This window comes from Terrapene carolina, unplaced genomic scaffold (assembly GCF_002925995.2).
Source record: "Terrapene carolina triunguis isolate 2854851 unplaced genomic scaffold, T_m_triunguis-2.0 Scaffold232, whole genome shotgun sequence".
NCBI classification, from domain to species: domain Eukaryota; kingdom Metazoa; phylum Chordata; order Testudines; family Emydidae; genus Terrapene; species Terrapene triunguis.
The window spans coordinates 939,575-1,011,663 of NW_020664583.1; the positions used below are offsets into that span (position 1 = coordinate 939,575).

General features: G+C 42.3%; 2 protein-coding genes across 2 annotated transcripts in view; both read right to left on the reverse strand.

Annotated features, from left to right (window-relative positions):
* Nucleotides 1–8,827: 8,827 nt before the first annotated feature.
* On the reverse strand, nucleotides 8,828–44,167 carry LOC112117761 (haloacid dehalogenase-like hydrolase domain-containing 5). Its single transcript, XM_026656673.2, has 8 exons — nucleotides 44,033–44,167; nucleotides 28,728–28,934; nucleotides 27,109–27,221; nucleotides 23,232–23,325; nucleotides 17,954–17,987; nucleotides 14,245–14,419; nucleotides 13,466–13,654; nucleotides 8,828–10,697 (listed from the first exon to the last, which is right to left on the reverse strand). The coding sequence occupies exons 1-8, from the start codon at nucleotides 44,165–44,167 to the stop codon at nucleotides 10,280–10,282; spliced, it is 1,365 nt and encodes a 454-aa protein (XP_026512458.1). The 3' UTR covers nucleotides 8,828–10,279.
* Nucleotides 44,168–58,003: 13,836 nt separating this feature from the next.
* The window catches only part of ISY1 (ISY1 splicing factor homolog), a 21,748-nt gene continuing 7,662 nt past the window's right edge, over nucleotides 58,004–72,089 (reverse strand). Inside the window, exons 6-11 of the mRNA XM_024215823.3 lie at nucleotides 71,967–72,079; nucleotides 69,248–69,365; nucleotides 67,428–67,550; nucleotides 63,246–63,355; nucleotides 61,284–61,370; nucleotides 58,004–58,896 (exon numbers count right to left, since the gene is read on the reverse strand). Coding sequence (XP_024071591.1) covers nucleotides 58,789–58,896; nucleotides 61,284–61,370; nucleotides 63,246–63,355; nucleotides 67,428–67,550; nucleotides 69,248–69,365; nucleotides 71,967–72,079 — 659 coding nt within the window. The 3' untranslated portion in view covers nucleotides 58,004–58,788. The remainder of the gene's footprint in view (nucleotides 58,897–61,283; nucleotides 61,371–63,245; nucleotides 63,356–67,427; nucleotides 67,551–69,247; nucleotides 69,366–71,966; nucleotides 72,080–72,089) is intronic.

Here is a 72,089-nt window from a genome sequence, read left to right on the forward strand (position 1 = left end):
AAGAAAATTACCAGTTAAAGCAAAATTAACATCCACATCAATCCCACGTGCCTTGCACCTGCCTACGCTAATACCCAGCTACGGCCAGAAGCTCCTCATCTGTACAACAATCACCCTTTCATATTGAAATAGTCAGTGTTTGACAATGATGGGGCATTTTCACGTTTAATTAAGAGGACCCTATTTTAAATGAAAAATGCAATCTTCACTACAAAGCTTCTAGAGTGACTCCATAATGAATTAAAGTCTAGAGGCTTGTTCAAATAAAACCCCAATCATTTTCTAAGGATAAGCAAGACCATTTTCTTTTCTGTATGTAGCTCCTTTACCTTTAAGTCTGTCTTATTTCCTTTTTTTGCTACTTTTATTCACTCTCCCTTGTCCGCTGCCCTTTTTTTTAATTACAAAAACAAATCTCACTGTCTGTTGCACTCAAAATCTGCTCATTATAGTTGTTTATGGCTCTCTATTCACTATCCCACAAGCCAGCATGATGCTCATATTCTCCTTCCATATTCTACTACTGGAACAAAAAAAACAACAAATCCACTACTGCATATTATCCTACTGTAAAAGCCAAACCAACCATGCCTCTGCAAGTCAAGGCAGCCAGAAAAAGCACTAGAATAGCACACTGGACGGCTTGATAATAGCTTTCCTCTATTGCCCCTAGTGGATAGTGAATCTGGTGCCATACAAAACAGACACTAAATAAACCATCTGGCCCAGTGAGAGGTAGCTCGCCTAGGCAACAACATGTGATGTATTCAGCTTTAGCAACACTTGTCATATGTTTCTAAACTCATCAAGTTACTGACAAAGGTTTGCTTAATCTCTGCAATTCTGACTATCAGTATTGTGCTTTAAAAAAGAAAGGTAACTCCCCAGTAATCTATGTCATGCTCATGGAGGCCAGTGTTGCTAAATTTATGGAATATTCTAGAAAGGAGTGCCCTTTGCAGCCACACAAGGATCTTCTCACAGTATTAAACAGTCAGAGCTGAGGTCACAAAAAAGTCAGACCATTTGTTCCAGCCATTTCACTTCCTTCTGCTAGATCTCTGGGAAAGAGGGCAACTGGTGTGAACACAGAAGTAATCATCTAGGTTCCCAAACTTTTCATATTGCATACCCACTTCCAGATCTACCAGCTGCCCGCATACCCCTAGCAGAATACATGTTTTATATTTTAACCCTTTTAATGCCCAAGCATTGTACAAAACGTACAAATTATAATACACATAAACACAATATATATAGGACTATAATAATAATACATATAATTTATGGGTTTAGTTTTAATGTACGCTTACTTTTGACCAATTTAAAAATGGCTTACTAATACTACTCACCATTAATGTGATGGCTGAAGTGGTTTGTTCAAGAACAGACACAATGTTTGGAGTGACAGGTGATAGTTTGAGTCATAAATTGTTTTCTACACAAAGGTGATGACGATACTTTGATTTCATTCCAGTGAGTGATGAAAAACCACTTTCACACAGGTAAGTTGTAATAAACGGCATCAAAACCTTGAGAGCCCTGTCTGATCATTCGGGGAACTCTGCTGGCATTTGGATCCAAAACTCAGCCAACTGCTTTTGTTCGAACTCACTTGAGTCCAGCATTAGTTGAGATGTCCAGAAGATTCTCTTGTTCTTTTACTGACAATTCTTGTGGAATGGGTGCAACAGAAAAAATTGTGAAAGGGTAGCGGACCCATCTGTTTGTATTTCCCATTGAGGGAAAGTACTCACGTAATTGTCTCACCAGTTCAGTAACACTGTCCTGCAACTGTAGTTCATTCATTGTCAGGAATTCATGCATGTTTGGGAAAATTTCAGTGTTATTTTCTTCCATGCAGCGAGCCCAGAATTCCAGCTTTTTTGTCACTGACTCAGTTTTGTCCTGGACATTGACGATGGTTGCATTCAGCCCTTGAAATCCTAGATTTAGCTCATTCAGGCAAGAGAATGTATCTGACAAGTAGCCCAGTCGTGAGAGCCAGGCCATGTCATGCAGACCGCGAAAGAGTGGCAATGGGTGGTCTGTAAAGAATACCTTGATCGCAGAGTGAAGTTCAAATAAATGTGCCAAGACTTTTTGCCCTGGGACAGCCATCAAACCTCGGTGTGGAGCAATAGATTGATGTGATCGCTTCCCATCTCATTACATAGAGCAGAAAAGATTCTGGAATTTAAGGGTTGAGTTTTCATAAAAGTTTACCGTCTTCACAGATGGTTGGCAGGCTATTAGCAGCTAGTGCTTCCCTATGTATGCTGCAATGCACTACATCACATTGGGAGCGACTGCTCTGATACGTGTCACTATCCCACTGTGCCTACCAGTAATTGGCTTTGCTCTGTCGGTGCAGATGCCAATACCTCATGACCAGATGATAAGTTGATTTATGAAGCTGTCAAGCAACCACAAAATCTCCTCAGCTATTGTTCTGGTAGGCAGCAACTGGCAAAACAAAATGTCCTCCTGTAGTGCACCTTCAAAAATATACTGCACATACACCAGAAGGTGAGCTAAGCCTGCCATGTCTGTGGATTTGTCCAGCTACAGAGCAAAGTACTGGCGGCTACTGACGGTTAACTAATTGAGTTAGGACATCATTGGCCATGTCATCAATTCAATGTGACACCGTGTTGTTTGATAATGGCACTAACTGAATTAATTTTTGCACCTTCTTTCCAAGCATAGTGCTTACCATGTCTGCAGCCACAGGTAGTATTAGTTCCTCTGCTATGGTGTGAGGTTTCCCTGACTTTGCAACTCTGTAATTCACTAAGTATGATACTTCAAGGGCCTTAATATTGTCATCAGCAGCAGAGGGCAAAACTTTTGTGCTCACCATTAGCTGTGCCAACATCCGCTTTAAAAATTCTGGTGGTTTGTCCCTGTGTTGTTCATGTTTTGTTTCCAAGTGTCTGTGTAGAAGAGATAGGGTGGCCACCTGTCCCAAAATGAGGGAGAAAGTCCCAAAATGCAGAGTTCAAATCCCGGTCTAAAGCTGAATGACTATGGGAAGCATTTGTCACGGATTTCCTGTGGCGCCGCTCCGCACCTGCCCGAGACTCAAAGGCAGCACCAGCCTCTTCCCAGTGGGGCGGGAGGGGCTCAGGTGGGCCTTAGTCCCCCCCTCACCACAAGGCCCCACCCTCCCTTCCTCTCACCACCAAGATCCAGCTTCTCACCAGGCCAGAGGGCGGGGGCTGGGCAGTACTAAGAGCTGCCCAGGAAGCCTGGGCCACTATGGGGAGCCCCAGATCCATCACCTGCCCTGGGCAGCATACTGTGGGGGGCGGGGACACAGGCCGGGGCTGCTCTCAGGCACCCCAGCCCCTGCCCAGGGCAGGTGGAGGGTCTAGGACTCCCCACAGCAGTCTGGGCTCCTTGGGTGGCTCTTACCACAGCCCAGCTCCAGCTTCTGGCCTGGCCAGGGGGCGGGGCCTCAGGGAAAGAGGAGGGGCAGGGGCAGAGTTCCTGTATGTGCCCCATTTTTGCCTTTTGAAAAGGTGGTCAGCCTAAGAGATGGTTTAGGCTGTTATTCGACAGGACTTCACATCACGCACCCTGCAGCTGATAGTATTCACTGTCTCCAGTCCAAGTAAATCCCGTTTCGATGTACTTTTTGTCATATTTACATCTCTTTGGTATCAATGTAACGCTTCACAGGCTGAGATCCGCATATTGAGTCAGTAATCATCTCACCCAGCGATTCAGCACGTGCACTGGTACCGGCAATACCAATGTAATCACTTTGCTTCTCCTAATTAGCATGCAGGACTGCCCTCCCCCAAGGGAGCATGGGCTGTAGATACGAAGTCGGGAGAGTAGGACTGGCTAAGCATGCACATAGAATTCCAAGCAGCAGCCCTACAGATCTCTAAAATGGACACATTCTGAAGGCAGGCCATCTAAGCTTCCTGTAGCCCAACCACAGCGAACTTTAAGACCCTGAGTTACTGGCCCCATAGCTAAGTTTGATATCATATAACAATACTACTTACACTTTGTGTGGATGATGTTCCCTTAGATTCATCCCCAAAATACTAGATAGTCTCAGGGATTTTCTAAATATTCTTCTCTGGAAATAAAGGCCGAGAACTCTTTGTATCTCTAAGGGCAGGGCTTCACTACCCGCCAGATCGGCGGGTAGTGATCGATCTATCGGGGGGTCGATTTATCGCGTCTAGGTAAACGCGATAAAATCGATCCCCGATTGCGCTCCCTGTCAACTCCGGAACTCCAGCTCGCGAGAGGCGGAAGTGGAGTCAACGGGGGAGCGGCAGCAGTCGACTCGCTGCTGTCCTCACAGCCAGGTAAGTCGACCTAAGATATGCCGAGTTCACCTAAGCGAAGTTGCGTATCTTAGGTCGACCCCCCCGCTAGTGTAGACCTGGGCTAAGAAACAGATTATAACTTCTCTGGGCTGAGACTGTCTGGGGAAGAACGTAGGAAGACCAATGCTCTGGGTCACATGGAAATGACACATCATGTGTGGTATAAATTTGGGATGAGGACAACTGGAATATGAGGCTTTTATAAGCAAAACTGATTATTTGACTTATAACTGTGCAGAGGTGTTATCAGACCCCAAACAACTACAGGATAGTGGAAGAAGCTTATGCAAATATTTCATGCCATTGGGTGATGGAGATTCCTAGTAGCGCCATAGTTAAGGCTGTGCTCAGATTTGCACTTAAAGCAAGAATACCATCTCTCTCTTTCACATAAATATTTGAATTTAGTCTCTAAATTCAACAGACTTACCTTTCATTGGCCAAGTGAATTCTCGATCATCTTTTCTTTGCGAAAGAGTTGCTAACTTTGGCAGAGAAACGAGCCCATCCTTAAGAACGTAACTCTCCAGCTCACTCAGCAGAGTGGGCAGCAGGAATTGATCTGGGGGGGATGTGGGGGGGCACGGAGGAGACATGGGGGTCTGAACAGGTATGGATAGCTGAACAGCGCTGTAAGGGAGCAGGGAGACATGGCTGCTGTGCAGGGACAGAAGCAGGGCTTGGTGCAGTGCCCAGGCATATCAGGCAGCAGCACCACCAAAGGGGGAAGGGCTGAGGACCATGTGTGGAAGAGGAGAAAAGGGGCTGTGGAATGGAGCATCGACAGCATCTGAGGCTGTGAGGAGTCAGCAGGGGTTGGAGGAGACAGAGTGATTGACAGCACCATGCTGAAGGAGAGGAGGGTTGGCAGAGGGCCACGTGGGAGCCTGGGAGATGGTACAAGAGAGGGCCAGAGCCTTGCCACAATAGCATTGGTACTTGAAGGGTCCCCTCTCCCCAACATCACTGCATCAGCTGCATGATGCAGAGGCAGCAGCACTAGGAGGAGCCCCCAGTTTACTGCATAGTCAAAGAACCTCACCACCACCCCCTGGCTCTTTGTACTCTTGGTGGAAAACACGAAGTGCTCCTCCACTAGCAGCAGCAAAGAGCTGACATGACTATGGAGTTTGCTTTGTTTTAATCATTCTCCCTTTTCAGCAGCAGTCAGCTGCCCACTGTAATCATCAGTGCAGGGAGGTGCTAGTAGAGAATTTGACTCAGCTCGAGGTAGTAATACCCTTGTCTCATGAGAATCCCTGCAGTGGGGCGTGAGCTGCAGACAGCATCTTGTATCCCCTAAAGAAAACATTTGTCAAGTGTTCTTGCAGCCCTAAAAAACGTGTGCAGGCAGCCGGATACCTCACCTGGAAGCTTGGTTGATGGTCTTTGCTAATGTCTCTATGGCATCATCAAGGTAAAGAGCAAATTCCATGTTAGCAGGGCCAGGGCAAACCCACCCAGAGAGCCTCCCATGGCCTTAGCAGCTTTCCACAGCATTCAAATTTGCACATAAGCCCAAGTTTCCAGGCACTACCTAACCAGCAACTTCCCATTCAGTTCAAGGAGGTAAAGTCGTAAGTGCAACGGCCTCGTTGGGACCAGCCCATGCTAACTGCATTAAGAAAAGCAGGCCTATGGAGTCCTGTAATTACTTCAACACTCTTGCCTTGCATGAGATCTCTCCAGCAGTTTTCAACAGAACAGTGACAGCTTTGGCACAGGTACACTGCTCAGCAGTAAGCTTCAGCCTATTACAGCAGAGGATATTCACCCTCAGTGTTCTGCAATTTGATAGAAGATGGCATCAAGAACCAGCAATCAGCAATTTATTAGCCCTTCTTCCCCACTGAGTCAGGAGGTTGAACTTCCTTCTTCTTCCCTACACACAGGCATCCCACACCTCCATGGACTTCATGCTACCCTAACCCTTACCTTCCTATTCAGAGTAATTTAGGACGTCACCGTGGTTCTTTCGTGCCCCCAGCTGTTCTCACTCCTTGACTTATTTTCACCGCCAATCTGCTTCCTGGACAAATAATGGAAGAGGGGGCACTGCAGCTGGAAAGTGTGTGAAAAGCAAGGCAGAACTCTAAAGAAACAGCCCTGTTACATCCCCTTCCCCATGCTCACACTGCTTCCAGTAGCACCTCTGGGAATTAGCCAGTTTGCCAATCTCACCCAACTGGGCATTAACTGCTTTCTAAACACCAATACTACAACCCACTTCTCTGTGCTCACCCAGTTTATCAAGTTGAGCCCTCACCTGTTTCCTAAGCAGCAGAGCCCTAACTCATGGTTTTAAGATAGAGTCAGATCAGCTCCTTCATGCTCTGTACTTGTCATTCCTTTCTGCATCCCCACTTTCTGTTCTTTGTAGTGACGGCTCCTAAGTCTGGCAGTGAGTAAGTCTAGAAAAACTGTCTACTCAGCCTCTTAAAATGTGCAGAAGAAGTTACATGATCTGTTTTATATCTCCACTTTACAGCAAAGATTGTGTAGACTTACAAGTGTTAGATTACAGTAATACTTAGAGAGCATGTAGGGGTACTCCCCCCAGAATGCTTCAGAAAAAGGGGCATGATTCCTGAGAACAGTTATCAGTCTCTTTCCCAAAAGTTTCCATTAACGCTAACACTGGAGAGATTGTGTTGTGTATACTTTCATCTCACCATAAAATCATACATTAAAAATATGGACAAATTTAAAAGATTGCACTGTGAAACTAATTCATTTTCTTAGACTAGATTACTATATATATCAGCATGGGCAGCACTTAAGACTTGGCTTTTGTTTGAAGGACATCTCTCATTACACTTCTAATATGGAGTCTGGGAAAAGAAAATATATTAAAAAAACAAAAAACCACAACCCCAAAAACCTCCGGTTTGCTCACCTAAGTAGATCTTAAGACTCAAGTTCTCTTGATCTAAAAATTAACTAAAAAAATTAAAATTTACTACAAATTATCCACAACTGAAGAAATTCTTCACTTAATGAATAGACAAGGAGTATTAGCTATTCGCACAACTAGCACAACTCTAGCTTAACAAATGTAGGCAGTACAATGAAAGGAATTATCTATTTTGTATCATTTTATCTAGCCAAGGATTTCAAATTGAGAATTTTTATTTTTCAGTTTATGAACCAAGCCTTCACTGGTGGTGCACAGGGAGACATTCAAAAACTATTCATATATATTTGTTTTAAATATTTAAATCCTGATGCATTCCTCTTTTTGAGCTATTTTCCAAATTCAAAGAAAGCACAGATTCTACAAAAGTGAAGAGCACACGTAATTTGGGATTAAAAATACTGTCAGTTTTATTTCAGTAAAAATGAGTACAGGATACACTATTTTTCAAAAAGTACAATGATGAAGAATAAAACATTCAGAGAAATGAGGAGCAAATTCTACTTTCTGGGAATTCAAACACTAACCTTCTTCTAGCTGTTTTAGTACTACATTTTAAATCTGCTGATGCTACTATACCTGCACAGTGGCCTGCTTAATATAGGGTTTAGATGCCATAGGAGAAATGTGTGGGAAACACTGCCAATTCCAGTGTGATGAGTGTAGGAACCTGAGACAGGTGGAAGAAAGAGATACTGAAAAGACAGATAATGGGGCAGAACAAGGAAAAAGCACCTCTCAAAGGTTAGCCCCAGCATCTATCGAATGTCAGTTTCAGTGCTTGCTTTGAAAGTGTCTAGAAATGGTTAAACTCATATTCCTGGTCTTTTCCTATGTCTGATATGATATTAGTTTGACTCCTCAGGGGAATAATGAATGTAGTTATCATGCAGACCTGTAAACTAAGGCCCTCTTTCCACTGTGAAGACCATTTGGAGATTATCCTTTGGGGATTTCCACATCTTGATTTTAGTTATCCGGTTCCCAAACATGGGATCACTATATTTTAGTTTAATTTACAGTACTTGAGACACTGCCCAATTTTGTAGTTAATTGGCAAAGGGTGTCAGAGCATTTGGGTGGCATTTATTGCTTGTACAACACTTCTTTCACACTAGTTTGGATTCTGCACCCTCCCCTCCCCAAGATGAACAGAAGCCACAGAAATCAAAGGATTATATTTTTTCTTAGAGTATCACCTTCGTGTGCATTAAGTTAAAAACCAAATAAACAAACAAGACCTCTCTCAGACATGTAAACTGCTAAGGAGCTTCAATGCCAATAAATTCCTTACTTTCAGTTAAAGCTTAATTGATTGCAAAAGGCAGAAGAAAGTTTCGTTAGCAACTGTATTATGCTAAGTATTTTGCTACATTTCTAATATGACTAAATGTTTTCCAAACAGCTGAAGTGTGAGTTAATATTTTAGTTGGTTTGGACAAGCTGCATACATTATTCTTGCATAAGCTGTACATCAGACTAGGTGCTGGAAGTATTTCTGTAGGTGCGAGCGTTTTTTAAATATGTGAAAGCCACACACACACACACACACACACACACACACACACACGAAAACAAACATTAGCTAGACCGTTTTCTGTTGTCCTTCATCAACCTCCACACTTTTCTCCATGATGTATGTTGAGGCCACTTTCCTGCATTAGGAGTTAAAGAATTCTGCAACACTCTTCAGTACTAAAATGTGGCAGAGCTATAGTATAATCCTGGCATTTCAAAATTCCCTAACATATAAGTGTTTGGTACACTTAGATGGCACAGCATACTGATAAGGAAAGAGGCACATGTGGTTGGTCACAACAGAAAGAACCAGTAAAGGCAAGCCACAAGTACACATTATTGCTGTTGTACTTTTTTCAGTGAAGGAGCAGGAAACCCACTCGACTCATATCAAAGTAATTAAATCTAGAAGATTAGATTCTGTTAATATTTGTTAGAGTCTGTTTATGGCAACATTAGGAGTCACTGAATCAGCAGTGATGATGGTAGAGAACGGACTCAAAAAGTCTGCAAAGAGTAATAAAAACACTGCTTGAAAAGATTTGACATCATCAATCTTCTCTCCCCACCACTCAATGACTTTACAGCTTTCTCGATTTCATGCTGCTAATTTAAATGAAGATGTGAAAAGAAAAGTTGGCCAGAAGGTCTTTTCACTGAACATTGTCAGGTTCCTATCTAAAGAGAGCAGATCTAATGTCTCACCCGTATAAAAAAACAAAACAAAAACACAGTTAGTTGCAGATCCTGGGATTTTCATCTATAAAAAATTTTCCAGTCCAGAGAAGATTCCATGTATGAAGTTGCAAGAGAACTTGCATATCCTGCAAATAACTGATGTTTCTATGTTGTTGGTCCAACAATTGCTAGTTAATTTGGCTATTTTTGCTCATGCAACATATGACGTGCAAAGCATGCTTTGCAAGTAGACCTACAGTGTTATAAACGGAGCAAGCTATAAATAATATTTCAGAAGACAATCTCTGTGTTAAAACAGTTGAAGTGTTTTATAAAAATGGTAACAGACTAAATAAATTAAATCTCTGTTTAAAACAAACAGCCATGGGAATAGTGACCTGTTAAAACAAACATATGATACTTAGACACATGACAAACTCAGCTGCATATTAAACCTAAGGCAGGTTAGAAACGACACTGGTTTGAAGTTTCAAGTAAAAAACTATGCATTGTTTGCACTGTTGCACCTCTCTGGTACCAACTGCATTGTTTGCAGTTAAATACAATTGACAGAAGAAATGTCAGACACGTGATTAATAAATTTTAAAATATATGGAAATTCTACTTTCCTCATAACATTACTGTCAGGAGGTAATTATGACAAACAAGGCCAGTTCTGGTGTGCTACGTAGGAGAGGCCAGTTCAGGAAAGCATTTTAAAATATTGAGGTTAAAGGGTTAAACGTGTTAGAAAGCAACATTTTGTACTGTGCTGTAAACCCTGATGTGCTTTTGGATGAAGAACACTAGGTAATCCTTAAAAAGTTCTAGTATCTTGATTAGGTGCAAAATTCTCCAGTTGGTAGATCAGATCTACAGCAGCATCAACATCTGGTACAATATGGTCTGGCTCTACCAAAGCAGGATCAAATCTAAAATCTCTGTGACCATGGAACACAGTCTCAGTTATACTCTCTCTGGTGTCAGAGGGCACCTCTGTGTGAGGATTGTAAACCCCAGTACAAACAAGAACAGACCTACAATTGGTGGCAGTAGCAGGTGCTAGTTCATTTTGCCAAGTGTGGTCTATTTCATCATCCTGAGAAATAGTGGCAGATCTGGTCCCAGCAGCAACTTTGGCCTGGATACGCCCTTTGGAACCTTTTCTGGAATTCTTCTCTTCAAGGTAGCGATTATAAAGGTTAGCACCATAGATATCAGTCATTAGGTTGTCCCTGGAAAGCCAAAAATATGGTTTCATCAGCAAAGCACAGTCAAATTAGCAGATTTCAGATGTATCAAATATTTTTTGCAAAGTTTTGGTAAACAGAATTCCATCTCCCCACACAAATACATGAAAATATGTGTAGCATTTGATCACGATCTCACATCAGTATACAGATAGGAAAAAAAGTTAGCCCAACAATAGCTATTTTCATCATTCATGAACAAAGCTACCGTTTAGTCATGGGTATTTTTAGTAAAAGTCATGGACAGGTCACTGGCAGTAAAAAAAATTCATGGCCCGTGACCTGTCCATGACTTTTACTATATACCCCTAACTAAAACTTGGGGCGGGGCGCTGTGGGTGCTGGGTGGGGAGGGGGTGGGCGGCAGCGCACGGCCCAGGAACTGCAGCCAATGGGAGCTGCGGGGGGCGGCGCCTGCAGGCAAAGTGCGGAGCCCCTTGGCCTCTCTGCCTAGGAACTGCAGGGACATGCCGATTGGATCCGGGAAGCCCCTCCTCCAGGTAAGCGTCGCCCCACACTCCAACGCCCTGCCCCAGCCCTGAGCCCCCTCCCACACACCCAAACTGCTGCTGGCCCAGGGGCTGCCCGGCTTGGACAGCCCCTCAGCCAGTACCAACCACTGCAGAAGTCTCAGAGGTCATGGAAAGTCATGGAATCCGTGACTTCTGTGACAGACATGCAGCCTTATTCATGAGACATTATAGATATGAAAAATTCTTGCTAATGCAGACAGCGGGCCAGAAAAAAAAACATGCATTTATTAGCAGTCCTTGCCAATAGTATATTCCAACAACCTAAAAATCAAACGTCTTTTCCTTAAATACTTGCACAGCCTACTTCAGAAAATGAAACTTTTAATTGGGGAAAAAGGAGTTGTGTATAAATTACTCCAAATTCTTCTACAGAAACTATTCATACAAAAAAGTTAAGGAAATGTTATTGGTTTTCAAAGTCAAGCAGTCTAAAGTTGGGAAATGCCAGAATTAAGTTTGCCCACACATCCCATACATCTTCCAGCATCTGGAAATGAAAGAGACAGGAGTCCACATTCACTTCACAGCCCTGGTTCATTCTGTCAGTGGCATCCATCCTGTGGCACTTAAGGAGATAGGGAGTCAAGTGGAAAAAATACACTATGTGATCATGCAATTAAAGACTGAGACATACACATAAGGGTTCAGAACTAAGGCTGCAAGGGCCACTTTCATTCTGTAATGTCCTAACTTGAGTTCTTGACTTGCAACCTTAGCTAGATTCTTTTAACAATTTGTAAGTGTATTCTCCTAGATTAAGAAAAAATACATTTTACTATGTGTAATTAACCACCCTCCCATGATGACTGATCAGTGCGGGAGGGTGAACCCTAAACTTTCAGCATAGACTAGTGGTTTCAACCTGGGGTCCGTGGACCTCTGGGGGTCAGAAGACTATGTCTAAGATTTCTAAAGGGGTCCACACCTCCAATCGAAATATTTTAGGAGCCCACAAATGAAAAAAGGTTGAAAACCATTGGCACAGACGTCTACCAACTGAACTAAAGAACTAACTACATCTGGTGGCAGAAGGCTGTTATCTTCCATGGACCAGACACTGCAAGATGACATGTAACACACAAACAGGGGGTTCCATTATTCAGGTGTTGCCACATTTTACAGACAGCATAGCTAAGCACAAAGAATTGGAAATGACACACTGTAGCTAAGTGGTTGGGACATGGGCCTGCCATAACTGAGTTCTGGGTTCTCTTCCCAGCTTGCGCAGACTTTTGGTGGGATATGATAAAAAAAAAAAAAAAAAAAAACAACAATAAATAAGGGTTGTGAAGGGCACAGAATTATTAGAATTGGTGTGGGATTCATGGTCTCCTCATTCCCAGCACATTGCACTTTCCCATAGGCCAAGGGTATTTTGATAGGAGAAAGCAGTTGCTGCCACCAATTTGTCTGAATCTCTTTCAGGAAGTGCTACATGGCATGCTGAAGTAACACCAGGATGGTTTATGCACCATGTATTGGAATAGAGGGAGTTTGGCAAGCTGCCAAAACATGCTGCACTGAGGGAAAAACAGAGGGAAAATGGTGATTTTTGACATGTTATAATTTGGACAAATCTGAATGGATTTACAGGTGGACAGCACAAGGCACCTCCCTCTGTCCATGACTATCCCTCTCCCAAATTTCAAAGTCCTGCTGTAAACCATGGAGGTACCAAACTTTCAAAACAAAAAAAAAATGTTCTGAAGAATTTTTATAATGGTGTTAGGCAACCTTAACACGGGGGTTGCTACCTGTACTGTACTGAGAATTGCAACACCTGTTAAACCACAAGGAAAGAGGAGGAATTATAAAATTCAGAAAGATGTCACTGTTTACCCTAAAATATTGAAAGTGCCCTGAAAGACCCTGATCCACAGAAAAAGGTTTGTTCATAGTGTGCCAGTCATTTCGTTTAACGGAAAATGTAACTTCTACTGGCAATGTTACATTTTTTATATTCCAAATGCATTGAAAAGGAAAAGAAGGAAAATGTTGGGGGAAAGGAAGGTTCATTCTGAGGTCCCCATTTGAGACTAATACAACAATAACTTTCATACAAACAACAGATTTTCAAATAAAAAAAAAAAGTTAAATTTTTTTAAACAAAAGATTAGGACAAACTAGGAATAAAATAGTGAGAGCCACAGAATTTTCCTTGCTGTTATTTGTGTTGTAAACAATTTCCTAACGTGCATATTTGATGATCTTATCCCTTACCCAATGGCATAAAGAGTTTGAATAGGCTTCTTCCAGTGTCTTTGTGCTGCCTGCATCCTAATCAGGTACTCTGCATAGTGATAGGTCAGTTCACTGGGTTTGCCCATCAAGGCCTCATATTTCAGTTCTTTGCCAGTGATCTTCTTGTAAATATTTTCCAAACAAACCATGAATGTTCCATGCCCAAATCTAGAAAAGAGATGATTACAAATCAAATTGCATTGAATATAAAAAGAAAAAAAATAAAGAATTTCAATTTCATGGACTTTTGGTGATACTAAAACAATAAACCTATACTGTTAATTCCTGGACACTGGTACCACTTGCAGATTCCAGCACTGCTTTAAAGCCAGTTGGATGCTGTGGAACACTGCATTAACTCACTGGGAAGCATTTGGGGTAGGATGAGGAGAGCAGCAACCTCATGTGGTGTTTTGGGGGAAGAAGAGAAATGGCTCGGGGCTGAAAATGGAGTTTTCACTTAAGAAAGCTAACTTTTACAACTGAAAAATTTGGTGCAAGAAAAAAAAAAAGTGCATTTTTGCAAACCCTGCAAGAACAGAATGTGGCACTTTGCCTGTTTTGCCAAAGGCGTGTTACTTTTGCACAGCTCTGCTTGGGGTCTTGATGGCTATGGTGACAACTACCTCAATGAAAAATTAGTATGAAACACTGTCTCTTCTTGAATTTTGACTACTCCCTTTTATTAGCAACGTGGAGAAGCCCGGAATGGTGAAACTGTCTACATTACATGGTGTATGTGCTATAACTGCACCTACCTTGGAGACTGTGCTTCAGCCATCCACATCAGATCCATATTACAAGCAAGCACGGGTATATGTGGGTAACTGGCTTGATGATGTGGCTTTCCAGGACAGCCAGCTGTCAGCAGAACATCTATTATCAGTTGAAGATTAGTCTCCCATCTGACTGGTTCGCCAAACAAAACAACAGCTGCAAGAACAAGAAAACATTTGTGAAATATTAAAAATGAAAGGTAGATATAATGCAATAACTTTCTAAGATTTAACAAACAGCATCACACCCACGTTAAAATTTGATAAGGAAGAAAAGGAAATATCCTAAATCAATTTGAACAAACTTCTATATTTAAAAATTCAGTAAAGTGATCAAAGTGCAACATGGGGCAGAGACCATCTTTTTGTTCTGTGTTTGCAGAGCCCCTAGCACAATGGGGACCTGGCCTATGAGTAGAACTCCAAGGCATTATGATAATACAAATAATAAATAATAAGATTATGATTTTGGTTCAATCTACCTTAAATTTCAAATCTCTTTCGTTACAGGAGGATTTCAGAAGTTGTTAAAACCTCATACTGTAATCCACAGGTTTTACAAGATGAATTAACTAAATTGCCCCATACAACTGAACAACACTGACACTTCTAATCACATTTATAATATTGTGACTGCCATGAATTAACATACAGCACTGTATATAATAATCAGATCTACCAGGACTACCATCTGTTTGTCTCTAGACAAAATACAGTATGGATGTTTATATTCCTAGCTGATTTCTCCAATCACTAGGAATAAGTCATGGGATAGATCCAGCTCATAATTTTTTTCTTTCATTCTCAAGCCCAGTTTCTTACTCCCCACATTTCAAACAGATGGAGGTGAGAAGAGGAAGGAATGCCTCTTGCCACAACTTTGCAAATGACTCTGCTGACCAGTGTAGGAGCAGGATTGATTGACTCTGATGGGATTCCAGTTCAGCCCTCCTTTCCAGAAACAAAGAAGCACAATCTGCTAGAGGAAGGCAAAAAGGAAAACAAGCCCCTTATCATCCTTCTATCACCCCTAAGAGGCCCATGGATGAAAACTGCACATTCACACTGTGACATTCTGTGCCTTGGGGGAGCACCCTGTAACCCCCCATATTCCTCCTCTGTAAATAATTGTGATACTAAATATAAAGCATGCCTTGTAAGGTATCAGGGGAAAGATTATGATCTGCCGAAAGTCATTTCTCTATCCATATAGGTATATCATTAATGCATGTGAAGTTATGAGAATTGTGTTGTATGGTGGTCACTAAAGGATGCTGTAAGTTGGGGAATCAGCCAGATATTAGCTCCCCAGAGTAGGGTGACCAGATGTCCCGATTTTATCGGTACTGTCCTGATATTTGCTTGTTGTTTGGTCGGGACACTGGACAGACAAACAATTTTGCCCTCCGCTCCGGTGCACAGGCAGAGCCCGGAGGGGCTCTCGCCCCCCCCCCGCCCCGACTCCGCCCCCTCCTCCCCCCATTGGATCCCTCCCCAAATCCCCGCCCCCCAGCCCTGCCCCCTCACTGCCCCATTGGATCCCGAGCCGGGCCTGGGGAGGAGATGCCCCTGTGCAGCAGCCTGGGCATATGGGCCATGGCCAGCCGGGGCTGGGAGCGCTGCAGTGCAGCGCGGAGGCTGCTCCAGCCCTGCAGCCCACGGGGCAGCGCGAAGCGGGCAGGGCCCGGGTGGGTGGCGCGGCTGGGGACTTGGGCCGCCCGCTGGAGACACGCGGTGGAGAGGGGCTGCAGGGGCGAGACTTGTCCCAGGCGGGGCTGCCGGTGGACAGGGGCAAGGAGCTGGCCAGGGTCCCCCGAAACGATAAACTTCCCCGCCACTGCCGGGAAGCCCCGCGCCTCTCCCGCTCGGGTGCGCTCCAGCGGCTCACCCCGCCGGGAAGGAGCCGCTGGAGCGCAGCTGAGCGGGAGAGGTGCGGGGCTTCCCGCCGGCGGCAGGACGCACCGCATGTGCCTGGGGAGGGCGGCTCCGCGGGGAAAGCAGGGCGCGCGGCCGGGGCGCTGTATGTGATCCGGCGGCGCGGCTGGGGCCTGCTAATCCCCCCTGGACCCTGCAAAACTGCCTTTTTTTTTTTTGCTCTGCCCTGCCCCCGCGTCCCGATATTTCATCCCTGTGATCTTGTCACCCTACCCCAGAGCCCCAGAGGCAACATCAAGGAAAGTAACCAACACCCAGGCGGGGTGTCAAACAACCCATCAACAACCACTGTCCGGCTAGGGAGCTACAATTCAATGACGGCCACACCAGGGGAATTGCTCAACCTTGCCTGGAGAGTCAGCAATACCTCCACACATGCCTGGACTCCTGAGCCCATAGGCGCTGACTCTGTGGGTGCTCTGCGGCTGGAGCACCCACGAGGAAAAATTAGCGGGTGCTTGGCACCCACTGGCAGCCAAGCTCCCCCGCCCCAGCCTCGACTCCTCCCCCCCCGCCCCCAAGCGTGCCACATCCCCGCTCCTCCCCATCCCTCCCAGCGCTTCCCCCTTCTCTCCCCCCCCCCGCTGCCTAACAGCTGTTTGGTGATGCTTAGGACTTTCCCGGAGGGAGGGGGAGGAGGCGGAGAAGGGGCAGGGACTTGGGAGAAGGGGGTGGTATGGGGGCAGGGCGAGGGCATGGCAGGGACTTGGGGGAAGGGGGTCGGGGACTTTGAGGAAGGGGTTGAATGGGGGCTGGGAGAGGGCGGTGCAGGGGCGGGGCCAGGGGGTTAAGCACCCACCAGGCAGAGGGGAAGTCGGCACCTATGCCTGATCCCCAAGCACGTAGGACTGAGGCAGACACAGTGGTCCCATGCTGGGCTTTTCTCCTTCACCCACCTAAGCTGCAAGCAACAAGGACACTCTGAAGACTCCAACTGAGGCAACTGGCCCAGATTTCAAGGGTGAAATCTGTATACTATGGACTGCAATATCCAGTAGGGTCAGAAAAACTGCTTAATCTAGATGTTGCCCAGTTTAATAGGGTTGAGAGTTTAGACTGTGTGGTTATATTTCATTTTCTTTTGGTAACTAACTGACTTTTGACATATTGCTTAATATCACTTAAAATCTATCTTTTGTAGTCAATAAACTTCTTTTACTGTTTATCTTTACCAGTGAGTTTGCCTGAATTGTGTGGCAAATGTGATCAGGTTTGCAAAGGCTGGTGTATATCCACTTTCCATTGATGAAGTAGTGAACCAATTAATAAATCTGCATTGCCCACCTTGAGCAGTGCAAGACGGTATATTCCTGAGGTATAGTGCTGGGGGGATTTGGCATTGGTGCCTTTCTCTGTGTGATTCATGAGTGTCTCCAGGAACATTCGTGCAATATAGCTGGGTGTAGGGCTTCACATGCAGTTGTGCTGAGCGATAATAGCACCTGGAGGGGTTTGCTGCAGATCACTAGCAAGGCATTGTGAGAGACAACCCAGGCTGGAGAGAGTTCAGGGGGCACACGGTTCCAGGCTGCACCCCGGGGATCCCGTCACACACACAATGACTATGTTACTGTAGTGCACACACATGTTTTGCATACATTTTATGTAGAAATTCTAGGGTTCCCTCTGCCAACCGTCCAAACCATCAATGGGGGGGGTTCAAGGATTTGTAACTGTAAATAAAATTTACAATGAAGAAGAGATGACATTTAATCTATGCTAGGACAGTTGCAAGATAGGAACACGGAAGACATACCCTCAATTTTGGGAAGTTCCACAGCTGGCAAATGCTGCAACAAGAAAAAGTAAAGTTATCTCCACTATGTTAAACATCCTCTAGTGTTACTAACAAAAAGAAATACAAAGCATTACTTCCAAAACCGTTCTTTGGAGAACTTATAGAAGATGCACTTTACATTCGTATGTAGCTAGTTCTTGATGTCACTTTGCTTAAAAATTAATATTTCCAAGCACTGAAGTGTGGTAGAGCAGCAAGGACAAGTTGGACTGACGATTTTTGTATTCTACATTCACAGCTCTGCTCTATTTGCAAGACTTTGGGCAAGTCACAGAATTTCTGTTCCTCAGTTTACTCATCTGCAAAATAGGTATATTTACCTTTCTACCAGGGTCATTGCAAGGTTTTAATATTTGTATAACGCTTTGAGAATCTCAGCAGACAATATATTTGAGAATACTTCATATTTCTAAGGAAATCAACAGATGTTTTACAACAACTGCTACACTAGGTTCATCTGGAAGGTAATGATTTGCACTTCCTTCTCCACCCTTCCCAGAGATGACACACAAGTTAGCACTGTCATGGACTCTTATCTTTGCATGGTTGCATGGCAAGCTGAGAGGTGACATTACTGAGTTACACACAGTGAACCTCAACTTGGAAATTCTGGCTTATGTTGTTCTGTGTAAAATCTTCAGTTTTATCTAAGCATAGTTCCATTGATGGTGATAACATACAGAAGACTGCTCCAATCTCTCCAGTACATCTTTAATTGGGTTCATGTAAATACCTAAACTAAAGAAGCAAAATATATTGAATTACTTTCCAAAGCATCTCCTACCAGATTCTAGCTCTATTTTCATATGCACATTAACTCATTTGTTGTATTTTGGCCCAAATCCATATTTTGTCACGTCATTAAAAATGAATTTTCTTAATTAAAAAAAAAAATCAAGAATTGCAAGAGCTCCAAAAGAGCAGCTGAAGTTTGTGTAATTCCTTCCTCATAAAACAGATAGTTAGTGACTCCTCTGGAACTGTTCCTAAACACATGCAATGTGCTTATGAAATATCTGTTTGGAAGACACAACGTGAAGGGGGATGAGGGTGCCTCTGGGCAATAATCTGCATTTCTAAACGAAGCCATTTCATAGTTTATTTTGCCCCCAAGATTTCTCTACACAGTATGAGCAGATATTTGGCCTGCTTATGATCAGCAAGCCCTAGGCCATTTTTAAAATGTTTTTATGTTTATAGCTCTTATTTTTAATCTTGCAAAGTACAAAAAGGGGAAACATTTTTCCTGCACATTTTTAAAGCAAATTTTAATGATCGTGAAATAATTGATATTAGAAGTTCTCTGCACATAGCTGGTAATCACCGCGCAAGCTTCCTAACTCCATCAATGACCCACAAAATAAACCGAAAGGAATCAACTCTATGGTGAGTGTTCGTTTTCCCACACAGTTAATCATGTGGAGCTAATCAGCCTCTATAGAGACTGCCAACAAGAGCATCAATTAGTGGCACTGGTGGTGGTAGTGGGTTTTTTGAGAGACCTTGCATGATAGTTCTGATGACAGTTCTGAACTGTAGCAATAAAGCAGATTTATGTTCAAAATGCTGACACAACCGGATTTGCTAGAATATCACTAAGAAAAGTGTGTTTTAGTTCCCATTGTACTCTTGTTGCACACTTCTTTGGACCAGATCTACTTGGGCTTCCAACCATGTCATTAGAAGATTTGCATATTATGGCAAATTATACTTCAGGCTAACGATTTTAAATTATGTACATCATACCTATGAGTAACGTCAAAGATTATGTAGTATTCAGTTGCTGTTTTGCCATCTAAAGTATATAAAGTCACGAAAGAGTCAGAATTACTATTATTTAGTTATCTGTTGCATATCTCAAAGCAGTTTCCTAGAGAGAGGTAAGATTTAGCTCATACAAACTTTTTGGGTTGCTTAGTCACACTATTTTTCTCTCGTCTTTACAGGCTGCTAAAAGTACGGTATGTGCATTTTTACACTTAGGCAATTCTATCTTGCAGTCATTTCCTGATGCTCGTGTAGTTGGCTGTTCTCAACTGTTCAAACTTATTCTGTAATCAGTAAATACTGAGTGACTGAGAACAACCTGTACCTTTACAGACAGAAGTTAAACAAAAGGCTTCAATTAACTTTCATTAATACATATTTGCAGATTTGTACTTAAGGGAGTATCACATGTACATCAAATCAACAATACAGTGAAGGCACCATTCCAAGGGCAGACAAAGGCTATCCTGGGTTGTTGGTTTGTTTGTTTTGTCAGATATCACATGAACATCACCTGCTGTAGAAAACTGGCTTAGAGTGTGTGTATGTCAGTTTTAGCTATCAATTTTCAGACATTACCAGCTTGAATTGGAATAGTAATTTATCAAGGACAGAAATTTACAAAATGACTGAAGCTACTGAGCAGCCAACTGTGTATTCTCCAATGGAAACTATAGATTTGGGGTAAGCATTTCCAGACCAGGCATCAGTGAAACAAGGGCTGACTGGCTACTCAGTTAGTAAAGATTTTGACTTCAGGGCACAACCGTTTGGCCTGTATTACTCCTGCCTCAAAAGAAGCATATGTTGTACTATATTTTGTTAGGCAACTGGTTGTTAGAGTTGGATGGGAAACTGTTTTTCCATCCCAAAAGAATTTGATATTTCAAAAAATATTTCTGACCCAAACTGCGACAAAAAGGCAAAAATCTCAAAAACTTTCATGAACTGATAATCCAAACAAAATTTCAGATCGGGTCAATCAAAACATTTCATTTTGATAGTTTCAAAATGTTTTGGTTTCGATCTTTTAATTAAGACCTTTAATTTATATTAACAAGTATAAATTAAAATTTCAAAACAAAGAAGTTTTGACAAAAAACAAACCTTTCATTTAGAAAATGTTAAAATGGGATATTTTGACAGTTTCAATGCTTTTTGCCACTATCAGTTTTGGTTTAGACAAATCCAAGTTTTCCAACAAAATACATTTCATTGGAAAATTCCTGACCAGTTCTGCTAGTCATAACCTAGATTTAAAGGAAACAGATCGAGCAGAACTAATAGGAGGAGACTGAGGGAGAATCACCTGAAAAGGACATTTTGGAGAACTGTTAGTATGGCTCCAATTTTTGCTAAAAAAGTAAATATTTAGATATTCACAGCCTATCAAAATTAAAGTAAGATTGTTGAGTTTAAAAAATATATATTTTTTAAAGGAGAAACACTTCAAACAATCAAATGCGCAGGGGAAACATTGTTACACAAGGAAACTCCCAAGAAACTTCAAGAAAGGAGAGAAGGAATTTATTTTTGACAGAAGAATTTCAGACAGTGTACCCCAAATATTAAGGAACTAGCCTGAAAAGATTCTTTAGTCTGAGAAACTACAAAGAAGAATGTTGTTTAAAAAAAGAGGAGAGATTTCTTCTGAGTGCTTATGAAAGGTAGTGAATTGAGAGTACTGCAAACTGAAGCAACGCTCCATTTACATACAAGTTTCCTTACCAACGTGCCTCCATCTCACAGGTTGTACTACGGCAATAATACTGAAGTCAATTTACGAAGAAAATCCATTGCAGCAAATTCAGAAATCTTGGGCAATGGTACTGGCTTAAAGCTGGATCCCTGTGCTGAGGCAGCTATGCATGCAGTCACAGCTAGGGATCTGGCAATCCACAAGAAGAAACAATTCATATAGCAAGCCTGGGATCCTAATGCCTGAAGTTCAGCGTGAAAGGGAAATTCAGCAGAAATACAACACACTGTTATGTATGCCTATGTATCTGCTTTGATATATTTTAGTTAATAGGATAGGTAAGCAAGCAGTTCCTTCGGAGAGAATGCAACAATTTGCAGAACATTAATGTACAATCAAAGCAACACCACAACTTAGTAGTAGTAACTTGCCACTACTGTCACTCTTATGGGAGCCGGGGGGGGGGGGGGGGGTATCGGGGGGGAGCCATGTTAGTCTGTATCCAAAAAAACAACAAGGAGTCCGGTGGCACCTTAAAGACTAACAGATTTATTTGGGCATAAGCATTCGTGGGTAAAAAACCCACTTCTTCAGATGCATGGAGTGAAAATTACAAATGCAGGCATTATTATACTGACACATGAAGAGAAGGGAGTTACCTCACAAGTGGAGAGCCAGTGATGACAGGGCCAATTCAATCAGGGTGGATGTAGTCCACTCCCAATAACTGATGAGGAGGTGTCAATTCCAGGAGAGGGAAAGTTGCTTTTGTAGTGAGCCAGTCACTCCCAGTCCCTATTCAAGCCCAAATTAATGGTGTTAAATTTGCAAATGAATTTTAGTTCTGCAGTTTCTCTTTGAAGTCTGTTTCTGAAGTTTTTTTGTTCGAGTATGGCTACTTTTAAATTTGTTATAGAATGTCCAGGAAGATTGAAGTGTTCTCCTACTGGCTTTTGTATGTTACCATTCCTGATGTCTGATTTGTGTCCATTTATTCTTTTACGTAGAGACTATCCGGTCTGGCCAATGTACATGGCAGAGGGGCATTGCTGGCACATGATGGCATATATCACATTAGTAGATGTGCAGGTGAATGAGTCGCTGATGGTGTGGATGATGTGGTTGGGTCCTCTGATGGTGTCGCTAGAGTAGATATGGTGACAGAGTAGTCAGCGAGGTTTGTTACAGGGATTGGTTCCTGGGTTAGTGTTTCTGTAGTGTTGTGTGTAACAGGTTTTTTACCCACGAAAGCTTATGCCCAAATAAATCTGTTAGTCTTTAAGGTGCCACCAGACTCCTTGTTGTTGTTGTTGTTTTTTTTGGGGGGGGAGGAGAGTTACCTCTCCATCTCTCTTAGATAACTGGTAGACTTTCCCATGTAGCAGATTTGTCAGGCAACTGCATTAAATCCAAAGTCTTACCTGTTTTCCTCAATATTAGATAGATCTAAGACTGTAATGCAACACTTTTTTCAAGTCAATCAATTAAAAAATGCCCTAGACTTTATACTGGAGAGTCAATGTGAACTTCAATAAAAGTACTGGCCAAGCTGACTTATTAGACAAGTATACTGAATAGCTTTTTAAAGTGTTGCAGAGAAACAAGTACATCGGTAGAACTCATGAAGTCAAAGTCAAAAGCATATTAAAAATGGAATAAACTAAAAAGCCAATTTTGTGATTTTTAGACTATGAAGAAATCTCCAAAAGGTAGAATGTCAGCCAATGAACACACAGAGAAAGGTTTCAACATAAAACATAACGCACTCACCAAAACTTTAGGCCGTCTGTCATGGTCAACCATATCCAGTAAAGGGTATGTCTCACGCAGTATATCAATGGTAATAGGCTGACAAAAACCCAGACTGGGAAAGCACCAGTTAAGGATCCAAAAATACTTATTTGTACAGCTTAACAGATTTTAAAAGTGTGTGAAGTCAGTAAATTCTATTATATAAAGTTTACAATGCTGGCAAAGCAAGTCACATATCAATGAGCCTGACTGTTCTTGTATGAAATAGATAAAACACTTCATATATTTTGTCCTACAGATATATTGTGAGAATTCTCAGATTGAAAGTAATGGTAAAAATTAGGGCTGTCAAGCGATTAAAAAAATTAATTGCAATTAATCACACAACTAAAAAAATAAATCATGATTAATCATGCTGTTCCAAAAATATTTAAGTAAATGCTATTCTATTATTGTTGATGTTTTCTGCATTTTCAAATATATTGATTCCAATTACAACACAGAATACAAAGTGTACAGTGCTCACTTTATTTTTGATTACAAATATGTGCACTGTAAAAAACAAAAGAAATAGTATTTTTCAATTCACCTAATACAAGTACTGTAGTGCAATCTCTTTATCATGAAAGTAGAACTTACAAATGTAGAATTATGTAAAAAAAAAAAAAACTCCATTCAAAAATAAAACAATATAAAACTTGAGAGCCTACAAGTCCACACAGTCCTACATCAGCCAATCGCTCAGACAAACAAATTTGGTTACAATTTGCAGGAGATAATGCTGCCCGCTTCTTGTTTAAAATGTCACCTGAAAGGAAGAACAGGCGTTCACACATGGCACTGTTGTAGCCAGCGTCACAAGATATTTACGTGCCAGATGCACTAAAGAGTCATATGTCCCTTCATGCTTCAACCACCATTCCAGAGAATATGCATCCATGCTGATGACGGGTTCTGCTCGATAACAATCCAAAGCAGAGCGAACCGACACGTGTTGAATTTCATCATCTGAGTCAGATGCCACAAGCAGAAGGTTGATTTTCTTTTTTGGTGGTTTGGGTTCTCTAGTTTCCGCATTGGAGTGTTGCTCTTTTAAGACTTCTGAAAGCATGCTCCACACCTTGTCCCTCTCAAATTTTAAACGGCACTTCAGATTCTTAAATCTACAGTTGAGTGCTGTAGCTATTTTTAGAAATCTCACATTTGGTACTTTCTTTGTGTTTTGTCAAATCTGCTGTGAAAGTGTTCTTAAAATTAACAATATGTACTGGGTCATCATCCGAGACTGCTATAACATGAAATATATGGCAGAATGCGGGTAGAACAGAACAGGGGAAATACAATTCTCCCCCAAGGAGTTCAGTCACTAATTTAATTAACGCTTTTTTTTTTTAAATGAGCATCATCAGCATAGAAGCATGTCCTCTGGAACGGTGGCCGAAGCATGAAGGGGCATATAAATGTTTAGCATATCTGGCACATAAATATCTTGCAATGCCGGCTATAAAAGTGCCATGCGAACGCCTGTTCTCACTTTCAGGTGATATTGTAAATAAGCAGGCAGCAATATCTCCCGTAAATGTAAACAAATTTGTTTGTCTTAGCGACTGGCTGAACAAGAAGTGGGACTGAGTGACCTTGTAGGCTCTAAAGTTTTACATTGCTTTTTTTTGAGTGGAGTTATGTAACAACAACAAAAATCTACATTTGTAAGTTACACTTTCACGATAAAGAGATTGCACTACAGTACTTGTATGAGGTGAACTGAAAAATACTATTTCTTTTGTTCATCATTTTTATAGTGCAAATATTTGTAAGAAAAAATAATATAAAGTGAACACGGTACACTTTGTATTCTGTGTTGTAATAGAAATCAATATATTTGAAAATGTAGAAGAACATCCAAAAATATTTAATAAGTTTCAATTGGTGTTCTATTGTTTAATCGTGTGATTAATCACGATTAAGTTTTTTGATCGCAATTAATTTTTTTGAGTTAATCATATGAGTTAACTGTGATTAATTGACAGACCTAGTAAAAAACAGTTAACCTGTGTTGTTCAGATCCTCCAGTGATAGCACAGGTAAGGAAAGAAATCACCACACTTGCTATATCTTTTTTATCTTTGTTTAAAGAGAAACTTAAACGAGTTAATCAGAAATCAAGGCAACACCAGCTAACTAAGCATTCTAAAATTGTTAATCATTTGCAAAAACAGTTTGGTTACTTCTGTAGTTAATTTACCTTCTACAAGTATTTAAAATAAGCAATTCACTGCTTCTTAGGAAGGAATGGAAAGGAGGAAGAAAGCAGAAAGAGCAATGTCTCCTATGTTGAAAAAGAAATCTTTTAATTTGTGTTGCAATGCACTTAAATGGAGACAAATCCCATTAATTTCAACCTTAGTTAATAGAGTGGATCAAATCAAAAACATCCTGTTTAATTTGTGTAAAAGCAGCACATAGTTCCTACACTCAATACTAAATGGACCTTCCCTCCATAATAATTCATGTGACAGCACAGAAGAAGTGATAAAAATATTTAACAATTGAAAATTAAATGATCAGAATGTGTTTCTTTCAGAACTATCATCTCAGTCACATGTTAAAATTATACTTTAAAGTAAGACTATCCGGTGTAAAGATATTATCTAATCATACCTGGGGTTTATACTGTAGATTACATAGATTTTTAAATTCAGTCTTGTACAATATCCTGGTTTCTTAATATCTACTCTCTCTACCAGATCCAGACAAGTAAACTAATCCCTCATGTACATGTCATATTTCCCAACATTTGTATTAAGTACTAAAAAGAATACAAACATCCATGCTCAGTGTCCCTCCATTAGTAATTGAATATTAGTAACTTTCACATCTCAAAATCTGTAGAAACATTTGACCTTTACAGTGTTAAGCATTAGTCATGTTTTACTATATCTCTTCATGACATAACAGGTAAAATGCACTCTAATACACTACTAATTTTTAATGAGACACTATAGTAGGACATTAGTTGACCTAGAAGACAGTGTTAGGGTACGTCTATACTTACCTCCGGGTCCGGCGGTAAGCAATCGATCTTCTGGGATCGATCCCGGAAGTGCTCGCCGTCGACGCCGGTACTCCTGCTCCGCGAGAGGAGTATGCGGAGTCGACGGGGGAGCCTGTTTGCCGCGTCTGGACCCGCGGTAAGTTCGAACTAAGGTACTTCAATTTCAGCTACGTTATTAACGTAGCTGAAGTTGCGTATCTTAGTTCGAAGTGGGGGGTTAGTGTGGACCAGGCCTAAGTGTTCATTATCATGTGAGTTTACATTAAATATTAACTATGGGTTCCCAGGAAAAGAAAAAAATTTAGAGGCAGTTTCAAATTTGAAAATGCAGACTTCACACCAAAAAGCCCTGTATTTCTGCTTTTTTAATAAAAATATTCAAGTTAACAAAAACAATTTCATTCATGAACTGGTATAACCTGAGACAAGTGGCCCAGCAAATTTGTTAGGCTCTGTACATAGAGGCTCTATAAACTGGTTTTAGACATATTACATCATCTGTTAAATAGCATTATGACATCTCAAGACTCATCCCTGAAGCAGTCAAAACCCTTAAGCTGTGATTTGTCACTCTAATTTAAGTTTACGGAATACTTCATCATCCTGGCCTAAAACATATATAATAGTAAGTGAAAAAAATTGGAGAGTATTATACCAGAACATCAATTTCATTACTTTTCAATGTAGAAGGTGAACATTGTGTTAGAATTCCCTCGCCCTCTAAAATACACCATGTACTTTTGCTCAAGTGACGGATGGCCTTTACCTGTTCTACATGATAATCCGAACTGGCTGAATGAAAGTACTTAAAAGCAGAAAACGTCCTTTTCAAAAGGATACTATTTGGCAATATCAAGAAGTGGTCCTTGCCCCGACACCAGAACGCATTTGTCATGGTAACGTTTGAACATCCGTAAAGGACTATGAGACATCACAACTTGGTCTTGTGAAATCTGTTTGGGATAAAATAGGAATTTGGTATTGCTTTCAAATCATCTTTATCTTTGCTAGATTTAATCAATAATGATGCAAACTGTATTTCAGTTTGTTAACCAAAAGTCACTACAGAAAATATGCCTCCCCCCACCTCTGCCACAGTCATCATTCAGTTGGTTCCCAAATTTCCTAGCCAGAATACTGTACATGATACATGGCAGAAAAAGCATTCTGAGTCTTAGGGCTGGTCTACACTGGGGGGGGGGAGTCGATCTAAGATACGCAACTTCATAGCGTAGCTGAAGTATCTTAGATCGATTTACCTTGGGTCTTCACGGCACGGGATCGACGGCCGCGGCTCCCCCGTCGACTCTGCTACCGCCGCTCGCTCCGGTGGAGTTTCGGAGTCGATGGGGAGCACGTTCGGGGATTGATATATCGCGTCTTAACGAGATGCGATATATCGATCCCCGATAAACCGATCGCTACCCGCCGAAATGGCGGGTAGTCTGGACGTACCCTTAGCTTACAAATGCACACAGCAAGCCTCCATTTTAGCTTACAGAATTCCTGTATTCAGCATGGGCACAAATCATCAAATTGAGACACCATTAATAGACTGAACATGGGATCTCCGGACTCAGAAATGCCTTATTTCTAATCCTGGATCTGTCACCAGATTGCTGTGTGGGCCATGCTACGTCACTACACCCCTCTCTGTCTTAGTATCAATATCCAGTCGTTGAGTAAGTAAATTTTTCTCTAACAACTATATGATCTGAAAAATTGGGATAATAATCCATTACTCAGCAGAAGGTTGTTACAATAAATCAATGTTTGTAACAGGGTTTTGAAGACTGTGAATTCTAAGGATTATGATGATACTTCAGGTCATTTTAACACCTTAATATTTTAGGATATTATTTTATACGTAAATATATATTGCCCATGGCACCTATTGAAATGAGGATCACTAGAGAGTGAAAAAATCTTGTTCTAAACTTTAAACATTTATCTTAGCAGGATTCAAACACCCAACCCTTGACTCATGACAAGCACTTTAACCCCATGGGCAGCAGTGCCCAGTCCTCCTTGTGTCATATACCAGGACAGAAGTTTTTTCATGTAAAGAGGGAGGCAGGAACTAGGAGCAAGTTATCATCTTGGATGTTGATGTCATTGCAGGAGATCAGTTTGCATGAGCAGAATTTCATGCCAGCAGGAAATAGAGCTACTGGTGTGGAACTCTTAGGCAGATAATTACTACCAAAATAGTAACGTACCCTTTGATACTGAGAAATACCATTAGTAGTAGTTAGTAATAATAATACTTTGCACTTCTATAGTTCCTTCCAACCAAATATTTCAAAGGGCTTTACAAATATTTGATTTTCGCTTATGCAAAAAGAAAACCAGAAGATTGTTAACTGAACAGCTGAAATGCATTTAATGCAAGATCCTCCCCTCATTACATTCCCTCTAACAAAATTTTGAAACCTTTAAAAGACGTTTACGTTACTCACCGGCACTCCCAAAATATGAGACAACTGATCAGCTTTCTTCTGGCGAAGGCAGTTTCCTGCATTGGTGACAAATACTACAGGCACCAAGAATTGTCCCTGAGAATTAACTAGCTTTTGAAAGGCTTTTTTTGCAGCAGGAATTGGAGTCTTTCCTCGTACCAGTACCCCGTCAATGTCGAAGAGGAAGCCAAAGGTAGGTATGTTGGGCTGTAACGAGAAAAAATATGTAATTATTTCCATCACTGCACACGTTCAATAAAGCTTAAAAACAAACCAAGAAAAGCTGTGTGACCACCTGGAGTTCTGTGAATGGGTCATCTCATCCCATGCACTAGGTGCCACACAGATAAAATCAGACACTGCAACATTTCTTATGGTTATGGGAGCACAACTGCCAAAGTTAGCAGTGCAAAATTTTTTCCCCTATCACAAGCCCTTTTTACTGCCTAAATAATTGTGACCTCCCTAGGGATTCTTACAAATGAGAATAAGATTCAAAGTATTTCAGAACATTGGTCCAAATTCAGCAAAACTGGCACAAGAAGATGTAAAGTATGCACTCCAGAGTCAGTTAGTTTTTTTGTGCCACAGAGAGATATGTTCTCTGTAGAGTGGTGTAAGTTGTGTTTTTTCCCTGCTCTGAATATTTATCAGTATTTTGTATGTGCGTCTAATGAGGAGACTGGTGCTTTCCACTACCAACAAAATAAACATAATACAAAGCAGATGTGGTTATGGTGGGTGGGCTGTGACTGCAACTGCAGCAGAGTGTTCATTTTACACAACGCTTAGATATTAAGTTTTCCCTTGCGACGTTCACATCACCCTATTTCCAGGCACATTCAACTGTAGCAGGGGTTCTCAAAACTTCATTGCACCATGACCCCCTTCTGACAACAAAAATTACTACATGGCCCCAGGACGGGGGGACCAAAGTCTGAGCCTCACCGCCCTGGGTGAGCCAAAGCCGAAGCCTAAGGGCTTCAGCCCCAGGCAGGGGGGCTTGTAACCTAAGCCCCGTCACCCAGGGCTGAAGCCCTCGGGCTCCAGCTTTGGTTTTGGCCCCAGGTCCCAGCAAGTCTAAGCCAGCCCTTGCAACCCCATTAAAACAGGGTCGAGACCCACTTTAGGGTACTGACCCAGTTTGAAAACCGCTGAACTATAGCTTAACAAGTAGGGCTCCTCTTTCTCACACCGCACTCCAGCAAGTACTCACCTTCCTGAATGCAAGAAATACTGTATTATAGGAGGAACTAATAGTGCAGCCTATTACGGTTGCCCAGCACTTCCCATTACAAGACCCTGTTTTCCATTGCTAATAACTTTGCCAGCCTTTAACCATTTGGGCTGAAGTTTCCCATGCTGGGTGTCTGCTGCAGACAGAAGCTTTTGGAAAATATCACCTAAAACGATTCAGCCATTCCAAGAAGGAGGCAGGAGAAAAATATGTTTTGTTCATGTTAAAAAAATTCTGAAGACTTTCTCTTTGAACAACTCTAGCACCTCCCTGCTTTTGAGTAGGGACTTGAAATTTGGCAGGGGGTGGCCGTTATATCAGGGATGAGCCTTTTGCTGTCTCTTTGAAAGTGTGTCCAAATTTAGCCAACAAGCTTTTGTAAAACTGCAGTTCACACATGCTCAGATTTTAGCAGCTAAAACCTGAAAAGTATCCTTCCTGAGCATGCTCCATCCCCTCATAGCTCCTGTGTATGAGCAGACTGCACATCCATCATCCCCACAGAGTGATGGTGCACACTCCCTCCAGCCCAGGGCTATAGGGATAAAGCCAGACTTCCTCTGAAATGGCTGCTTGGAACTGGGCACTGGAACTGAGAGCACGGAGACAGTCTCATCCTGTGCTCTCACTGACACTACCTTCTCCCTGCTGGCACCCAGAAAGCATCTGATTCAAATGCAAAGGGGAAAGAACCCAGACTAGAGGGAAGGGGAAAGAGTAGATTAGGACTGAAACAAATATTCCTGAGTCTCTAGATTCCTCTACTGTCAGTAAATCTCTGTGAAATCCATGACTAAGTGTGTATCTCATCTCCTTCTAGTGCATATGCATTATGATCATATAATTAAAGACTATCATACTATTGAATGGGGAATGAACCACAGCTGTGTAGCAAAGGAGGCTGTTATCTGTAGGATCCTTTCCTTATCTGTTGTAGAAATTGGAAGATATGTGGTGAATGAGGCAGGGGATTGCAGGAAGAGAAAGGATGGTCTCATGGTTAAGGCAGCTGAATGTTCTATAGCAGAGGCAGGTCTAGAATCCAGTTCTCCAAGACAAGTCACATAAACCAAATTTTTCCACAGGGGGTCACTAATGGTATTCCTCATTTTTTGGATGCCCAAACTTGATACCTGGGGTCTGATCTGCAGAAGTGATGAACACTCACAGATAAAGTCAACAGGAGCTGTGTTCTGAATATATGAAGTACTATATAATACCAAGTACTGAAAAAATCAGGTCCTAGGCATCTGAATATTGAGCAAACAAAATTAGTGGAAACTTTTTACATTCATCTCTGTGCTTCAGTTCTCCATTTGTAAAATGGGGACAATACCACACACCCCCTCCCTTCCTCTCACATGGGTGTTGTGAAAATGAATTCATTCACATTTGTGAAGCACTCAGATACTGTAGTGATAAGCAGCACAGAAAAGCCCATGAGAAGATAAAGCAAAGTGTGAATATTGTACAGAAAATAAGGTATAGGGCCACGCACTGAACAATTAAGATTGTTCAAAATATTGAATACCTGCTCTTTAAGTGAGCACTGTCCATCCTTTACATGGAACGAGGCAGGAGTTTACAATGTAATTACAAGACAATCAAAATGCATAGACAAGAAGGCATTTCCTAACTTTTGAGGGTCTGACTTTAAAAAAAAAAAAGTTCTTTTAACATTGGGTGGGTTTTGGTTTTTTTTCTTTTGTGAATTGTATTTAACTAAGCATGAGCTGTTTATTGTTAAAAAAAAAGTCAAAAGATTTTCTTGGCATTAAGAATTCATATTTCTCCACCCAGAGACATTCACTACAATACCATGCCCTCTTCCCTTGGGCTTCTGACCCACAATTTGGGAAATGCTGTCCTAGAAAACCACATCTGTTGAGGAGATCCTATTACAAAACTTTCTGATTCTCATACTGTCATCTTTTAAAATGGGAATGTTAAATTCTTGAACTAATATTGGCACATTGCAGTGCTGTTCTTGACATGAATTCTGCATTTGTTGTATTTGATACACATTTCAGTACATAATTCCTTGATCTAAAAAGATTTCAGGTGTTAAGGCAAAAGGCTAGGAGCAGCTTGAATGAACACAGTTGCACGCATTTTTAAGAAGTCATCAAGCCTTACTAAATAACTAATATACTGTAGTTTGATAAATAATGATGTATTTCTTAATAGACTGTTCTTTATCTTTTCCGGTGAATGTATTGCTGATGTCTGGCAATCTTAATACTGAAGGCTAACGCGTCAGAATCCTTTCAGTTATGAGCTATATTTTTTTCAGTTATGTAAGATTAATTATGAAACCTTTGCTTCATCTCAATATGCACTCTAGCTCCCTAAAGCCAATTTTACTCTTTTGGAGGGGAGACAGCTGTTAAGTACTTTACAAAAACAAGAATTTAGGTCAACCAGCAGATCTTCCCTTAATGGATTACTGGCCAAGCACAGGTACAAGGAAGTCCCAAAATCATCTACACATCATCCTTTAACATCATTGTTGAGAGATTCATTTAATAAGACTCTGACTTGGATTTTAGAAGACTTAAGTTACCTGATTAGCTGTGGTGTAAAAAATCCATTTCATTCTGTTAGACAAAGAATGCAGACACCAAGAAGTTTCAAGCATGTTTAATAGCACCTGGCATAGAACCATGAACAAGCAATTTAAAAAAATTCATCTGCCTCGACCACTTCATCACCACCAATATTGCATATCTGCCAGCTGAAAGGATGCATACTGCAGCGATGCAATATTGGTTTTCAGCATCTAGTAAATGAAGGAGAAACAAAGAGAAAATATATCACAGCTCTTTCACCCCATCTCAAGTGAATGCACCCCCATACCCATTACTCTTAGAGGTGAACACTCAGAAGCAGAAGTGAGAATTGTAAACCACGCGCCATGGGATCCAGGGGATAGTGCATCCAGAAGACTTTTTGGTTCAAGTTCCACTCTCTGAGAACTGAAAGGGAGAAAAGCTGATGGTGTCTGTGGCAAGAACTGAAAAAAAATGGTGTGTGAAAGGACAAACAGATGCAGGCTGGGAACAGATAAGCTTTCTGGGGCAAGGACTGTCTCTCTGTTATTACTCCTGGGGGAATTCTGAGCCACTGCACACGTGCAGAATTCATGTCTGGCGCAGATTTTTTTCCCCCCACAGAAAATACATTTTTGCCTGAAAAGTGCTGCAGTTCTGCCTTTCACCCACCAGAGGCTGCTGTGGCACCAGAACAGCCAGCAGCCGAATGCATTCATCACAGCACCCTGCCGCCGAGCCAGGTCAAGACAGACAGAGTGGGGCACATGGGGCTGCTAGGGGGTCATGAACTGGAGTTCAGAAGGGTAGTAGGGGGACAGACTGGAGCACGGGCTCAGGAGCTAATGTGGGGACACCATTGAGCCAGGGGCTGAACGGCAAGAGTGTTGCAGGACCACATGGGAACAGGGGCAGAGGTGCCTGACTCAATGGGAGAGGCTCAGGGTCAGCCAGGGTCTGCATGGGGGAGGCTCCCCTACTCCCTACACTCCCTCCCCCATCCCTGAAAAAAAAAAACTTATTCCATACTTCTGCTACCTACACCCAACAACACTCCAGGTTCACTTCCAGGCTCCTTCCCTCTCCCTCAGCTCCTCCATTACCCTGACTCCCCCAAGCCTCTGCACTGCTTCTGAGGGGTGCGGGAAATATGTTTATGTACTGTAGTTTAAATGAATTACTCAAAGTTCTGTATTAATAAGCCTAGCAAGGAATCTATTTGTCAAAAAAAAAACATATCCTGAATCTTTTTTTTTTGTCTGTATTGTTACAGAAATACTGCTGACAGGTATTTTGAAATAAATTACCAAAATAATTGAAACTGGTGTGACTATATTGTGCTAATTTTGACACAAAATATGCAGAATTTTAAAATATTGTGCACAGAATTTTTTATTTTTTGGCACAGAATTCCCTCAGCAGTACTGATATGTTTTTGTAATGTGCCTAGCACAATGGGAGAATAACCCATGACTAGGACTCCTACGCATTACTAATTAAGATACTATTGTTTATCCTCTGATGATGGAACAGGATAACTGCTTCCAAATTCCACCACAATCAATGCACCCTTTCCTGGCTGAGGACATTCAGAATGACAGAAATGAGAGGACTTCCTCTGCCAAAGCATTTCTTTTTAGCAAACCTCTAGGTGTGTTTCAACTCCAAAGTGATAAAATCATAGGAGATAAGAGACTCCAGATCTTATGAGAGGGACAGATAATATGCCTCTGGCTCAGGATCCTTTTTCTGCTTAAAGTCTATGGCATCCCTCTCAGGAGAAAGCCCTTTTCTTCCTGCAGCAGAAGCATAGGAAGGGGTCCACAGAAGATGAAGTGGTCATCCATTTCCTAAAGAGCTATAGGCGATTGGAGAGCTTGACTGGCTAAGTGTGGCAGAGCAACAAAAGGTTATGGGGCTTTCCCAGAGGGACATTACAATAGATGAATCGCTGAGAGAGACTGTAAGCAAGAGAGCAACCAACTTCCATTCTGTCCACTTCAGTTGCACAGAGCACCTTGAACGTTGTCTGATCCTCTGCAAACAGCGTGGAGAGAAATGTTCACAGACCTACCCATGCAGTCAGGAGTCCCATGCTAGATCAGTTATCTCTGACTAAAAGAAGTCTAGTAAGTAGGTCAAGGTATGGTACAGCAGTTTCCATCAAGTCCTAAAAACCTATACATTCTCAAACAGGGGAAGGAAGAAGTGGGTTGCTTTCTGAAGAAAGCTGGAAGCCAGTGACGTTAGAGTTGAAGCATAACAGCACCCACTCCCTAACTGGTGGTGGGCTGATCCTGGATCAGGAGTCAAAACCTGAGAGACATGCAAAGGTGGAGGGGTGAGGTCAACTCCCACAGATGGAGAAAAAACTAGCCTACCTGTGAACCTTCCTAGTCTATATACACTGTTGCCTTTCCTCTTAGAAATTATGGGTTTCCTTCACCTTCCTATGAGCATCTGGAATTGGCCTCTGGTCAAGATGAGGGCAGCAGTCCAGCAAGTTCAGCATATTATCTCCTACAGCTGACTGTAACATAGGCTTGAGAGGAAGGTGCAAGAAACTCCATAATAGACAGTTATGAAATGCCCAGGGGAAATGTCTTCCTGACCCATGTCATTGGTTGAATTAAGCAGGAGTGTTATCATAGAATATCAGGGTTGGAAGGGACCTCAGGAGGTCATCTAGTCCAACTCCCTGCTCAAAGCAGGACCAATCCCCAGACAGATTTTTGCCCCAGATCCCTAAATGGCCCCCTTAAGGACTGAACTCACAACCCTGGGTTTAGCAGGCCAATGCTCGAACCACTGAGCTATCCCTCCCTCACCCCTGTTCACCTCTCATTTTTTATCTTATCTAAACCAACCATGCATGTTCTCATTAGCCGTGTAAGTATCTAATCCTTTTTTGAATCCAGTTAAGCACTTGGCATTACACTTACACAGTACCAAGTATTATAATCGGTGGTTTGGTTTTCATTAGACTGTACAGTACATGCCGCTGTATGTTCACTTATGTAATAGAGCATTTTGTACGAGTGAGAGCCTTCTTTCATGCCTGTGGTAGCAGCACTTCTCAGTGTTCCACCTACATGCCCCATGGAGGATATATCACAGTTCTGTTACCATATATCTGGGAGGGCTTGGAAATGTGCAGGACTAGGGTCTCTCCATGAATGTTGTGAACGATGGGACATCATTGGTTAAAAAGCCTTAAAAGGGAGCTTTAGTGGCAGCCTTATATCCCAACCCCAAGAGCTAAGGCAGAGGTTCTCAAACTGGGGGTTGGGACCCCTCAGGGATTTGCGAGATTATTACATGGGGGGGGGAGGAGTCATGAGCAGTCTACCTCCACCCCAAACCTCACTTTGCCTTCAGCCTTTATAATGGTGTTAAATATATTTAAAAAGTGTTTTAATTTATAAGAGGGGGTCATATTCAGAGGCGTGCTATGTGAAAGGGTCACCAGTAAAAAAGTTTGAGAGCCACTGAGCTAAGAGATGAGGATTAGGGCCTTCAAGAACATGGACCTTGAATGGCAAAAAGATTTCTGGTTCAATTTAAGGGGAAACCAAAAGCGTGTTTCAGTTTTTATATTGCCTGAAACAGTTTATTCACGTACACTACATTAACTCTTAAACCTACTGGTCCCCAGGTATAGGATAATTGGAAAAAGGCTGCTTAGGAGGTCATTTAGGGGTAATAATCCAGAAAGCAAGGAAGAACCTTAAGTAGCTGAGCTACAAGGTAGATCAGGATTCAGGACTCTTGCACAGAGTGAAGTCCTACCCTGCTCCACCTCACAGCTACCAGGAATCTCTCTCAATCTCGATGCTACTTACCCTCCCTTTGCTACCAATTATTAACTCACACAATCAATTTGAAACTGGCAACAGGAAAGAGGACATCAGGATTTAGGAAAGCAGCTAAAGTAGAGGACAAAGGATGTCAATGCAGGCAAAAGGAGATGGGGAAGGATGAGAAGCTGAGGATAAACATTGTCAACATTGTGAAATTAAATGAAGATTGGGATATTCCTCACTGCTCTAAGCAGTAAGGTTTGTGTAGGAGAATTTCTTGACATGTTTGTATTTAAATTCTTAACCTTAACACACTTTTTGCATGGGGAATATGCTTATTCTTTCATTGATGTGCAAGCCAGATACATACTTTAAAGCTCCTGCACAACAAGAGAACAGATCCATGCATACTGGAAGATGTACTCTGCTTGTCAAGTAGATTATTCTTTCATCAGCCAAGATAAAAAACCATTCAGATTGGCTGGATGAAATTACAAGATTTCCAGAGCCTCAAGAGTAAATTTTTTTCAATAATCAGGAAAAAGAAAGTTGCAGGCTGAAGCTAAGTCACGCCACTTACACTCTCCACAAGGCTCAATACACTGTATCATCTTGTAATAATAACCCTATATTTGTACAGGAAGGCAGAAGAGCGTGGGGGAGGATTAGGCTGCTGTAATATATTGGCATCTCTGAAGTGCTGCCTTCTCTTCCTCTTGAATTTTCTCCCAAGACATACTATTTCCCCCAAAATGATACCAGGTGTGAGGATTCTTTATTTTTCTAAATTATTTTGAAATAATGGAAGCTGAAGCAGTTGCTTCTGCAGGGAACGGAGACCTCTTGCCCCACCCCTCATCCTGCCGGTCCTAAATTGCACCTAAACCTCATCCCACATCTAGTCTGAATGATTATACAACGGGCCTACTCCCAGACTAGCCTACATACTGAAATGCAAGTAAGTGAAGGAATTCCTTGTCACAGCACAGGCAAGCATTGTTAAGCTAAGTGCCAGCATAGAGTTTATGTAAAAAAAAAAAAGTTCCTGAAACCACGAGCACCTCTCTTTTTGCATGATCCAAAGATCGACTCTCCATAACTTCAAAACCTATTTTGTTGTATTAAATTGAAAGTTAATTCAGACCTAGAACTGGATTAACTTTCACAAGGGCTGCAAACAGCTAGCAATGGAATTCTGGAGATTTTGTGGATTTAGGTTCTCTGTGCAGATTTTGCTGTAATTACCAGACTCTAAGAAAATGAAGTACAGTCCTCTGGGTTTGCACAAATTGATTCCCTGCTGTCAAAAACTAACAGCCTTAGAGGGAAAAAATGCCAACTTTAATTTCAGTATACTGATAACTGCAACATTTCACAGAGCAAATACCAACATTTGATTTAAAAACTGGTTTGGCAAAAGCACCCTGCTTAAGCAATTATTTCCTTAATTACAAGAAATGGTACTAATTTACAATCTAAGTGTTCTTCAAAAGTGCATATTCTCCAGGACTTCCTCAAAGTACTTTAACATGCTTTAACTTGCACGTTTTTTTGCCAATCAATCACCATACAAGTGTTGGTGTGAGATAAAGATAGTAATGTTGCAATCTTTAATACATCAACATGTCAAACATTTCACAAGTGAAATCATTGCGAAGTGCGCTCACAGAACAAGATTAAAAAGGGAAAGGCAAGAATGGGGCAGATCAGTTTTAAAGCAAAGAATTTTAGTTTATTCAAAGTTAGATTTTGCTGTATAAGTTGCCTGCTGCTAAATACATAGAGCATATATAAAAGTACTGAATATTCATACATTTTATAGTTTTACAGTCTTGAGTTTAATTTTTCATTACAAAACACAAGAACTCTCTCCTGACAATGTCCACTTCATCAAACAGTGCTATGAGAACGAGGGGAAATGCATACTATGATACTCAAACAGCACAAGAGAAAATGTAAGTACAGTTCTTAATTTCTTCCTTTTGTTTGCAAGATCAAGTGAACTATGCAAAAACAGACTGCATTGTCAGAAGACTGGCACACGGAAGCCTGCTTTATTAGCAAATCCTTAATCTATTTATTAGATTGGTTGCCAAACCTCATGATAGATTTTTTAGAAAGCTTTAGATAATCACTGGCTTATGACAGGTAGAACTATAGCAGCTCATCAGTGGATGAAAAGGGCTGTTCCTTCAGTTGGGAAGACTCACCAAAAGTGACAGATATTGGCAAGGGAAAAGCAAATTACATTTTCGACTTAAGGAACATACTTAAAAAGTGAATTATATTGCAGCTGAAAGCACTGATATTCTCTGAGTAAGCTGATGACAACAGGAGCACAGTTGACTAAGCACAACCTACTGAATGTTATGGTTACCGGAGGAGTTGATTTGAGCCATTTTATACAGCATTTAAAAAACAGTGTTTCCTCTGAAGACTCAAATTAGCTGCTAGAGTTGGTAACACCGATGGTTCAATCTGTAACACACTTCTTTCTCAATCCCAATCCTGCTCCAAAACATTGAAGATTAGACATCTGAATAGTTTTTTGGCTGAAGGCTGCTTCTGGCTACACACCCAAATATAGCTTCTCTTCATGCCTTCTTCAGCTTGTCAACTAATAAGTTCCAACAAATGTACAGTATGGTCCTGACAACTCATTTAAAGATAGTAATTTCAAAGAGGCATCAGTTTCTTTTGCTTTGTTTTGAGGGGCCTCTAAAGCAGGGATTCTCACAACAATTTTTTTGGTGGCCTCAGAGTGCGGCCACCAACTCTTGCTGGTGGCCATGCTGACAATTTTTCCTAAAATACTTAATTAACTTTAGGAAAAACAAATAAATATGCATATATACATGTCCAAATCATTGTAATTTATTTATGTTGGGTTTTTTCAGACTCAGTAATAAAAATAATGTACAGTGGTCTCTATTCTTTACTGGACCTAAACAGAATAGAAACACAAATAGGGTGCTTTGCATGTTCTTGTCTTTTTGTTGTTGTTTCTTTTGCTTTCTTGGTTGCCCTTGTTTTTTTTTTAATCTTGCTAGATAGTAAGTCTGCTGCTGTGAAAAGAGAGATTTGTATGTTTGTTAATATCACTTTTCACAGCAGACTTACTCAGCCCCAGCAAGCTCTGGGACAAATTAAGCTCTGAATGGGGAGGTGGGCAGGGAGGCCACGGGGCCCAGGGACGATGGCATGGGTGGTGATCCTGGGACCACAGCCTGGAACAAGAGCCTGCTATCACATGGATGGAGCCTGAAGCCCCGTGGCCAAAGCCTGCCCCCCACCCCAGGGAAAGTGGGGAATTCACCAGCTGCCTACACCTCCAGTGTTTCTGTCTCCAAAGCAGGGCAGGGCCCAACCCCCACTGTGGCCCTGGAAGAGGGGTCACTGCTTCCCCCTCACCCCCCCAATCACTGTCCAGGAGGCTATGGCTGCAAGAAAAGCCCCTGGTGGCCACATGTGGCCGCATTTGAGAAACACTGCTCTAAAGACAGAGTTAGTGAATGCAAAGTAGACAGCAATTCAATTTTCACCTCTGTGTCTAATGGTTTTCTAGATCCCTTAGCCTCATCTACCCACCACTGCACTAACATTAGTACAGTTCCACCAGTGAAAGCAATAGCAGGAGTGCTAATGTAAAGTTTATCTAAACCTTTTCTGAGCTGAAGCAGTGGACAGTGGCAGAAATGCCAATGGTTGAACTACACTAGTGCCCCAACCTCCCACTGTTGCATTGACAGTGCAATACTGGGAGAGTTCAGGAAAAATGCCCATGCAGACACAGCCGTGATAGCAAAACTATCTACTAGCTTTACTAAACTATATAGACTACTTCTTCCCTATTTCGCTGCCCCAGCTAACTACTCAGCAGTCCTGACCACTAACTACCCACTTCTCATATTGACTGATCTGCTCTGTCTCCTCTCCAATATGTTGAAAAAGGAAATAACCACTTACTTTGTATTTCCCCATCTCACCTATCTGTAAGTCACTGAATCATTTCCTCTCACTACTGCTTCAAGACTTTCAATCTCTCTTTAGCTTAAGAGTGACTGTGTCAAGCACAGGATATAAAAGTAAGATTTATGTAAGCAAATAGAAGGAAAAATTAAGAAAAAAATATTAAACGATTTAAATTAATGTTTTGGAAGGCAGAGCAGAGATATTGCCTTGAAATGTATGGCAACTTGTAGGGTCAAAATTTGAAAACCCCTTGTATTATACAGAACATCGATGCCTTGTAGAGCAGCATTCCACAGTTACAAGTCGCAATTAAGTTTCCATTATAAGCCTGATTTTGCTGCCCTCCATCACCAACTAAAAAAAGAACAGCAGCATCAAAACTGAGAGCTGGATCAAGGTAGATTTTCTTCTTCAGATATCTCAGGAGTGGGCAAACTTTTTGGCCTGAGGGTCACATCGGGGTTCCGAAAGTTTATGGAGGGCTGGGTGTAGTGTATTAAATTACTCCCTGTAGGAATGTGCTACTTCCAGAGCACCAGGACAACACATTCCTATGGGGAGCAATTTAATACACTACACCCAGGTAGGGAAGGCTGTGTCTCCATAAACAGCCTGGCCCCCACCCCTCCCACTTCCTGCCCCCGACTGCCCCCCTCAGAATCCCTGACCCATCCAACCCCACCCCCTGCTCCTTGTCCCCTGACTGCCCTCTCCCGGGACCCCCCACCCCAACCGCCCCCCCGGGACCCCACTCCCTGTCCAACCCCCCCTTCTCCCTGTCCCGACTGCCCCGATCCCTATTCACACCCCCACCCCGACAGGCCCCTCCAACTGCCCCTGTTCCCTGTCTGCCCCCCGGGACTCCTTGCCCCTTATCCAACCCCCTCTATTCCCCCCCCTTACCATGCCACTCAGAGCACCAGGACTGGCAGCCGTAAGTAGTACACTAAGTAGCACATCGGCCGCTCTTGCAGCCCCACCGCCCAAAGCACTGGCAGCACGGCGAGCTGAGGCTGCGGGGGAGGGGCCAGGGGCTAGCCTCCCGGCCGGGAGCTCAAGAGCCGGATGTGGCCTGCGGGCCATAGTTTGCCCACCTCTGAGATATCTGAAGTGATTAGAACGGGAGAGTTCCAAATCATAATACGTCAGAAATAGAGATGTTTGAATTCCAAAAATGACTTTTTTAAACCAATTTTCAGCATGACAGAAAAAAGGAGTATGATGACTAAGTTCATTGTATTAATCTTGTTGAGATCTAGCACACAGAATAAAAGTTATCTGATCTAAAGTCTAAAGTCAATATTTTAAATAGGAGCTTCAGTGTGGTCTATCAGGCTCTGGTGAGCTACTTTTGCTAGTCAGCACCAGAGACCAGATCAGGAAAAAGGTGGCAGCAGGAGGAGGTGCTCTTCATTCCCTGGGTCTCCTGCACACAGCTTACTTTCCCCCCTCCCCCCCCGCCCCAATCCCCTTAATTCCCCAGTGTTTCTCCCTGGAAGTGACAAAGCAATTCCTATAAATGTCTATCAAGGAACACATACTCTTATGGCACAATTTAAAAAATAAATAATTACAAACAGAAATCTACTGGAAGGCCATATTTCTAGCTTAGGTACCAGAAGCTGAAGGAAATGTTAAAACAAAAAAATTCTGCTGAGGTTCTCATCCACAACATCTCCTCTTCCCTTGATGACCGTCTCCTCTTCATGACCTCCAAGGGTCTTAGCTGGGCAGACCACTGTCACCTACCTTGTTTCCTTGGTACATGTGTAAATACAAAGTCAGCCTACCCTGAATCTTTCCTGTCAGTCAGTTCAAAACCACACTTTACAAAACACCTGAGTTGCTTCAACCTTTCTGTAGCTCTGTCCTATCACCTTTCCATCTACTTTCAAATCTTGAGTGAAAACATTTTTTTCAGTTTTGTCTCTCTCTCTTTACATCTGCTTTTTTAAAATTTTAACTATTTACATTCTCTAAGCATTGTATTGTGGTACATTGACATGCACACACCTATACAGCACCAGATGCATTCAGATGCAAGATCAACATCAAGGAGAGCCAAAGAAAAAACTAACAATACAGTCCAGAGATGATGACAGGCAGAAGTCTAGTCACCTGCCTATTACCCATTACAATAAAAAATAAAACCCCAATACTTTACTCTTCTGGCCAAAAATAAAAAGCCATACACACCATTTCTTACCCTTGGTGTATACAGTTTTGCAAAATGGCACTAATTAGCGAGCTTTCAAATATTTTGAAACAGGACAATTTTGGACCAGTGCTCAAGAAACATGTCTGGTTTTTTTTTTTCAAATGCCTATTTGTACTGGTAACAACTAAGTCCACATCACTGAAACTGTGATTATGTAACATATGTATCGAAGAATATAACCAGACAGCATGTATTCTACATCAGATTTTGAACAAGAACATGTTTTGTTCAGAATTCTAAAAAAAAGTTCAACGGCAGCTCACAGTAGGTTTTTCCAGATTTAACTTTCATTTATTATTACATTTAAGCCATAATGAATTTGTACAAAATCTGACACTATTGACTTACCTACCACCATGCTAATAGTTACGGGGGGAGGGGGGGGAGGAAGAGCCAAGACCACTGTTGTGCTGTCAGAACAATTATGATTTCCACCATGTAAGCATGTTTATATACAATTACTTATCACCTCTAGTATAACATTATTGATTGGCATCATATTTGAAGACCAGCCTGTGAAAGTTTGCAAACAAGACTCTCTCAAGTACTTATGTTTCACTTCCACATATCTATGTTTGAACAGGAGTACATCTCTCAGTTTTACAAGTGTTTCAATGAATCTTTGAGTACCAGAACTATTTTGCTTTGCAATTCTTACTCCCTGGATGTTTATGGACCACAACAAAACATGAGAGAAGTACAACAGAAAATGTTTTCATTAGTGTAATTACTATATAAACATTTTGTTATTATCCATCAATTTCATTGTTTAGAAATATTATTAGAATATTCCTATTGCTTGAAAATTACATTCTTACTTTAGCAGCACTTGACAATAGATGCTTAATAGCTTTGCAAATCCATAACTGATGCCATCGCTATCAAGAAGATACTAGCAAATAGGATTTCCGTTATTCTTGCATATCAGCTACTTGTATTAACTTCAGTCGACTATCTATGCACATAATTACACCGTCCAGCAATATATACCGGTGAGGCACTATCCCAAAGCTTTATGAACATACATAATGACTGACAACACCATTATGTATTATTACAGGGTCTGATAGCCACAGGACAGAGCTGTGCAGCCACATGACAGCGTGCCAAAAGAGAAGAAACCCTCCAGACGCTTGCGCACCCTCACGAGCATCCTTGTTCTCGGGACGGTGTCAAACCTCAGCGGGGACAGGCGCACAAGCCGCGCACAGCTCGGATTCGAGCTGCTTCGGTTTCACTCCGGTTCGCCTCCGAGCCACGTTAAAGCGCAGCCGGGGGGGATGGGGCAGAGCTGGCCCATGCACCCTCCCGGCCGCCCCACAGCTGCGCGGGGATCGCCCGGCTCCATGAGCTCAGCCGGTGGGAGCTAGAAGAGCTCCCGACGCCGACCCGGCTCCCCCGGGGGATGCTACAGGCTGTCCCCGCGCCTCGAGCCCTCTGCCCCGGGGTGCGGAGGCGGCTGCTCCCCGCGCCTCACCCGGCTCCGCACCAGGGGCGCCCCGAAGCCCCGCACCCGGCTCGCCGGTTACCTTGGTGCCGCCTCCGCTCTCCCTGGGGGGCGGCGCGGCGAGGCCGGCGACGGCGCTGCAGAGCCCGCGGAGTCCTGTGGGCCCGGCCGGCCGCCCCCCGAGCCAGCGGCGGAGCGGCGGCAGCACCCGACGCATGGCCCCGGGAGCGCGCGGGCCCGCCAGTCCCTGCCAAAGAACCGCGGCGGCGGCCGGCACAACGAGCTCGGTCCCCTAGCCCCGCCCTCCGCACACGCCACCGCCAAGGGGCGGGGCCTGTCTATCACACCCCCTGCGTTAGCCCGCTCCCACTCGACGCCGCTCGCAGCCCCCCCCCCAGGGGAGGGGGCTCCACCGCGGATCCTGTTAGGAGACGCCCCATCCCCACAGCTGATGGGTAGTGGGAGTTGTGCTACCAGGGGGCCAGTCCCTTCATGCACCTAGCTCAGGTTGGGTCCCCCCCACGTGTGACACACATGGATGTGCAGCCCTGGGGGTTCCAGGGTATTAGCCAGACAAAGTGCGTGGAGCAGCTGAGGAGCTGCCTTCAGGGAAAGGGACTCCCAGCATCACAGCAACATGCAAGCACATATTGTAAGGGACCAGTCAAGGTAGACTAGCCTGCTTCCACCCCTACAGTCATAGGACAAAAAGAAGAGGTTAGGCCCCGACTAAATTTAGGAGAAGCTGCTATGCAACATTTTATCAGCATAGTTAATCCACCTCCAGGAGAGGGAGTAGCTATGACAATGGGAGAAGCTCTCCTGCCAACATAGCACTGTTTACACTGGGGATTAGGTTGCATGTTTCACATCCCTGAGCAACATAGTTACACCAATGTAAGTCTGTACTGTAAACCTGGCCTTAGCTGGTTACAGAATGTTGTAATAAGCCATAAATCCAGTCTCTCTCTTCAGTCCATGATTTTTAGTGTCTATCTTAGGCTTGGTCTACACTAAACCCCCAAATCGAACTAAGGTACGCAACTTCAGCTACGTGAATAACGTAGCTGAAGTTCGAAGTACCTTAGTTCGAACTTACCTCGGTCCACACGCGGCAGGCAGGCTCCCCCGTCGACTCCGCGGTACTCCTCTCGTTGAGCTGGAGTACCGCAGTCGACGGCGAGCACTTCCGGGATCGATTTATCGCGTCCAGACCAGACGCGATAAATCGAACCCGGAAGTTCGATTGCCAGCCGTCGAACTAGCGGCTGGGTATAGACATACCCAGAGTAATGAATTTAAACTCCTAGTGAAATTAAAAAAAAAAATACTTTGTGAGGAAAAACCCAACTCAAAGCAGCACCAGATGCAAAACCTACAGACATCTCCACTGCTACTGTTGATCAACACATCTTTCAAGATCTACATATGCTTATCACAACATGTGGTGTACCAGTGCACTAAGTGCACCGACAACAACTATGTGGGTGTAACAAGACAATCACTAATCACTTGAATGAACTCAGACAGGAAAGTGATAAAAGACAAACACCCCATCACCCGTGGGAGAATGCTTTTCACAAAGTGATCACTATATCTGACCTATCAGTCCTCATCCTGAAAGAAAAGCTATACAACACTGCACCTGGGAGTGAGACACTGGATCAAACAATAAATTTAAACTAAACAATCTGTTCCCTTGCATTTTGCTGTGATGCTATGAGTGCCTTTCCCAGACCTGAAGAAGAGCTCTTTGTGGCTTGAAAGTTTTCTCTCTCATCAACAGAAGTTAGTCCAGTAAAGGATATTACCTCACCCACTTTGTCTCTCTGATACGCAGATATCACACTATCCGTGGCGCACACACACTGCCTGAGGCCATCATCTGAAGGGCCATAGCATTTTGTATGTGAGAGCAAGATGCATGATGCAAACTCATCTCTCATGTGTGTGAGAGCATGACAGGGGTTCTCCCCTTGCAGCTCCTGTACGAATTGGGTGCAGGACAGAACTGTTCGACCTAGGCAACAGAACAAAAACAGACTTCTCAACAGGCACTAATCTCCATGATAAACCACATTCTACATTCGCTTCAGAAAGCTGTGCTAGGCACTGTAGGATAGGTGCAAAAAGGCACAGGCCTTATGAGGCTTCCATGGAGTTCTGCGTGTGGACGCAGTTCATTGTGTGCACCCAAAACAAGTCTGTGGGTGCTATCCACTCTTCCAGCTGCACTGGTGAAAACTGCAACAGTGCAATTCTCAAGTAAAGGTGTACCCTAAGGCCTTGGCTACATTAGCTAACTTCATACCCATACTTGCCACTAGCAGTTGCAAATCTGTGAGCTGTAAAACAAACAGGACACAGGCATTTTTACCACGCTGGTATCTGCTGGTAAATACCATCTATGGAGCTTGCAGCTAAGAGAACATTCAGCCTAAAAGAACTCAGCTGGTGCCAGTCAAGGCTGGTATACAAGCACCTGGGAACTGATCTTCTGATCAGGTAATTTCTGAACAGGGTATCTGCTCCTCAACAGGGGGTTCAAGCAGCAGCCACAATTTGCATTTCACTTTCACATCATAGCTTTGTATACATCTATTTATTCCTTTCACTGCTGCACAGTATGGTGGAGCTTGTTGTACATATTTTTTTTATTTTGCCTTTTCTGCCATTTCCTCTCAGTCTAATTGTTGTTTAATCATTTTGACATTTGTAGGTGCTTTTCCCCCCCTTCACACACCATTATGCTGCCACCTTACTTCACTTTATGACATTTTGTAGATTCTGCCTCTTCAGTTTCATCTTTCCCAACCATTTTATACACTTTTCCTTTATCCATGTTACAGAGGCAAAAGAAAGCAGAGCACAGGTTAAAAAAAGTCTGAAATAACGGTTGTCTACATTTACATGCCATAAACACAGAGTCTACCAGTTAACTCATCCAATAAACAAGCACACAAGTCCAAATCACACAATATTCCAAGAAGTGTTGCCCAATATTCCAGGAAGTATTGCCCAATATTCAGACATGCTGAGCACCAATGACTCCCATTGGCTTTGCTGCATTAGCTATAGGTGCTCCGTACATCTGGAAATACCAGGCCAGAAAAGAGTTCTCAGTTATTTTGACATTTACTGAGTTTTATATAAAACATTTGGCAACCCAGGAACCAGGTCAAGATAACCCAGAAGTCTATCAGAACTTCTAGAGAACTTATTTTTGCTTTATATCTAAAATTAGAACACCTAACAGAATCAGAAATGTATGGCTGGAGAGAGCCTCAAGAAGTCATCAAGTCAATGGCAGGACTACACTATGGCAGGACCAAGTAAACCTAGACCATCCCTGACAGGTATTTGTCCATCTGTTTTTCAAAGCTTCCAGCGATGGGAATTCCACAACTACCCAATGGAGTCTATTCCAGACCTTAACTACCCTTATAGTTAGAAAGGTTTTCCTAATATTTAACCTAGATTTCCCTTGCTGCAGATTAAGCCCCTTATTTCTTGTCCCATCTTCAGTGGCTATGGAGAACATTTGACCACCATCCTCTTTATAGCAGTCCTTAACATAGTTGACAATTGCTATCAGGTCCTTCTTTTCTCAAAACTAAACATGTCCTCCCACCCCCCCCCCCCCTTTTTTTTTTAAACCTTTCCTCAAGGGTCAGATTTTTCTAAATCTTTTTTCCACCCCCCTCCTTTGGACAGTCTCCAATTTGTCCACATTTTTCCTAAACTGTGATGCTCACAACTGGACACAGTAACTCCATCTGAGGCCTCACCCGTGATGAGTAGAAAAGGATAATTTCCTCCTGCATCTCATATAGGACACTCCTGTTAATGCACTCCAAAATGGTATTGGCCTTTTTTTGCAGCTGCATATTGACGACTCATTCAATTTGTAAGAACATAAGAATGGCCGTTCTGGGTCAGACCAAAGGTCCATCCAGCCCAGTATCCTGTCTACCGACAGTGGCCAATGCCAGGTGCCCCAGAGAGAGTGAACCTAACAGGTAATAATCAAGTGATCTCTCTCCTGCCATCCATCTCCACCCTCTGACAAACAGAGGCTGGGGACACCATTCCTTACCCATCCTGCCTACTAGCCATTAATGGACTTAACCTCCATGAATTTATCTAGTTCTCTTTTAAACCCTGTTATAGTCCTAGCCTTCACAACCTCCTCAGGCATGGAGTTCCACAGGTTGACTGTGCACTATGTGAAGAACTTCCTTTTATTTGTTTTAAACCTGCTGCCCATTAATTTCATTTGGTGGCCCCTAGTTCTTATATTATGGGAACAAGTGAATAACTTTTCCTTATTCACTTTCTCCACACCACTCATGATTTTATATGCCTCTATCATATCCCCCCCTAGTCCCCTCTTTTCCAAGCTGAAAAGTCCTAGCCTCTAATCTCTCCTCATATGGGACCCGTTCCAAACCCCTAATCATTTTAGTTGCCCTTCTCTGAACCTTTTCTAATGTCAGTATATCTTTTTTGAGATGAGGAGACCACATCTGTACACAGTATTCAAGTTGTGGGCGTACCATGGATTTATATAAGGGCAATAAGTTATTCTCCGTCTTATTCTCTATCCCTTTTTTAATGATTCCTAACATCCTGTTTGCTTTTTTGACTGCCGCTGCATACTGCGTGGACGTCTTCAGAGAACTATCCACGATGACTCCAAGATCTCTTTCCTGATTAGTTGTAGCTAAATTAGCCCCCATCATATTGTATGTATAGTCGGGGTTATTTTTTCCAATGTGCATTACTTTACATTTATCCACAATAAATTTCATTTGACATTTTGTTGCCCAATCACTTAGTTTTGAGATCTTTTTGAAGTTCTTCACAGTCTGCTTTGGTCTTAACTATCTTAAGCAGTTTAGAATCATCTGCAAACTTTGTCACCTCACTTTTTACCCTTCTCCAGATCATTTATGAATAAGTTGAATAGGATTGGTCCTAGGACTGACCCTTGGGGAACACCACTAGTTACCCCTCTCCATTCTGAAAATTTACCATTTATTCCTACCCTTTGTTCCCTGTCTTTTAACCAGTTCTCAATCCATGAAAGAATCTTCCCTCTTATCCAGGGCCGGCTCCAGGCACCAGCTGAGCAAGCTGGTGCTTGGGGTGGCAGATTGTTGGAGGCGGCATTCTGCCCAATCCTAGGGCGGCATGGCCGCTTTTTTTTTTTGTTCCGCTCCGGCCGCCCTGTAGGGGGCGGCGGCGCGGAGAACCAGAGCGCCCTGCAGGGCAGTCCTCTTCCTTCCCTCCCCCCCGACCAGAGCGGAGCCCTCGCGGCAGGCAGCATGGGTGGAGAGGAGAATGGTGCATTTACAAGCATTCTGAACAAAACATATGGAGAAGGAAACAGTTGCAAGGGAGGATTCCTCTACAAACAAATTTGAAAAGAAAATGGTGACTTTGGAGAATGTGTGTCTGGGTGGCGATGGAATTTTTCATTCTGGATTATTTCTAATGTAGGAGTCAGCCAAAGCAGAACTTAGTACTCATTACCAACTAACAGAACTGCACAAAAATGGAACAATCCAAGTGAAAGTGATCCATGAAAAAAATCAATAATCCAGTCTCCTTTCCCTGGATGTCCTTGTGCCACCTGGTAAGAGTTTGGCAGTTCCTCAAAACTGGCTGATGTCAGAGTTTAACAAACAGTCATCTAGGTAACAACTCACCAGAGAGACAGGGTTTCCAAATGTACTACCCTTACTTTTTACTATTTACTTAAATTACAGGAAATAATGTGGTCCGGTGGATAGGGCACTTGTCTGGGAATTGGAGACCTAAGTTCTATTCTCAACTCAGCTATTGATTTGTTGTATCACTTTGGGCATGCTTCGTTTCCCCATCAGTAAAATGAGGAACCATCACATTGTGCCACAGTTAATCCATGGAATCACTATCTTCTCTGTTACCTTTGTCATTCTTCCTCCTCTTTGTCACGCTCACTTGATGTATCTTGATTTAAATTAGACTGTAAGCTCTTAGGGACAGGGACCATATCTACCTGTGTGTTTGCACAATGAACCCCAGCTGTTACTTACACAGCAGGGGTACATGCACCTTGATCATTGTAACCTGCATTCATTAAACCACAAGAGAGGCTAAGGCAGAGGTGGGCAAACTACGGCCCGCAGGACCCTCTTGCGCAGCCCCTGAGCTCCTGGCCCGGGAGGCTAGCCCCCAGCCCCTCCCCTCCAGTTCCCCCTCCCCCACAGCCTCAGCTCATTGCACCACTGGCACAATGCTCTGGGCAGCAAGGCTGCGAGCTCTTGCCGGGCAGTGCAGCTATAGAGTCGCGGCCTGACCCGGTGCTCTGTGCTGCGCGGTGGCGTGGCTGGCTCCAGCCGTGCGGCATGGCTGCCTGTCCTGGTGCTCTGGGCGGCGCGGCTGTAGTGCCGCCAGCCACCGGTGCTCCAGGCAGCGTGGTAAGGAGGCAGGGAGCGAGCGGGGGGGGGGGGTTGGATAGCGGGCAGGGGAGTTCGGGGTCGTGGTCGGGGATGTGGATAGGGGTCGGGGCAGTCAGAGGGCAGGGAACAGGGGGGTTGAATGGGGGTAGGGGTCCTATGGGGGCAGTCAGGAATGAGAGGAGGAGTTGGATGGGGTGGAGGGGGCTGGTTAGGGGACAGGGAGCGGGATGGTGGATGAGGGGGCCGCCAGGGGCTGAGAAGCAGGGGGGTTGGATAGGGAGCACAGCCTCCCTTAACCGGTCCTCCATACAATTTGGGAAACCCGATGTAGCCCTCAGGCCAAAAAGTTTGCCCGCCCCTGTGCTAAGGGCTAAACACAGAATCTAGACAGAATTTTATATTCCGTCACAGGAGGTTAAGCATTAACAAAGTCATGTATAAGCTAACCAGTTTAAGACTCTTACCTTCAGTAATTCAGTTTGTGCAGTTCCATGAATTACACTCAAGAGCAAAGGGGCAGGCATTGCAGAGTTCTTCCAGCAATATGATGGTAGCTACAAAATAGACGCTGTCTCTTACACCCTCATGAGTTCCCTCAACAGCTTCAGTAACATCTGGAGCAGTACGTACCCAGAATATCCCACAAACCATTGGTACAACTACAGGCATTGTGGGAGGATCGAACAACCGATGCTGTAGAACTTAGTCCCTTGCAGCTGGCTATAGCTGTTCCCTTCAACACTTCAATCTCTGCAGCAGTTACGTGTTTCCATAGAAAATGCATTCACTTCCCAATCAGCTTACTTACAAAAATCCATTTTAAAGTAAGCAATTCTTGGTCGTCTCCTTTTCTAAATCACAATTCTCTGTAAAACCCTTCTGCCAGTTCTTTAACTCCCATAGTATTCTTGCCAGCAAGTTAAAGAGGTATGGGCTGAATGAATGGACTATAACAGGGGTTCTCAAACTGAGGGTCAGGACCCCTCAGGGGGTTGTGAGGTTATTACATGGGGGGTCGCGAGCTGCCAGCCTCCACCCCAAACCCCACTTCGCCTCCAGCATTTATAATGATGTTAAATATATAAACAAGTGTTTTTAATTTATAAAGGGGGTCGCAATCAGAAGCTTGGTATGTGAAAGGGGTCACTAGTACAAAAGTTTGAGAACCACTGGACTATAAGCTGGATAGAAAGCTGGATAGATCGTCAGTCTCAACGGGTAGTGATCAATGGCTCCATGTCTAGTTGGCAGCCGGTATCAAGTGGAGTGCCCCAAGGGTCGGTCCTGGGGCTGGTTTTGTTCAATATCTTTATTAATGATCTGGAGGATGGTGTGGACTGCACCCTCAGCAAGTCTGCAGATGACACTAAACTGGGAGGAGTGGTAGATACGCTGGAGGGTAGGGATAGGATACAGAGGGACCTAGACAAATTAGAGGATTGGGCCAAAAGAAATCTGATGAGTTTCAATAAGGACAAGTGCAGAGTCCTGCACTTAGGAAGGAAGAATCCCATGCACTGCTACAGACTAGGGACCAAGTGGCTAGACAGCAGTTCTGCAGAAAAGGACCTAGGGGTTACACAGTGGACGAGACGCTGGATATGAGTCAACAGTGTGCCCTTGTTGCCAAGAAGGCTAACAGCATTTTGGGCTGTATAAGTAGGAGCATTGCCAGCAGATCGAGGGATGTGATCATTCCCCTCTATTCGGCATTGGTGAGGCTCATCTGGAGTACTGTGTCCAGTTTTGGGCCCTACTCTACAAGAAGGATGTGGAAAAATTGGAAAGAGTCCAGCGGAGGGCAACAAAAATTATTAGGGGACTGGAGCACATGACTCATGAGGAGAGGCTGAGGGAACTGGGATTATTTAGTCTGCAGAAGAGAAGAATGAGGGGGGATTTGATAGCTGTTTTCAACTACCCAAAAGGGGGCTCCAAAGAGGATGGATCTAGACTGTTCTCAGCGGTACCAAATGATAGAACAAGGAGTAATGGTCTCAAGTTGCAATGGGGGAGCTTTAGGTTGGATATTAGAAAAAAAATTTCACTAGGAGCGTGGTGAAGCACTGGAATGGGTTACCTAGGGAAGTGGTGGAATCTCCTTCCTTAGAGGTTTTTAAGGTCAGGCTTGACAAAGCCCTGGCTGGGATGATTTGGTTGGGGATTAGGTCCTGCTTTGAGCAGAGGGTTGGACTAGATGACCTCCTGAGGTCCCTTACAACCCTATGATTCTATGATCCATAAGATTTGCCATACCAGATCATAACAATGGTCCATTAAAATTGGGGCCCCTGCTCCAGTAGTGGCCTTTGCTGGATTCTCCAAAAATAGGCAAACCTCTTATATAGTGCACAATCTAATTGTGCAATGGTATACATATGTAGGAGAATCTCTTGACACCTTACATATGCTGTTTCATTACCCCTATCTTAGCTTGGCATATCCACAAAATATTGGGCATAAAATTATCCAGTCTCAGTTTTAGAATTCAGTCATCATCTTTGACTCTACAACTGAATTCCATGGGTTGTCTACACGCTGTGCAAATAAGTTTTCCCCTTTTTAAAATTTATTTTCCATTGAATTAGTGACTCATTCTCTTAATACAGAGAAGCATAAATAGGAAGGACTGATTCATTTTCACCAAATCCTTCATACTCTTAAAAATACCTCTATCTTCTCTGTAAGAGCTTTCCTGAAAGGCTTGGACATTGAATTAAGCAGTCTTGATAAGTGGGGGATAGCGACTGGGATGAGACTGTTCAAGCATGATTGAGATGAACAACATGGTAAGCAGAGAAGGGGATGGTGAGACGAGAAAGAACAATGGTGGTTTGGAGTAGGGGAATCAAGGAAGGATGGTGAGGTTAGATAATAGACTAATAGATGAGGGAATGATAAGGGGTTGTGTGGAAACGTGAAGAGCAAAGGCACCAAGTGGTGATAGCAATAGTAAAGTTGACTAAGGAGCACAACTAGTCAGAATTTGAAGAGACTGGAGACAGGAAAAGAAATTAACCATTTGGAAGAGGGGGTAGGAGATAAGTGAGGATAGTGGTCAGCAGTCAAGAAACAGTTAATAGCGAGTACTAAAGACTCTATATTATGGCCTGCAGCCATATTGCAAAGCACTCCACAGCATTCCCAGGTAGAGGTTATGGCAGAGTCAAAAGGAGAAAGCTGGAGTGAGTGGCACTAAAAGGGTATTTGTGGGTTTTAGATTGAAAAATTTACAATAGCTCAGGTCATAAGACTAATGATATCAAACAGAAATGGAGTAGTCAGGATAAGATTAATATGGTCATATGCTAACTGATGGGAGGAAAGTGTTAATGCAGATGAAGGATGTCACACCAGTACCCAGCTGGCAAGCAGAACAGGAACAAACCAACCATGGTAGAGTAATCCTATTATGGACTTCTAGCTCTCATATCCTTTGATATAGTAATGAAGGCAAGAGAAGGTCAAAGATAAAGCTTCTTAGTGGAGACCCAAAAGTATGCTAAACAAATTGGCAAAGCAAAGTCTCTAGAAAGAAGGAAGCAAAAAAATATGAGAACAATTTAAAGTTGTCAAGGACTTTAAAGTGGAACCGAGTTAAGATGGGATATAGAGTTTAAGGTATTATACACACACGAACAGGCAAAAGAATCTGAGTAGCTTAAGAGGACAAATAGTAAGTGTGCAAGACAGTAGGGTCTCTCAGAATGTCATTCATCTCCTGTATCTGCATATCAGAAAGGAAAATGTTATGGTAATTTTTGGTTCAACAAAAAATGGGACAGGCCTGAGTTTTAATTTTATACTTTATCATGTGAGATACAGCCACGTGGTAGCATGACTGACCAACACTAATGTAATTGTATCTAATTAAGAAGTCAGCAGATATCTTAAGGGAAGTCATGCCCCATGTGTGCAGTACAATAATTATAGAACACAAGGCTAGGACCAGACTATCTGCAGGCTTTCGTGATCAAAGGCATAACTAGAAAGTGCCTAGACCAGTGGTTTTCAAAATGCAGATCATGACCCAGTACTGGGTTGCGGAATGTAAGTCACTGGGTCGCGGCAGCTCTGGTCAGCACCGCCAACCAGGCGGTTAAAAGTCCTGGCAACAGTGCTACCCAGCTAAAGCAGGCTAGTGCCTACCTGTTCTGACACCGCGCTGTGCCCCGGAAGAGGCCAGCAGCAGGTCTGGCTCCTAGGTGGGGGGCCATGGGGCGCCGTGTGCTGCCCCCACCCTAAGCACCAGCTCCGCACTCCCATTGGCTGGGGGGAAAGAGGGGCGGTGCCTGCGAGAGCGCGCCTCCACCTAGGAGCAAAACCTGCTGCTGGCCGCTTCTGGGGCTCAGTGTGGTCTGCAGTGCCAGGACAGGTGGGAAGCCTGCGTCTGAACCCCCGCTGCGCTGCTAACCAGGAGCCACCCAAGGTAAGCCCACATCCCAATCCCCTGCCCCAGCCCTAAGCACCCCCCAAATCCAGAGCCCCTTCCTGCACCCAAAACCCCTCATCCCCGGCCCCACCCCAGAGCCTGCACCCCCAGTCCAGAGCCCTGACCCCCTCCCACACCCCAACCTCCTGCCCCAGCCCAGAGCCCCCTCCCATACCCTGAACCCCTCATTCCCAGTCCCACCCCACAGCCCTCACCCCCGCCTGCGCCCCTCCCACACTCCATGGGCATCAACAATTTTCTTCAACTGGGTCGCCAGAAAAAAAGTTTGAAAACCACTGCCCTAGACTAGGGGAGAACAATTAGAGCGCCCACTTTTGGAACATTTGTGTCAACAGTTCCATTGGCTTCAGTGGAACTACTCACATGAATAAGGGTTGTGTGATAGGCTCAGAATTACTGTAAATGATCAGAAATACACCTGGGGAGGTAGGTGAATTTGCTGAAGGTTTTGAACCCTAAGAGTAGGAGTATGGGGGCTACAGGATTGCAGGATCTTTCCAGATACAATCTGGAATAATTTTAACAGTCAAATTATTGTGGCAAATCCTTCTGGTCACTCTTCTCTCTTCCCAGGATACTAGGATTTAGAGACTGGGACTGACAAGGCTATAGTAAGCTGCCTGCTATTTTACTAAACTCCGAGCCCCATTAATGGTTCCTTACCACTGGGGAGAAGAAGCCGGCTCTTCTAGTACCCCTCTCACGTTTCCTTGGCTCAGGTTCAGGTACCTTAGTTGAGCCAATGTTCCTGGTTCATAAACATGGGTGCTAAAGGATCTCTCTACCCAGTATGCCCTCTTAAAGGGCCTATTTCTAAGCAGTATCCAGAGATTGACTCTTGCTAGCCAAGGAGGCTCCAGGGCAGGAGCCCTGGGGCAACAGTATTGGCATCTGTCTTGTGTAGCAAAGGAGACTTGCTCACAAAGCAGTCAGTAGCTCCTATCTGCAAAGCAACAAAAACTTAAAGAAAAAGGTTATGAGCAAAAGCTGACAGCATCATACCTTTCTTAGTTATCCACTCAAGTATATTTAAACATTAATGTAGGCCAGAAATTAACTGAATAGCAATTGAAGTTTGTATGACCCACTCCCCAGGAGTCAAACAGGTATTGGGGAAGGGTCACAACCATCCTGCCCTTCCCATATTGCTAAGTGGAAGATGAGTCCCAGCATGGAAGGGGTTGATAACCACTGCTTAAGAGCTGCATGTAGCTATATCCTTCATATGGCATAACAATCAAACAATGTGCAATGGTTGCATTCTGTAATGTCACACACACAAACCTACTTAGGAGGTTCATTCCTGCAGAAGATCTGCAGCTTTTCAAAGACTCCTAAATTGAGTCTCTTAGCACTCAATCTCATGGCTATGCTCAGTGGGATGTTAATACTAGATTTTTTGCATAAGCCTACTGAAATTGAACTCTTAAGAGAAAAAACTGGCAAAGGCCTGAAAGCGCTCTGAAGTCTTTAAATGAAGTGAAAGGGCTATAGTATTGAATGTTATAACACAAGTACTTATGGTGCTCATGTCTCCCATTCATTAACCCTCTTCTACAAACAATTACCATGACTTTCCCATCAATGTTCTTTGTAGAGAAAAGAGGGGGAATTAAATTAAACAAGCTTGCTAAACAAACTGGTTGAGTCAAATCTTGGTCATGAGCCTAAAGTCAGTCAAATTAACCCAATTAGGCAAAATATTAATGCAACAGTCAGCCTAGAATTATGTTCTATAATTACATACAATATCTGTTTTTCACATTAAAACTAAATGAGCTTTCTTCAGTTGCTAAGTGGAAACAACCCTTTTCAGCAGCTGGTATTCTTCTCATGACCCATTTTCAAATTTCTTCTGAAAAACCATCTTTTCCCGCTACCTCTTATTGGCTCTCATTTTACCTTAGCATACTGTAATTCCATGTGTATGGGGATAAAAATCACTGCATACAGCCATTTTCATAAAGTAGTTGAGTCATGTTGCTAAAACACATGGAAGCCCATTACATAAACCACGTTATGATGTAACAAACACTACACTGAAAATATCTGAAGTCCTTATAGGCTTCACTGACCCTACTCAATGCAATTTTACCCCAGAGCATAGCATAGACATCGCACTGGGTCTTGGTGGTAGGATTTTGTGGAAGTAGATAAAAAAATTAAAAAGCTTCAAGTGTTCATGTTGCCTTTACGGTCACTGAGCACAAGATGGTGTTGAAAAGCTGCAGTCCCTGTTTGAAGAGCTCCATTTTCAGAGGATCCAGAGGACAGCATTGAGCAATTGCTCATCTGTTCCAAGGGCTCTCTTAAACAGGTACAGTAGGTTTCTGTCAATCATCCTGTTCAACACGAGATGGTGCCAAGAAAGTTAGTGAAGTGGTACAGGCCGAGGGGCTTTCAATATGCAGGTCACACCCAGCTTTACATTTGTTTCAATGGACCTGTAGGGTAACAGCTGATGGCCCTTGCCACAGTGGCTGCCCTAATCTGAACTCTGATCTTGGTCAAGATGGCAAACACTCTGCCCAAAAAAGACTGATCTTATGCTGGCTAGCTAGGGAAAAGACTCAAGAAATTGTGGTAGTATTATCAACTCCTTTGATTGAGGGAGATATGTATTTGTTACTCAGGTTTCCAATTTAGGTGTTGTCAGATTCTCTACTCTTCTTGTAGGTCCAGAAATAGAGGTAGTGGCCTTGAGTGCTTTTATTTTTGTTAAACATCGATACTAGACAAGATACAGACCTCATCACAGAAATCCATACCTTTGCCACCTTCAGACTGGATTACCGCAATGCAATACACAGGGTCTACATTTTAAGACTGCCTGGGAACTTTAGCTAGCATAGAATCTGCCTGTTTGTTGAACGCTACATTTCTCACCGACTATGGTCTGTGAACAGGAGTGACTTTCAGTTAGTCTCCATTCATTCCTGTATACTAAGATATTCAGGTTTCATAAGTTATTAAAACTACATAGCTTGGGTACCTCAGAGATTGCCTCTTGTCATGTGCTACAGCAGCCAAAAGCAGCTGGTGATGAGAGAGTTAACAGCCCTCTGGCTAAGGGATCTTATGACTTTCCGTCTCTGTTTATAGTAAGGAAAACACACATTATTTTGAGTCAGACTGAAAACAATATAGAAAAAAATTAGTTTGTATAAAATGCTTTACTAAAAAGATCTGAGTAACTTATTACAAAAGGTGAAAAAGTAATTACAATAATTGCTGAAATATCCAGCACTCTAGCAATCCACCCGGGAACAGTCATGAATCAGAACAGGAAAAGAGTTTTAGACAGACTACAAGAAAACTGCATCGCTTGGGCAGATAAATGAGAGTTTACTTCTTCAGAGTTTGAGTGATTTTTCTGAAATTTATGAAATAGTCATGGAAACGGTCTTCAAACTCCATCTCAGACTAACAGGTTATAGGCTATCCTAATAGTTTAGAATTAGCAGACCTCCATCTAGAGGTCACCATAGGACGGTAGAATTAAGTCAGAATGTGGAGGAATGAAAAGTATTTGCCAGCCACGTCACTCCTAGGGCATCTCCTCTGGCTTCATAGGAAACTCTTTGGTTTGCTTTTCTATTCAAGAGTGGTCGCTATGGAAGTGACCACTAGAGAAAGGGAAAACAGGGAAGTAGGGGAAATAAATGGAAGCTAGAAAAAAAATAGTACTGAAAACATGAAGGAGGCCAACTTATTTTTGTTGGTCATTTTTTGAGACTGAGGGACAATAAATACATTCCTTAGGGTGGAGATAGATGAGAGGACAAACCTATATGGAGTAGGCAGGAGGATCACCTTTTAGTCTTAGCATTAGGAAAGACTAACACAGTTGCTGATGAGTCTATATTTAGGGGATCAAAGTATTTGCTGTCAGGATGGATTGTAAAAAATAAAAAAAACATGCCACTAAGTGGTGAGACACTACAACCCTAGGAGTCTTTTAGCGTCTTCACTTTGTGCCATGAGAGTTTCACTGGCATACTTCTGGAGAAGTTCCATCTTCTTTCTCCGGACAAGAGCTTCCTCAATCTGTAAATACAAAATATAAAATCATTCATTCACTATTCACAATTCAATGACTAATACCCAGAGATTCTAGATCAGGCAGAAAAGAAAGCAGTCTGTGAAGGCTGGAAGAAGTTGGCCTTTTATCAGAAAGTGGTACTACACAGGGACAGAAGCAGCAATAGTATTTATATTGCTCCCAACGTTCAGCTAAAAAATAATGTTGGTCAGCAAAGGCCATCATTGGAATGGAAGAGACTGAGGACTTTACAGCTCTGCTACTGCACATTAGTATTTAAAAGCCTTCTGTGGACTAACTCATTTTCCATTATTTTGGATATGATGTTCTGCTCAGAACTCCGATTGGATAAAATAATTCAAGTGAGTCATTTTCCCATTACAGGGCTTTGCAATGAGATTTGGATGCACAAACATGACCGCTCTAAAAGTAGGCTAAATCCATACCACAATAGGTTAATTAATTTGCACTGTTTACTCTTCATTTCAAAGTCTAGAAAACAAGACTGGTTTGTTGTTTTTTTAATCAAAGAAAACTGCCTGCATATGTTGCAGTCTTAATAAAATCATCACTATGTTCCCGACACAATTACAGGATTAAACATCCTCACTTGAACTCTATATGCTCAAACACATGCAACAATTTTTTTTAGAAAGAGACAGCCCTTAGCCACAAAGTCTGGATCTGAACTTCCAGCACATGAGAAAGTTCAGATCCTGGGTTTTGGTCTGAACCAAACTCTAGTATTTCAAAAGTTTTGTGCAGAAATTCCAACTGCATGTAAAAAATATGGATTTTCTGTTATTTAAAAGGTTGCCAAGGAGAAAATGATTAACGAGTTCTACATTTGTCCTAAGGATATAAATCAATAGGTGCAATTCCACTTGTTTTTACAATCAGTGTTGTCATTTATTTTTCCCCCTCTCTCTAATTGTTCTCTCTGAAAGTCAAATATGACCACGAGTACAAAATAAGAAGTGGAATTGCAGCTACACTGATTTAAATCTTTAGGATAAGGCCTTGTTATTGATCATGCCTTTTTCAGGAACTTTTACATCATAAGAGGTTCAAAGCATAGTTAATGTAAAACGGCATTTCTATACAATCATCACAAGATAAATTAAAATACGCTCCTCATTCCTTTTCAAATCCACATAATTCTTATTCACAGTACACTGCAAAATAAATGTTATTCCTATTAAAAAATATTATATATTTGTCTGAATGAGACTGTACCTAGTACATGACCTTTAAAAAGTTCATTCAAATTCCAGAGGATGACCACCATTATAAATGATATCCACACTGATTTTGATTAAAAATAACTCTCTCTTCAGCTCTAGGCTGCAACAGGCAAACCTCATTAAAATAAGAAATGGATGATTTAGTCATTAGAAACAGATTATTATATTCCAATGAGTAACACTGACAACGGAAAAGGGTCTGGTCCATTAACACTTGCATATATTTACCCAAGAGACAACTTTTCTGCTTTACAACTGGAATCCCCCTAGAATTCCCCTTGCCTACATCATCAACAGTAGTTCAGCATCAGATACCCTGTTCTGACTGTTCCTCACAGTGCTGTGCTCACTGAATCAACAGTACTGCTATTCAGTCTGCAGCATTTCTCTCCCCTATAATTTTGCCATCTCATTTTAGCATAGATTAATACTGTATGTATCAACCGCTTCATATGGATACATTACTGTTGTCCTTTCTTTCCTCTGCGGCTCCGGTGCCAAGCATTATGGGGTATCTGTGTGAGGCAGAGGCACATCTAGTGCTAGGTAAACAAACTGGGTGAGAAGTCTCAAGAGTTGTTTCAGGCAAATTGATAAAATTAAGCTAAGTTGTACCCTAGAACAGTTTCAAAAGTGAACAGAAAAAGAGTGACTGATTTCAGGTTCATCTAACCAGGGCCATTTTTAAGAATGGTCACTTGATTCCCTAAACAAACAAACAAAGCAATCAAAAACAGAGGCATTAAAAGTGAACAAGAAAAAAAGCCAGATGCTAAAACTCCAAACACAAAAACTTAGAAAGTTATTGGTAGCAAACCAGGGCTATCTTTCGAATAACCCATCATAATGTATATTCTTATTTGCACACTACTTTACAAAACGTTTGAGACTCTCAGATGAAAGCATTTGAAACTACAAACGTTATGTCTCATAACACTCCTGGAAGGTAAACATCCCCATTTCAAAGATGGGTAAATGGAAGTGAAGAACTTAAGTGATTTCCACAGTGAGAATATTCAGGAAAAGAACCCAGGAGATCTGCCCTCTAGTAGGAAACACTTTCTATAGGATGCCTGCCATTATTTAGGTCCTGCATTGTAATAGACTGTGAATGTCCCATGTGCCTTTGTCTCCCCGTTATTTCTTACCTCTTGTTGTGATGGCACTGGAACATGGGCAATAAATTTCTGCTGGCCTTCTTCGCCTTCTTTTTCTTTGCCGCTTTCCTCATCAGACTACAAAATTAAAGAAGTTTACACAAGCTTATTTTGCAGTTTCCATCAACAGGTCACTACAGCTAAACCTCACTGATTTGCAGTAGTGGAGGCAAACCCTGACCCTGCTACTTAAAGTCCTAAAACAGAGTTGCTTACTTTCCTCTATACCAGGTGCCATCCCTTGCGCTGCTAATGTATGGATGTGGGGCCACTTTCTTACTTTTCCCACATTTCTCAGCTGGGGCAGTGCAGAGAAACTAGTTAACTCAGGCAGGGGATCGGGGCCTTTACAGAGACAGCCATGCCATTTTTCTGTCGAGTGGTTGCTCAAGAGCTGGCACCACCACCCTCCTCACTCCCCACAGCTGGGCTCAATGTAGCCATGGGAGATAGCATAGATATAGATAGCGCAAGGTGGTGGGGAAACAGCAAGGCAAACTTTGTCAGCTAGACTGTTCCTATGACAGGCCCAGCAGAGCTGCGTGCAAGCAATAAGAACATAGTTCTGCAATGCTGCTGACCTCCCAGGAATAGGAGACAGAAGTAGCCCTATCTCAGGGTCTCAGTGAGAGTGGGATAGGGTTAGGAGTGACATGCACTCCCCTCATTGCTCTGCAGGAAGCGTGATGTCACAGCAGTACCCCTGCTCGTTAACACCAGCAGAAACTTGCTAATCTGTGCTTCACAGAAGAGCAAAGCTGGAGGATGGTTCTGTAGTACATCAAAGTGTGAATAAGTGAAGTTCTACTGTACACAAAACAACTTAAGTTCAACTTTAGACACTAAATATTCTACATATTGCACACTGTTGTATCTGTACTGATAAGTAAAACCTTTCGAGAGATTCAGAGTCTCAAATGCCATCTACGTCAATATCCCCCACAAATAAAAACTCAAAATTAGTCTTCTTACTTGGTTTTCATTCCAACCACAGGAAAAAGTCTTCCCAGGCTGCTGACTTTGGTCTCACTCTAAGCAGGACTTAGAATCAAAAGCCCCATTCTAGTGTTAATTTTTATCAACCACAAACACTCATGCATAGGGCCCTAACAAATTCACAGCCATGAAAAATGCACTGTGAAATCTGGTCTTGTGTGCTTTTACCCTATACTATACAGATTTCATGGGGGAGACCAACGTTTCTCAAATTGCGGGTTCTGACCCAAAAGGGAGTTGCAGGGGGATCATAAGGTTATTTTAGGCAGGTTGCTGTATTGCCACCCTTACTTCTTCGCTGCCTTCAGAGCTGTGCATCCAGAGAGTGGCAGCTGTTGGCCGGGTGCCCAGCTCTGAGGGCAGTGCCCCGCCAGCAGCAGTGCAGAAGTAAGGGTGGCAATATCATACCATGCCACTCTTATTTCTGCACTGCTTCCTTCAGAGCTAGGTGGCTGGAGAGTAGCAGCTGCTGACTAAGGGCCCAGCTTTGCAGGCAACAGAGCAGAAGTAAGGGTGGCAATACAATATCATGCCACCCTTACTTCTGTGCTGCTGCTGGCAGTGGCTCTCCAGCTCTGAAAGCTGTGCCACTGCCAGCAGCAGCGCAAAAGTAAGGGTAGCAGTACATCGCCCCTACAATAACCTTGCGACACCACCACCCCCAACTCCTTTTTGGGGCAGGACCCCTACAATTACAACACAGTGAAATTTCAGATTTCAGATAATCAAAAGTTACGATTTTTTAAATCCTGGGACAGTGAAATTGACCGAAATGGACCATGAATTTGGTAGGGCCCTACTCATGCAGAGAATACAGAGGGTAGCAAAATTCTCCTCAGAACAAAGCGGCCACTCTGCTTCCAAGTAATTAATGCTGAAGACATCTAAAGGATACTCATGCTATCCAGGCTAACATTAATTGCTATCAAAACTTCAGTCTCTTATTCACTGGGGTACCTCATCATCGACGGCATAGATGTTTATTTCCTCCTCTTCCTCCTCCTTGTCACCTCCCGCAAGTCGTGCCTCTCTCTCTACTTTCCATTTTTCCACTGCTTCTGCTATGACTGGTTGGAAAAATAAAGTGGTGATACTACATAACTAGGTTTAAAAGCAATGTCAGACAAGAAAGTCAGTTCTAGAGCGGACGCTAATTCTTCTGAGCGCTTGTATACAGACTTTTACCACGCACTTGTAACAATGCTCCTGGTTAGATCCACAGGGATTGAACTTGGGACCTCCATCTAAAAAGCATGAGCTTCTGCTGATTGAGCAAAGGATTAGGTCCATTAGTTCAAAGGCAGAGGAAGACCCAAAACAAGTAAAGGTAGTTATCCACCAGAGGGAGACAAAGTCACACTTAGTGTGAACTGCACCGTAACCAGGCTAAACCTTGGACGTGACCAAGTTGTTAGACTGGTTACAGAACATGGTTAATGGCCCAAACTCCACACTATAGTTGTGTTGTAACCAGATCCAGGGAACATTGTTCTAAATGGATTCCATACCACAGCTATATTTATAGTGCAAGCAGGCACACGAAAACAGGCTGCTTGATGGCAGTTATTGTACCATAAGACTGTCAAATACAAAATTTCTCTTACTTGAGTAATTACTACATGGTTAAACCATGTTCTCTTTGACTTATTTTTATTTTCTCCATTTTATAATCCATGCCAAATGAAGTGTCCTTTTTTTTTTATAAAGGTAACTGGAATTGGTTGTAGAGACTTTATGATGTGGATAACCGCTGCTGGGCTACTATACCTGGGGTACTGCAAATGCTAATACACCCTTAACTGTAACAGTAGCAGTGCTACTTCAAGTTACAAGTAGTGTGAACATTGCTTCACTCCTCTTTTCTTCATGCCTTTACCTGATATTGCAGCCTTCATGTTAGGGTCCACATCTATCTCATATGAGCCTGCAAATATCCTGCAAGGACTACCAACGTATGCAATGACAGCCCATCTCAACCATTCAAGGTTAGTCAGTCTCCTAGCAAAGAAGACAGCAATGTCTCTAAAAAGCCCTCAGAGATTTGCTAATAGCTTTCTTATCATGCAGTTAGAGTTACAATACCCAGAAAGCAGCAATTTTTCATCTTTGACAGCAACTGGGGAATTACTAGCCCCTCTTTATTCATGTAAAGAAACAAAACTACAGGAGGAAAAACTGACCACAATCATATAGTTGTTCTGCTATGTGATAGCATAAGTAGTGAAAAAGAAAGCTATTGCTAATTAGGAAAGTTCACGTAGTGTATAACCTTTTAATTCTATATCTCACATGAGCAGACCATAAAAGAGCCTGGATGATGTCTCACATAACTGGTGACCTTTAAGATTTTTTTAATAGAAAAATAAAGATGTCATGTGCTACTACTTTGGGGCAGTCCGTCACATTTTTTTTTCTTCCAGTATATCTGAAGCACCCATCCCAACAATTCTAGGAGCTTACACAGGCTTTTGAAACACGCACACAGGTTAAAAATCCAAAATATTATTTTCCCAAACTCCAATGAATTGCCCACCAAAATAACCACCTTCTTCATGGGACCCCATAACCCTGAACCTCCACCCAATCAAAAGATGCTAGAGAAAACATATACTCCTTACAGCATGCTCCAGAGGCCAACAAATTCCACCTTACATGAACCAATTAAATTCCCTGCCTCCCCGCATTCAAACCAAAGGGCTTGAGCATCTCCATTTATTACAAATGGCACAGTGTCACTTGGGGAGAAAGTTTCTTAGGCAGTCACGTGAATCTAGTATACTGCCACTCCTGTCTGTAACCAATGATGCCAAGATAAAACACTAGAAGTTTTTAATGTTTGCAGTAGCCCCTATATGCTCAGATCTTGTTTTCACTTTAATGCTTCACTCCTTCCTATGTATTTGAGCTCCCAGACCCTCCCTGTTCCCACCTATTGCTACCTTCCACCCACTTTAGGCTCCATCCCACAACACTCAAACTGTTGCTACTCTCATATCCCTACAAGAGTCTGACCCACTCCTTCCACTGTGCTCTCCACAAAGGATCCAATCCCATTCCTGCCAAATGCTTCTATCCCATGGTCAATGGCAGCCCAGTCCCATGCCATTACTGCTGCCTTTACCCACTCCTCTTGTGCGCCCAGCACCCTGCTCCTCTCACCACTCCAACCACTGCTGGATCACCACCCTCTCCCTTAGATCAGCTTGATCTATTCTTACCTACTTCTGTCCGTCCACATTCTACCCAGGAGGAAGCCAAATTATGCTCCGACCCCAGGTTTGCAGCAAGACTCTGATTTGAGGCACTAGCACTAGATCCTGTAGTAAGTAGGAAGCTAGGCAGCAGCCTGCAGTCTTTAGAGGCTCTCTTTTAATATGGTTTCCTATATACCTCTCCCTACTGCACAGCTTTCAGCATTCCTGTGCTACTGAAATTGCAGGTAGTGAAAGAGGACCTGGCTTTGCAGCTGAATTCAGGTGCTGTGTACTGTGCGACACATGGGGCCTGCTCAAACATATTACAACTGAATGTTTGCTCCTTCTAGCTGCAGCAAAACATATGCAAGTTGATGAGTACACAGCCTGGATTAGCATTTATGGTAAGATCAGGTCACAGAGTGGCTAGCCAAAAAGAACAGCTCTGCAGGAAAAACAAGTCTGAAGTTAGAAACAAGGGGGGAAAAGCCATGAAAGAAAAGTCTGTTATAAGGGACTTGAAAAAAGGTTGAGTGCATAACCTGTGGCTCTGACATCATCATCATCTGACTCACCTGAAGTATATAATGCAGATTTGTCTCTCTGTATTCAAAAGAGACTGAACTAAACCAGAAAGGGATGAAGTCAATGGAATAATATCAAGTCTACAACTAGAATGACACACGTATTAAATTCAAGAAGGTAGAACCTGAGACTTTTACTGGTTGCTATGCAGATGAGCTAACTCAAGTCAACCTAATGTTTTCCCCATAAATATTGATGTCATACTGGGGAGAAAAACCAGGTGAAAGGCAGTATTTCATAACTATTTATAGAGCTTCCCCCTATAATCAATTACAGCAGCTCGGCTATTTCCTCTGTGGCTCATCTAATTCCCTTTAGACCTCATTCCTTCCATACTATATGAATTAAAATTATTAGTTTCCCCTGTATCCTTGTGATTACAAACATAACAGTTTGGAGTATGCTTAGGCTAACTGGAGTCAGATGGTAAATCACACAAATGGTTTCTACTCCTTTATACAGCAAACCATTTAGGATCAATAAATAACAACCAGTTTTACCAATGCACATTTCTAAACGCTAAGTTTAGGTTACATTCCAATGGACTTTTTTTTTTTGTGCAGGATGTTCTACTGAATTCATGTATCCCCCACCATAGCAATACTAGCAATCAGGGCTAAGTATAGCCCCTTTCCAGGGGACCTTAAAGTGCTACACAAAAGCAGGGAAACTGGTATCTTCATTTTACAGGCAAGGAACAGAGGTACAGAGAGGCTAACGTGCCCAAAGCCTGTTAGTGGCAGTACCTGGTATAGTACCTAGATATCCAACACCCACTGGCTTCAGTGGAAAGGTGTAAACCAGCTGGCTTCCAACAAAAATTAGTCCTTGCAGCTTTATACTTTTGTTTGGAAGCAGACAGAGGAATGAGAGAGATTGCATCCCCTCTTTAAATGAAAATATGCTAGTTTTCCTGAATTTGATTTTTATAGAACTAAGTCAAAGGTTGCTGAATAAAGTTTTACATTGAGATTTCAGCAAGAGACATCCAGAAAGAGTGACAGGAAGATGTCCACTTCCCTTGCCTATCCTTTTATTTTAAATGGAAGCATAGTAGTTAAATGGGACAACAAAAATATTCCTATCAAAGAGCTTTACAGTACACTAAATTAAAAAACTATAAAAGGTAGGAGTACTGCTTACTCATTGTAGGTAGAACTATGTACAATGAAGATCTACAAACCAGAAGAAAAGGCAGTGAAGCACCATTTTAAAGAGTAAAGGCAAAAAAAAAAAAAAACACCTTCTGCTCTAGTAACATGCAACTTGGAGATGGTTACATGTAACAAGCTGGGGACACCAGAAACAGCCTTAAATGAAACTGCACCCCGTTTATATAGGACTTTTTGAACTCACATACCTTTCTTTTCATGTTCCTGTTCCAATGGCTCCAAGACACCATCATCTTCATCCCTGTAGCCGTAATACTCCGCATCAATAGCCTTCATAAGCTCAGCTCGAGTCTTCCTTGGAGGAGGGAGGGCTGAAGGAATAAGTGACCATCACACTTTCAACCACCCCAAAAAAAAAAAAAAAGTGACATTCTACTAAACTTAACAGCTGGTCCTGCCCTCATGGATCACATCAACCCTGTACCATTTGTCTAGCAAGGCAGATTAATTTGCATTCAGACTGTGTGATTTCTGACCATCATCCTAACCCCTCACATTCCCATCAGTTTCCACTTTCTGGCAATTTTCTTTAGGTTGATGCCAGCTTCATGCTGCCAACCAGTGCTCCTAGAAAGTAGTTTTTCTTTGAATTCTACAAACCCTACTTCAGCTGTGGATGACAATATCTAAAAGTGGATAGGGAAATCCCACATGGGCCTCTGTGGCTATGTCTACACTGCAATGAAACAACTGCAGCTGGCCCATGTCAGCTGACTCAGACACACAGGCTCGGGCTGTGGGGCTATAAAATTGTAGTGTAGAGGCTCAGGCTGGAGAGCACACTCTGGGACCCTGCATGGGGGAGGATCCCAATGCCTGTGCTTCAGCCCAAGCTCAAACCTCTACACTATAGCCCTGTAGCTTGAATGCTGCGAGCGCAAGTCAGCTGAGACAGGCCAGCTGTGGATGTTTTATTGCAGTGTAGACATACCCAATGAGATTCTGGAGCAAGGCTTCCTGAGGAAAAAAGTTTAAAATGGTTCCATTTGGGGTTTTAGGTCCAAGTGCCTCTTGACCAAATTATGCAATATTTATACATAAGATTGGCTAGGACCAGCCAAAGGGTCAATAGGTCCGCATTACAGGAGATATCCATTGATCACCTGCCTCTTAAGAAAAATAAATGACTGAGATAGAAGATTAAATAGGCCATTAATCAGAAACTATATATAGACTGCTATACTGTTACTGATCAATGGTATATGGTATATCTAGTTCACAAGATAGATTAAATCCAACTCATACAAATAAGGAAAAAACTTTTTCTATAGGATATTTACCTTTTCCTTTGACTACAAAATTAGTTAGCGTTCTTAAGCATTACAGTGAATACAAGAAGCAACTTTTCATGAAGATTTAGTCAATATGAAACTTGTAGTGGAGGGCTGAACACAGGCAGAGTCATTTTAACAGGACAACATCAAATAGTTTTAACCAAAGGTTAGTTTTATGAGCTTACAGGCATGTCATCCTCTCTTAGAAAAGTAGTGTGGTCCCTACTTCATACTAAATACAGGAGGTGGAGCATGAATTTAAAACAAGGAAGGGAAGAGAAGACACACCATTTCCCCTTTTATCATCCTGCCCTTGTTTGAAACAGTCACTGAATTAATATAAAATATTTGAGCTTTGGGAGTGCAGAAAAACAATTTTATCTAATTCCATTCAAGATAATCATGGCTGTGAAAGAATAGGCATGTAAATAAATGGGTTTCTTCTCAGTCAAGGAAAGAGCTTTTAATGGATGATGACTTAGTTATACTGTGGTAAATGTTTGACTAGACTAATATGTACACAAAGATTCTTTTCCCCACCTCCTTCCCTAGGATTCACCCTACATTTCAGATGACACATTTTGTATGACAGGAGAGATGCTAGAGAAATTGCTCTGATGTTATCCTGGCTGAAAAAGTCACAACTCTGAAGAAGGGGAAACTTCACATCTGTGATAGTCACCCATCAATACAGAAATAACGAATAATTCTGAAAAGTAGCTAAAGTTACTTACGTTCCTTTTCAAAGAGCTCTCTGACACCCGGTAAATCTTTAGCAGCTCCAAAATATTTGTAACCCCTGTTTCCTGGAACTTCCTTTCCTTCATGATCTAGCATTTTAGGACCAACTCTCTTTAAAAATAAAGTAGATAAAAAAATCATTGCTCCTGTCCACGGTCATTTTTCTTTCCCCATGTTAATTAGCATTACCCATGCTCTGGTTTACTAGGCTAAAAAACTGCTCTCTATTTATGTCAGATGATTCAGGAGTAGCAGCCCACTAAGACAATCTTTTTATTTTTCAAAAGAGAAAATGTCCTTTTACTGAGTGCCAAGCAGTTAGAAGGACTATGCAAAGCATGGAGTACTCTGACCCACGGCAGACCCACCTTGTCACCCCACATGCTGGATTTGACAGTAGAGGAACAAGATGGGATTAAAATGCCACACACAGAAGTTTACTATCTGGCTCCCTATGTAATCCTTATCAGTCCAACTTTTAATAGACGGGCCTGATAAATCAGCACAAATTACTAGAACTGTCAAGCAATTAAAAAAATTAATTGTGATTAACGGCACTGTTAAACCATAACAGAATATCATTTATTTAAATATTTTTTGATGTTTTCTACATTTCCAAATATATTGATTTTACTTACAACACAGAATACAAAGTGTACAGTGCTCACTTTATATTTATTTTTTATTACAAATATTTGCACTGTAAAAAACAAAATAAATAGTATTTTTAATTCACCTAATACAAGTACTGTAATACAATCTCATCATGAAAGTTCAATTTACAAACACAGATGTACAAAAAATAATTGCATTAAAAAAAAAATCAATGTAAAACTTTAGAGCCTATAAGTCCACTCAGTCCTATTTCTTGTTCAGCTAATTGCTCAGAAAAACAAGTTTGTTTACATTTGCAGGAGATAATGCTGCCTGCTTCTTGTTTACAATGTCACCTGAAAGTGAGAACAGGTGTTTGCATGGCACTGTTATAGCCGGTGTTGCAAGATATTTAGTGACAGATGCGCTAAAGATTCATGTGTCCCTTCATGTTTCAACCACCATTCCAGAGGACATGCATCCATGCTGATGACAGTTCTGCTCGATAATGATCCAAAGCAGTGCGGACTGACGTATCATCATTTTCATCATTTCAGTCAGATGCCGCCTGCAGAAAGTTGATTTTCTTTTTGGTGGTTCAGGTTCTGTAGTTTCTGCATCAGAATGTTGGTCTTTTAAGACTTTTGGAAGCATGTTCCACACCTTGACCCGCTCAGATTTTGGAAGGCATTTCAGATTCTTAAACCTTGGTTTGAGTGCTGTAGCTATCTTTAGAAATCTCACATTGGTACCTTCTTTTTGTTTTGTCAAATCTGCTGTGAAACTGTTCTTAAAACGAGAAACATGTGCTGGATCATCATCCGAGACTGCTATAACATGAAATATGTGGCAGAATGCAGGTAAAACAGCAGGAGACATACAATTTCCCCCCAAGGAGTTCAGTCACTAATTTAATTAACACTTTTTTTTTTTTTTTAAATGAGCATCAGCAGCATAGAAGCATGTCCTCTGGAATGGTGGCCGAAGCATGAAGGGACATATGAATGTTTAGCATATCTGGCATGTAAATACCTTGCAACGCCAGCTACAAAAGTGCCATGTGAATGCCTGTTCTCACTTTCTGGTGACATTGTAAATAAGAAGTGGGCAGCATTATTTCCTGTAAATGTAAACAAACTTGTGTCTCTTAGCGACTGGCTGCACAGGAGTGTAGGACTGAGTGGCCTTGTAGGCACTAAAGTTTTACATTGTTTTGTTTTTGAGTTCAGTTATGTAACAAAAAAACCCTACATTTGTAAGTTGCACTTTCACAATAAAGAGAATGCACTACAGTACTTGAATGAGGTGACTTGAAAAATACTATTTCTTTTGTTTATCATTTTTACAGTGCAAATATTTGTAATCAAAAATATTAATATAAAATGAACAGTGTCAACTTCATATACTGTATTGTAATTGAAATCAATATATTTAAAAAAGTAGAAAAACATCCAAAATATTTAATAAATTTCAACTGGTATTCTATTGTTAAACAGTGCGACTAAACTGCGATTAATCACAATTAAAGTCGCGTGAGTTAGCTGCTATTAATTGACAGCCCTACAAATTACATTTTGATTTTTCATCATGAGATGTTTTGTGTCAGAGACCTGAATGTCAGAAGTCAAGTATTTAATTATTTCATGATCAGTCAGAGCCATTTACTCTCTGCTAAACACCTTTACACACTGACATGTAATACAGGACAGTGGAACCACAGAAAATGGCAGGTAGAGTTTGTGTGTCTCTTCGGATTCTGAACAAAAAGTACTAATAGCCTTATCTTAACAAGACCCTAAGGCTGAAAGAAAGTAATCAAATAGTCATTTTCAGAACCAGGAGAGGGAGAGAAAGATAAGACATCACTATTTGATCTAACATGCCATTCAGCATGTTTAGAGGTTGAACAAGATTTGTTGATCATTGAAATACCAGCCATTAGGAAAAAAATAACCAAGTGTGTTTAATACATCTCTGTTGTACGCACTATGAAACACCGGTCATCCAATATTCAGTAGATTAAAGTTTCTAGTCTTGGGTTGATGGGCTTTCACTTTGCTAGCCATTCACAGTTAACTGCAGAGATGCTGTTTGCCAACACAGTTGTTTTATACTTACTGCATAATCAGGACCTCCCAGCTCCTTTATCCGGACCTCCCAGTGCCCCTTCTCTCTTAGGAGTTTGTTAATTTCATCATTCAAGTCTCGAATTCTGAATTCACCTAAACCAGCTTCAAGATA

Excerpts from the sequence above, each read along its gene's own strand:
- LOC112117761 (XM_026656673.2), bottom strand. The coding sequence starts at position 44,167 with ATGCGTCGGGTGCTGCCGCCGCTCCGCCGCTGGCTCGGGGGGCGGCCG. Across the intron at positions 23,326-27,108 it reads CTTCTTGATATTGCCAAATA|TCTGGGTTTTTGTCAGCCTA; the intron begins GTATCCTTTTGA and ends GTGCTTTCCCAG. Across the intron at positions 13,655-14,244 it reads GCTGAAGCACAGTCTCCAAG|ATTTGGGCATGGAACATTCA; the intron begins GTAGGTGCAGTT and ends TCTCTTTTCTAG.